The sequence below is a fragment of the Sinohyriopsis cumingii genome, chromosome 4 (assembly GCF_028554795.1).
Source record: "Sinohyriopsis cumingii isolate HCF-2022 chromosome 4, ASM2855479v2, whole genome shotgun sequence".
NCBI classification, from domain to species: Eukaryota; Metazoa; Mollusca; class Bivalvia; order Unionida; family Unionidae; genus Sinohyriopsis; species Sinohyriopsis cumingii.
Window position 1 is genome coordinate 71078803 of NC_142964.1, and position 72089 is coordinate 71150891.

The following is a 72089-nucleotide window of genomic DNA, read 5'->3' on the forward strand; positions in this document are numbered from 1 at the left end:
AATTGTGTGATGCCCTGCGGGAAAGTGACAATATTTGTACACATAATGATACAGCGAACACACGTCCAAATATTTTATTTCTTCTCCTTTTTCCTCGTTGGTTTGGTACAGCAAACAGGTGACATTCGTCCGTCCTCTATACAAACTGCCTCGCGGGTTCAAAGGGTTCATCAACTTGTAATTTTCTACGATGCTCTTAAATTCGGGATCGGTTTGCAAACGGTGATCGTACTCGTGTTCCCACATTTCCACCACTTGGTATCCTTGCTGTTCTAACTTTATGAGTCGCTGACAAATGGCCTCGTACAAGTCTTCCACGGTACGTTGTAAAAACTGAATTTTAGTGTACCATTGAGGGTAGTAGGTCAGACATCCGTGAATTAAGTATCCGTTAAACTCGTACACGATCTTTGGGTTTTCTAATTCCCAGCCATCCACCGAATACGTTCCAATCGTCTTTTCACTCTCCTAAATTCTCGATTGAGGGCGGATGATAGCCACGGTCTTCTCGGACATGAATCGTTTGCGGTACACTAAGGAACACGCTTTGACAATGGTGCAGGCTTTTTTCAAAGGATCGATCCCTCCGTGTTCCATTAACAATTCTCTAAATGTCCCACAGAAACTCCGTAAAATGTCCACGTCTGATCGACAATACTTTAGCATTTCGCCCTGATAGTCGAAGGGGTCCGAGGCGTGAGTGTGGTACCAAGCGTAGAAAGCTTCTCGTTTTTCGGTGCGCATGTTGTCGGGATTGTAGTAGTGAGCATCAGGCAAATGGGGTAGAACGGCGTGTTGATTGGCTTCGGTATTGAAAAAGTGCGGTAAATAGTCTTTGGCCATTTCTGTCATTCCAAATCTTTTAGGCATTCAACTCAGTGGCATGGTCAAGTAACTCATCGAATCTTTAAAGTGCACTTGTTCCACTTGCATGAAAATGAGCTTGGCTCCGATCTGCTCTTGCACTATAAATAACAGCGGTTCGCTTTATTCCATTCACCTGTTCTTGTCACAAGATGTGGACAAACGTAAAATCGTCTACCCTCCTATCGTCGATGCTGTTCAACTCAGACTATCCCATGTATGTAAGCATATTTTTGATTCAACTGGGGCACAGTGGATATGCTTAACAAAATTAGAATAAAGCATGTTTGACATAACACATTTCTGACTGTTACTAAGTTTTCCGTAGTTGTTAAGACAGTTGGGAGGCCATGGAGTGTATAGGTCTATAGGCTATGTGCTTGGATCAGTGCTTTCTGTCATAGTTCATTTCACATAGCATTGAGAATTTTATCCATCTGTAGCACAGTCAATTTTCAGGTCAGCGTCATGAAATGTAGCAAACAGTATATTGTTTCACACAATATATTTAAAACTAGTTAGGTAGCTTTAGCTACCTTTAGTAACGCTGACCTGAAAATGTACTTAGCTATGTTGCCAGTGTCCAGTACCGTGACGTCACCCCTGTTCAATTCCTATTGTCCGTATACAGGCCCAACCTTTTGTTCGTATAATTCTTGTCCGTATACTGCCAGGACCCTCTCTGTAATGATAATTCCCGTTGTCCGTATAGTGCCCCCCCCCCCTTCACTACTTGCATATAGTATTAATGTGTACAATCCAATACAAAATTTCCATCAATGAACTTTTGTATAGGTTAGAGACAATCGGTATTCAGCTTTAAAACCTAAAACACGTTAATAGATCAAGTGATGATTATTTGTGCAACTTTATGTTCCATGGATTATTTGCAATTGCAAACATTTATTAAAACTATATTTTATTTGCCTTCCTAAAAGCATTAGAAGAATTCAGTTTTGTTTGAAAGACAATTTGCAAAAGAGATAACATAATTGTTTCATTGTGGCACCCTATGAAATCTGTGGAAATAATTATCGTTCAGCTACTTAATAGACGTCAACATTTGAGGGACTTTGTTTTGAATATATGATCCTCTCTCTCTCTCTCACCAATCCCCTTTTTCATTTGTCCACCTCCCTTCTCTCCTTCACTCTGACACACTCTTCTATGTCCTCCTCTCTCCGTTTCAATCACCAACTCGCTTCCGCTCTTAGGCTCAACTTCCAAGTTCACTCGCTCAATTTCTTTCTCCCATTATCTCAAGATCTCTCTATCTCTCAAATTCTGTCTCAAATACCCTCTCTCATTCATTCACTCGCTCTCCTCTCACAATCGTCACACTCTCGCTTCCTTGTCACCTGATCACCTCTTTTTCGCTCCTTTTAGAAATCACATTGAAATCCGCCGTTGCATATCTACATGGTCTTATGTGATATTTCTAAGGCTTTCGACGTGGCTTGGCATCATGGACTCTTGTATCATTGAAAATGTGCGAGACTTGTTCCCCATATATGGCATTTTAAAGCTATCGATCAGTGAAGAAAACTGGAATTTAAACCAGTCTTCATTAGGGATCTATTGTATTGCACGTTCTTTCTTAAAGGTATTTATCAACGACTATATTACCAGGGATATATGAAGTCTTTCATATTATTTTCTGATGATAGAACACATTCATCTTAGTAAGAAATGTAAATGAAAATAGAACGTGATTAAATTAATAATCTTGAAGCTCTTCATGTGTCCAAACCGATGGTTAGTGAAATTTAATCTCATTAAAACGTATGCGGTTCGCTTCTTTGACCAACTGCTTCCTTTAAGAACTAGATGGTTTGCTTGACACCTTGCCATTGATGTATATAGTGGATTTACCCCTGGGTGGTTAGTGATAATGGTTATCATATAGAGAAGATTTATGTAGTTTGTTTCAAAAGTGAATGATAACTGAGCATGAAGTTTAGGCAAAAATATTTGTCATTCATACAAAATCGTTTGGAATATGCAGATGCTATTTATAATGGTTGTCGGTAAGGATATTCAGATTGACGAGAAAAATACAATATAATTATTACAAGACTCACTAGAAACTTAAATATAAATTTATATTGATTCTGCAAAGATGGATTCAAACTTGTTACCGTTCAATAGACATGCAGGTTTGTTTGATATCTATCTTTCAGAAACGTAGCAAATAGTCACTTCCCCACGCTAAGCTTAAGCCTGGAAAGCCTCCCAATAAAAAAAACCCCTGCTGGATGGGAAATTTGGGCCTCACTGGGACAAGCCACTCCACCCACGACACTGCTGCCTCTCAGCCTGTATCAGAATTGTTTTCTTATATCAAAATAAATAATCTGGTATATTTCAAGAGAGAGAGAGAGAGAGAGTTATGAAAAATGAGTGAAGTTTGAATATTTGTGTTTTGTGTGATGAATTAGGATACTCTGATAGTCATCATCTTCTTTTCTGTTTTTTTTTTGTAGCGAAATTTTTATTAAATCTTTTATGTTGTTATTATCAGCTATAAATCTAAGAACTTCTTCTATCTGGTCAAGATATAATAAAATCGACCTTTTATTTGTTTCATTATTCGAAAGGATCTGTTTCTGTGAAATATTATCTGAGCAGTTAGAAAGGTTTTCGCTATCTGTTCATAAAAATGTAATTTTTTAATTCCTAAATTTTAAGCTTGTGCAATTTTCGTTAAAGAAGATATTGCCACCAACGTTTCGTATTCTTTCCTACGCGAAAGTTTTTCAGATTTTTACCACTTTATTGATTAAAAAATTGCTGATCAGAACTAGCTGATAATGTTTGCTTCTTTCGTTTTTATATTTCTTATACTCTTCCTTTATAACAATTATCTCTCTTTCCAAAGCTTCGTTTTTGTTCACGACACAAAATGCATGGTTTTATTTGAATTATACTTGTTATTAATTCTTATTTCACATCATGGCCAGCAGCCAGATTAATATTTATCATAATATTAATTCTCTCTCTCTCTCTCTCTCATTAAGTTTGAAGTATCATGCATGTATCATGCACCCAGAGCTCCAAATAACATTGGACTGCATATTAATTTAAACAAAGAGGCAGGGGATAATTTCTCTGTTGAAAATAATATATATCAATCAGTCCGAGACTAAGAACATCTGTGTTGGGCTTTGCACCGAGACAAGGAAATACCAGTCAAAGTGTTACATTATTTGTCTCCCCACGAGGCTCTGCGGGTGGTGGTGGTTGGAGAGACAAAAATGTAACACCGCGACTCGGATTTCCTAGTCTTGTTACAAACAACAGCATATATATTTTTGTCTCACCGAATGTTTTCCATTTAGATTAAAATAAAATAACCCTGCACTTTTGCAATATTGTTAGCAGATTCAAAACACAGGTACTATTATTGCCTCTTGCTCTATAACAAGGTTATCAAGTTTTGTACTCTTTCATGAAAATCTGAATACTTATCTAAGTGGAGTCTAGCTATATATTCTGTTGTGTTTTGTTTTTAAAAAGAAAAAAGAAATGAAGAAAAAAACAAATGATTCTTGTTACGTGTTGCAAGTATTATATCATGAGCGTTTCGAGCCACGTGTAACAGTTGCCTCGCTAGGCGCTCAGCATTAAGAGGTTAGTGTTAGGACTGGTCGGCCTGATGACAGGATAATGTGACTGGGTGGGACATCATGATACATGTCTGCGGCATGATGCCCCAGTGCTAGACATCACTATAAACTGCCACACTGCAGACATCGTATCGATATGACTGAAAAATTGTTAAAGCTACGTTAAAAATCTTACACACACACACACGCGAGCCACGTGCTTTTCCTTTTTGTAAACGCGCATTAATAAGAATATGTTAATGAGGGCAATGTGGTGCCCGGTCGACTCTAAGTACACAAGTTCTACACATGAGAAAATAGAAACATAAAATCATTTGATATTATTACTGTATTATCAAATTTGATCGAAAGATGTTATATAAAATAATAAGTAATTCATATTTTTATACGGAAAACTTTTAACTTTAACCAGTACTAATTTGGAAAAAGTTATATAGTAGGCTATGGTACGATAAAGTACACAGCACTAACGAAGTGTGTAATTAATGACTGTTAGGAGATTTCTAATTCATGATATACTTGGAAACAAATTTCCTGTCTTGGAAATATGGTAATTGTTGCTATAACTGCTACAATGATACTCTGGATGGAAACCTTGTTTTGGAATATCATGTAGACTGATGAGTGAACTACAATGATTGGTCATTGCAGGAATTTTCGTTTGTTTACAAAGTTTGATTCAACTGGGGCTGTCAGCGAGTGTTTAACAAAGTTTGAAGAACACAGGTCTGAGATAACACTTCTGATTGTTGTCAGCTTTGCAGATGCTCTTGGGAGAGTTTGAATGTTTGTAGCCAGTGATTTATATTGCCTGTGTGTCTGGAACAGTGTCTGCTGTTATAGTTCGTTCCACACAGCATCGCTAATTTTATTCTATCTATAGCTCGGTAAATTTTCAGGTCAGCATCATTAAATGTATCTAAACGTGTCTATATCGTTTCACACGAAATATTTAAAATTAATGGGATACTTATAGCTACATTTGGTGACGCTAACTTGAAAATTTACGAAGTTATAGATAGGATAAAATTCGCTATGTTGTTTGTAGTTTCTAGCATAATACCAAATAGCTCAACTTCGTGTGCGCTTCTGTATGTGGCTCTCTCTCTCTCAAAATGTTTTGTACGGTGTGTTATCAAAGTTGGAGAGACCTAAAGTTTCTTTATGAGTGAATTTCTATTTCTTATATCTCTATTGTTGTTGTTGTTTGATTTTATAATTACTTCGTCTTGCATAGCAGAAGACAACAGGTTTTTTTTTTTTTTAAAGTAGTTCCTAGCGCTTGGATTTGGATACCACGACTGAGACGACCGGACTGCGACAACCAGACTGAGATAGGTTAAGTAAGGTTAGCAAAACAGTTAGATTTTCCTGTCGCATTGGTGAAAATAAAATATAGCCCAGCCTGCAAATATGTGCATAGAATGGTCATAAGGCCCGAGTGGATTTTAAATCTTTAGCCGAGACGAAGAGTCGAATAGAATTCATACTCCAGTACTGATGTACTGTTTCGACAGAAATATTCGAATTCTCATTTATTTTTTCATATGGTTGCGGCTTCATTCGTCAAACGAGTTTCTTGCAAAAACATATATCTATTTTTTTGACACGAATTCGTCCAAAGATTTGACATATCTTTTTTATTTAATGTGATCCTTTCATACTGAATGTACGTAGCATAATTTTGTTCAGATACATTTGTATACACTATATTTATACAGCTAGAGACTGTTAGAACTTCAGGAAAATATCATAAAAACTGAAAATAAGGAGAGAAAGGAAGTAAAGGAGAGTGAAAAGCCAAACTTACAATTTAAAATATAAAGGAGGAGATATACATAATTAAATAAAACCGATCCATCTTCCTTCATATCATCACAAATTTAAAGCGGAAATGGTAATGAAACGCAATCATTTACCTGACTGTGTCTATTTCATTAAAAAACATCACACAGCCCCAACAAGAAACAAAAAACAAAAATAACACCACGGTGTATTAACCCCGTATGCAAATACCGATCACGTGTATGTAAGCTCAATAACCACACAAAAGTAAATAAGCTAAATAACCACACAAAATATTTCTAGTGCTTGATGTTGCACACAAACATGTACATACAACCTAACACAGGACAGCACGAAAACATATCTATATCATAACGTACCAGTGAGAAACATTGCTGCATTGAGAAAGAAAAGCACATCCATTAAAAAGAGAATAAATCAAAATGTAAATCCAATACAGATTTTTGAGCACAACATGGACGATTACAATACATATCCACATTCTACAGATATATACCTACCACTATATTGTATACACAAACTACTTCCCAGTATAAATGAATTTATTTGAATTAAGAATTATAAACACGGACAGTCTGTGCATATTCATTTAATTCCGTAAATTCTAACTTAAAAATTTGCTTTCTGAAACACAAGTTCTAAACAAGATACCTAAAATCGTGAATAACTACATGATGGATAGAATTGTTACTCAACCAAAGTCTCGCGAAGAAAGAATTCATACTTTTGAGATACAAAGTTGCAGTTAAGTATGATTACATTAAATTCCTGTGGAAAGATAGTTCTTGCCATGCATATTAAGAGGTATATAAAATTCCAATTCCTATATCGTGCTGACAGTTGTTTCCAGGATTGTCATGGCAACACTTCCAGTCGCCGTTATGTAACATATTTTGTGTTTGATAGATATACCACTGTACTGATTTATTGATTGCTGATTGTCATGACTTGGTGTCAGTTACACAGTCTGCATGCATGAAAAAAGCCCTTTGTAACGTCTTAGTGGTTGTTTCTCGTCTTCATTGGTTAGTCTTTCTTCTCGGTACACCAGCCGCTTCTACTATTATTTTAATTATTTCTCTGCAAGGATGAGTACCAGGGACAGAGCTTTATGCCGAATGATGGATGTTGTATCTGGAGGTAGAACAGTTAGTCGGGGCAACACATTGCAGCGGTCTTTTTTGGGTGTAAAGCGAAATTAGGTTTACAGGACAGTGGTATGTATGTATGTATGTATGTATGTATGTATGTATGTATGCATGTATGTATGTATTGTAATAAATTTAGAGTATGCGCACTTGGTTATAGCGCCCCGTTTTAAGGAATTCTTAGATTTGTGTGATTACTTGTGTGATTATTGGAATTCGGCGCCATGGACATATTCCTAGCCCGAAATAATGAGCCATTTATTAGGAGCAAACTTCACCGAGTGAAGTGTTAGTGTGTTTCCATGATGCCATGGTTCACTAGTAGTGAATTCCGGCCAGAACCGAATGAATGTCCCTGTCGTAAGATAGTCCATATTAAAATCTAGTGGTGTACATTAGTGGTGTGACTGCAAGGGCAGTATCTACGGTATTAAACCGGTAAATTACACAAGAGAATAAATATGGGACTTGGCAGATACCGTTTATGTCGCCATATGAGCGAATGTGGTGCAGTTATATTGGCGAAATGTGCCTGGAGAGCATACATTGACTGGCCTAAGGTGGCGGAGTTAAAAATAGTTCCCATTGTTAGGGGAGACTCATATATTTTCTAAGGCGTGAACAGTTGGCGGTACGGAAACATGATGAAGATAAAACGTGCAGATGTGCGGTCGATAGATATTTGGCAGTTTGTTTTATCTGTGGTCTTGCATTAATTAAAGTAAAATTTAGGCATGGAATGGACACGTTGGACTTTCTAATTTACAACTGAAGTTGTATGGAAGTCTTTGGAAAGTCGGGGTAGACTTATGACTTCTAGCGAGAATCGCGCCAGGGTCGGTCAGTATGTATGTATGTATGTATGTATGTATGTATGTATGTATCTATGTATGTATCTATGTATGTATGTATGTATGTATGTATGTATGTATGTATGTAAATATGTATGTATGTATGTATGTATGTATGTATGTATGTATGTATGTATGTATGTATGTATGTATGTGTGTGTGTATGTATGTATGTATGTATGTATGTATGTGTGTGTGTATGTATGTATGTATGTATGTATGTGTGTGTGTGTGTATGTATGTATGTATGTATTGTATGTATGTATTGTATGTATGTATGTATGTATGTATGTATGTATGTATGTATGTATGTATGTATGTATGTATTGTATGTATTCGGCTGCTAGTCCTAGCTACAGTATGATAATACACTATGTACTGGTGCTATACTGACAAACTGAGTAAGTGATATTATTGGAATAAAATAAAACATCAGTTATAGTGTATAACATTTTTTTTAACGATGTGTATTTATTATACGATGTGATATGTATGCACCTAAGGTTGAAAGTCATTACTGAAAAATAAAATAATAATAAAAAAGCAAACAAACAGACAAACAAACTAACAAGCATACAAAGAAATGAGAAATCAAAATGCCGCGAATAGTTGTCCAACAAACCCGTAGGATGTTGGAGACTGTCTCATATAAAATATTTTGTAAATAAACAGAAAAGTGAGATACTAGCATGCGGTTCAAATCAAGAAAAACAAGAAATACTCAAGTACATAAGTCACGTGATATAAATCTACAGTAACAAACAGGACCGGTTGAGTCCATTTTCAATGTACATAGAGGACATCATAACACAAACAAGACGAGCGACTTTAATGTATTTATCGCAAACTTCATCGTTGTTGCAGAAACATTAGGATCTAATGATGGAGGTAACATGTTATTTTTTTGTATACCTCTCATAATTTATGATTTAGATTTTAAATTCGATGGCAACAATAACTTTAACAATAATATTTATATCCAGTGCAAATTTATTTTTGTTACTTTTTCTTTGTCTTAAGCACAAGAAAACATCGTGACAGAAAAACAATGTTCTTGAATTAGAGGTCTGACAAAAGTCGGTAATAATTATTACACAAAGTCGCGTCATTGTCAAATTAAAATGATATAATTTTGGAATACAAGGCTATATACAACTGGAGATAAAGCGTGTTTGACATTTTCTTTTAAAATATATCTGGATGTGAGAGAAAAAACATGCTGTAGCAAACGTCTTATCCAGGTCAACTAGAATAAATTACTTTGACAGGTTCATGTTATAACGAGGCCCTCTGTGACAAAACTACCTCTGTGCCCACTCATCCGCCTTGTAAGATTTTTTTCTGTTTTTTTCTTCCCACATAAAGATAGGTACAAAAATCCACTCTTCAGCTTTCGTTTTAAGGTGAATGATTTCTGGATGTAAATGACTTAAATAGACGTCTGTCTTAATAAATGGTCGACATTTTTTTTTGAATACATTAGTAATTTAAATGTCACCATAGGATTTCAGATGTTTTTGAAAACTTACAATCTTTGCTCAGGAGAACTGATCTAGATTTACTAATTCTTACAGTTTTTTAAACGACTGCGTTCTGAATAATTGTGTAGTGAAGTAAAATTAATTAAATTTACTAATTTATTCTATCTACTCGATAGGATTAGATCTGAATTCTAATTCGATGAGACTAACACTAGATATTCTAGCAAGTTGCTGGAATGTTTACTCAATCATAAGTATTTTTACCCACGAAACATGTAGCTTCAAATACTTTCTGGCAAGTTCATGCATATTTGTTGCAGGAAAGATAACTGCTTAGTTAACTTTTGTGGCAGGCACTTAATAGAATACGTGTTTTTAAAATCTTAAAATAAAGTTTTAAAGATAATCTTTGACAAGTTTACAGATAGGTAACCCTCTTGAAACCTTTCTTTCTACAATATGCATATTTTAAAAGTTTGTTATTATACCCTGCTGACCGTTAAACAAGATGTGGGAAAAAGACCAGTAATTGGCTCTGTCGTCTTCGTAATGTCCAATCATTGATGAGTCAAAATGTCACTGATCACGGCATGTTCGTTTCGATAAAATTACACCATTTGACGCGGATTCGCCGCTATATCCCGTTTAATTGCTTAATGCGGTTTATTATTGCGGTGTCAACATATCTTGCTTTATGATCTTGTGAAGTTTATTGTAGCGTATATGTTTTGTTATTGTCGAGGATCATTTCCTGAATTAAAAACTGTTTGATGGCATTTGTCAATGATTTTATTCTTTTTGGAAGACTTCGGTTGAGAATATAGGATTTGTTTTTGTAAAAAGAACCCTCCCCCGCGAAGATAAACAGCGACATAGGAAGTATCATTTTAGTCTGACTCTGAGTCCTTGAAGTCCTCTTCGCGAAGAATCCTTCCCTCTTCTCGCGCGCGGATTAATTCATCTGCAAAGGACTGCCTGCCAATGGCCTTAAGCGCATTGATTAGAGTGGACTCGGTCACGTTACTTAATTTTTTCCGCCCATCCGTTACTATGTTTATCCATCTTTCCAGGATCTTAGAATTGGCATCTCCAGTGCTGGAACTTTCTCGCCGAATTCTGCTGATAGTTTCGGGGTCGAGTCCCAACTGAGTGCCGAGTTGCTTCCCTTGGGTCCTTGTCAGTGCCCGGCCGAGAACTTCCAAACTTACAGGTTTTAGGATCATGAAAGGGGGCACTGAAAATTGAAATTAATAAAGAACACTCATTACCCTGATCAGATAAGCTAAATTGCGATTGATCACTTGATTTAAAACTGTTACCGCAATTTCTGAATAATTAAAAGGTTCATAGAGGAAAGACTTGCTAATAAAGAAACCACACCAATATTTTCCTCAAGTTCGAAGTGTAATTGTTGCAATGGAGCTATTTGTTTTACAATATAATATATGGATTAGCTGGTGATTGTCAACTTCGGTTGAACGCTTGATACCAATTTTGTAATTATATTTTGTTGATGCATTAAATGATGTACGGAAGATAGTGCGCTTCTTTTTCAGAAACCATATTTTATAGTACATAGATATTCATTAAATCTTTGATGCAACATTGTTTAGTACTGCTGGTTATAAACTAGAAAGGCTTATGTGATGTCCTGTTGTCCATCGTCCGTCCGTTCGCCTATTAAGACTCTCGAAGGATTGCGATGAAACTTCACACATCCGAAGGGCTAGTTAGTACTAAATTGAATAAGACTGATCTGGCATCCAATATGACCGCTATGGTGGCTTGCTAAAAAATCTTGTTATTACTATTCTTCCGGAAAGAAAGTCATATTGAGATGAGGCTTTCACCAGAGGACTTCCTTTGATTTTTATTTGGTCGTAAAATAGAAACAGCGGTAATATTATATCCATCATGGATGCCATAACGGTCATTGTGAATATCGTGTTATCCCCATTCTTTCTGAATGGATGGTCATATCGACATGGGATTGTCAGCAAAAGATTTACACTACCATCTGATTGGTTATAAATAAAAACAGTACCAATCTGGCATCAATATAACCGTCACAGCGGCTAGAGTGAAACTCTTGTTTTTGAGCATGAAGGGTCTCAGCACTCAGCACTTAAAAATAAAGTACGGCCTTATCATGGATTCGTGAAAAATAAACCACAAGTCCATTGAACGGACTCGTTAAATTTATTGGATTTATTAACTTTTGATAGTTCATATGGAGCCATATAGTGGGCTATGTTTTCCGTAGAATTCACGTAATGATACATAAAATAAACAAAATAGCTGCTTTGAATAACAATGTGAAGGGAATCATTAATCTTATAGGTTGATATTCTATTGTATGCAACAAATGTTGCATTATCTAGTATTATGTATACTTTTATTTTTGCACTGTGGATCATACTTCTAGCTAAAGATACTGAGATTTAAAGACGTGCAACAGCTCCAACTATTTACTTTGGTCGTTTCAAGTAGCTATAAGTACTATACCTAGAGGAATCTGCTCAAATTTTGATTACTCCAAGAGAACGTATGCTACTATTTCAAAATACTATTGACTAACAGTATATGGGATTCGGTTATCAGCTTCACGTTTATGTGAACCACAAGACAATTTTGGATGGAGTTTTGGAGGTATGCTTACAAAGGACACATCTAGGGAAGCTGATATTTTAACTTCAGTTTTTGCTTTCTTTGGAAAAACATCCCTGAGAAAAGCTTTTCAATGCGGGTTCCTACCATTATAACTTAGGGATGCCGTAGATCCTCTTTTCGTTAGATTTTTGGTTGAAATTATTTGTAGTTTCACTGGTAGGCTTGTCACTTGTTCATCCGTCTTGGTGCCATCTTCTCCTCGTTGAATGCGAACCACATTTATCACCCCTACTGCGGGTTTTTCGTGCTCTTTCAGACCGGCGCGGTAGGGTTGGAAGCTTGTTCTTTTGGGCAGAAAAGTAAGTCTTCTCTCTCCACCATCACCCAACACTTTAATGTTTCCGCTGAAGTTTACCTAAAATGTATTGAGCTTTCATGATATTACGAGAGCTTTTGGTATGTTATGTATTACGGATATTCTCCAAAACAGAAGAGAATTATGGAAGTGTAGACTAAAATAATTGTTGCTAGGAAGCTTGACTCCATCATGGTCAACCTTGACATTCAGATGTGTAGGTAACAAACAAATCCTTTCTATTACCGTCTGTTTTAAACAGATATTTCATTATTCCTCACTCATAATCTTTTCCCTCACCTCCATGAATCGCTGCATCGTTTTGGATCACATTCAACATGCAAACAAGACGAGAATCATGGAAGTGAAACCTAAAAGAACAGCCATTTTTGCACGGAGGATTAGCTGTATCTTTGTAAAGTCATTCACGTTGTTGACATTGATATACATTAGTGCGAGACCAAGCTTTTTCTATTCATAATTTTAAACAGAATATATTATTATTTCGTACCTAGAATCTCCTCCTCCCTCCCACCCCCACTAATCAGTGCATTGATTTTGATGTCATTTATTACGCATGATCGCAGGCTACAAATTATTGTTTAATGACCAGGACAAGTTTTACACAGATTCCGGAGTACTTATGTTGACTTTTGACGCAGAAAATAGTTCGTCTAAGGTCTGCAGCATTTATCCCTAATGAATGCCTTTTAAATCCTTTTTGATTCCAGAAAATGGACTTTTTGACAGAAACTCAAAAAAATTATTTGCAAAACAAGTGAGACATTTGTTAAAATTTCGCTTTCATTTAAAGTTATGAAAAATATTCGTGTTCTGTATTAAAACTCGACATGACAGAGTTATCTCTCTCTCTCTCTGTTATTTAAACCAACCTGGAATTCTTGGAAAAATATTCGTGTTCTATATTAAAACTCGACATGACAGAGTTATCTCTCTCTCTCTCTCTCTCTCTCTCTCTCTCTCTCTCTCTCTCTCTCTCTCTCTCTCTCTCTCTCTCTCTGTTGTTTGAACCAACCTGGAATTCTTGACTAGGTTCCATCATGAAGGTTCCAGACTCAGGCATGTCTTGTTCCACATATCCCTTGTTTGCCCAGTATTCTCTTCTTATTGGCCCATTTTCTGTTGTGGTACACTCCACTACCGCCAGATGCTCATCGTTATCAATCCTCTGTACCATTGAGAAGAAAACACACGGCTTTTTCCTGTCTCTCGATCCAGCGATCCGGTCAAAAACCTCTTTGCGACCTTTCTTTGTTTTCATACTGGAGTACATGACTGCAACATGGCTACCAGAAGGAATATATATATATATATATATATATATATATATATATATATATATATATATATATATATATATATATATATATATATATATATATATATATATATATATATATATATGGTCTTTTTCGTTATGTATCCATTGTGACTCTAAGCTTGAATTACAAGACTAGGATAGAACATAAATATATGATATACCCGGAGGACAATATTTTCATCTGGACCTAACAGACAGAGCATCTCTTTCTACTTTTGTATGGTGTTGGCAGAGTTTGTCTTTCGAACATTATGTTAAATAAATGACCGAGAACATAGACGTAGAATATATATATATATATATATATATATATATATATATATATATATATATATATATATATATATATATATATATATATATATATATATATATATATATATATATATATATATATATATATATAAAGTGTTCAGATCGTAAACTTGTTATTCGTGTTGGCCTTTATTGAGTACTGCTGTCAGTTTTCCGAGCACTTTTTCTGAATATCGCGGATAGTGTTGTTGTGGGATGAAAGATTCCTTCTCTGTTTGAGGCACAGATATTAACTATAGAATGAAGAGAACATAACAGTACTTACATGCTGAAATGTTCGACCTCAAAAACAATGTTTCCTTTGTGACGTTTAGGCTTTGTTGGGATGATTTCAAGGGATTTTTCGTCCACAAGGTTATTCTCATCTGCTGCCACTATCACAATATCGTCACCCTTGACCTTGTCCTTCAGAATTTAAGTAGATTATTGAAAAGGGGTTGAAACGAATATATTTACTAACCTGACTCAAAAAAGACTATAATACAATGTGGAAATTAAAATTTTGATAAATCCAACCTATGGTATTTGACTTGATGGCATAATAATAATAATAATAATAATAATAATAATAATAATAATAATGTTTTCTTTCTGTTGAAACAAAGCAGTTATGTTATTCGAGTTTCAGCGGTAGATTATGCACTCTTTGATGGAAAAGTACGTTTGCTTCCTTGAACATCCTCAGATATTTTGAATGAGTTCTAAATGTGTTGTGCATCTAACCCTTGCTTTTCACACTCTTATGTGGTTAACTCATATTAAACTTCCGAATCGATACACAGTGACTTGGAAATTTATAAAATAAAATGCTATTTATCAGCCAAAGTTTCACGAATAGAGAAAGGTAGTACAAGATATGCCCAAACAAGACGATCACTTAGTGTGACAAGGACTCTTTGGTTGGGAAACCTTCGGTGATCAAGACTATGATGAAATCAGACGTATTCCAAGTATACAGTTATCAAGTAAGTAACGCTAATGGCCTGTCAAAGCTCGTTTCTAATATCCATGATCTTGCTAGATGGCGAGGCAAAATTTAGATTGGTTATAATGTATTTCGGGACATTTCTTTATATCATACGTAAAATAAGCGGACGATCCAACAAGAAATAAATTAAACGCTCTCCAAGCAACGCAATACCGTACACGTTTGACTGTTGGTGCAGGTCAATATTTGATGAACTATAATGAAGTGTATCAGAACATCCCCCAATATGAGTGCGCATGCGATAAGGTTTGGAGGCACGCGATTGAACATTGAATCAACCATTCTGCACAACGTTATAGAAAGAAAAGATGTATCGGATATATGAACCGATAAAAATTGGGACTATTACCAATGTCCCTGACGCTTGAAAATACAGTGGGATAACCAAAATATCCTGCATTAGAGAAGGCTAACGAAGTGATGCTAAGCGATCGCAATGGCAAAGAAAATTTAAAGACCTTTGCGAATGTTAAAGATATTTGGTCTCTGCACGTGCTATTGTTTGTAAACATTAACAGCAATACCTTATTGAGGGCAATGGGGTGACCTTTCAATCGTACACAAGTTTGACGCATGAGAAAATATAATTTTTCAAACATTTGATATTATTACCGAATTTTCACATGTAATGGCAAAACATTAAGTTAATAATATTTTATTTATAATAATGATGACTTTTAACTTTCATCAGTTTTAATTGGGAAAGGTTATACGCTAGCCAATGATACCATATTGAGTAAAAAGCTCCAACGAAGTGCATACTGACTGTTTTACGATTTATATGTGTTGGACTCTTCATGCAGTATTAGAGATCTGTGCCACTATCATGTATAACTCGCCTTTTCTTTAGACGAGGTTAACTGGTATTTGACATGGTTGTTAAATTACCATCATGTATTAAAGACCCCTTAATCACAAATACCCAGCTGATAATAACATAAGGACATTTCTACTTCATGATTTTCTTGGAAATTTATATTTTCTGTCCTGGAAATATGGCAGGTGTTGTTATTACTAGTGCAAAGATGACAGGCTACCGGGAAATCTTGTAGAATAGCTCGTTATGTATGAATCACTCTGATTGTTAAGTGCTGGAGTGTTCATTTGCAATTGCATTATTATATTAGATTCTAAAGGGCCGCACGTTCGAAGAAAGCAGGGTTGACAATACATTTCTGGCTGTTGACAAATTTGTGATTGGCCTAGTTGTTGAGAGAAAACTTTTGTGGCCAGTGATGTACATAGCATTTGTGTCTGGAACGGTGTTCTGTTAGTTTCTGACATAAATATTTTCTCATTCTTTAGTTTTTGTAAGATATATGGAAGTCATCATGGGCAAGTTTGTTTTAACATATTTATTTTCATTAAGGTACTCAGCTTTCTTGTCCCAAATGATACCCGTAAACATCCATTGCTCATTTGGCCCTTGCAACCACGATCGTTACATGGACTATGTAGAATGGATGGTCAGGTTCACGAACATCACTTGAGCGTTTCTTTCTTATGACATTTATAGATACAGGACACCTATCTGCATATATGGGGTTATCGTACATTCTTGGTTTTTCTTTGCTTGTGTTTCGTAAGTTCTCTCCTGACCTTGTCTTCGTCTGCCTCTCTTTAAACTTTAAGAATTCAAAATTAAGTTTACATTCTTGCTTTAAAGAGATATCTCCCCACTTAATGTTTATGTGTTCTTGAACCCCCTCCCTGTATCCTAAAGTGCAACATATTGTTAAGCTGTAAAGTGTTTTATAACGTTGTTCGCGTGTTAGAGCCCAACATCGAGGATTCATACAGTTTATTCATGTGACCAGTACAGATAGCCGTAGCAGTTTTGAGCTGTAAGATACACTTTCCTTATGAACTCAACCAAATAACTAGACATCGTGTGTGTATGTGTGTGTGTGCATGCGTGTGCGTGTTTCCTTTATGACTGAAGTTCTTTTTGTTATATCACTATCGTTGCTGCTATTTGATTTTTAAAACAACCCCGTCACACACAACAGGAGACAACAATGGTTTCTTCCCTTGAAAAGTAGTTTCTAGCGCGATGGTACCATAACTGAGACAACCTGGCTGAGATAAGAAAAGTAAGGTTGGTAAATCAGCTAGATTTCTCAGTCTCATGGGTGAGACAAGGAAATCCAGGTAACATTTCTGTGTTGATGGAAAAGAATAGCTTAGTAGGAAATATATTTAAGGACTTTACAAGATTGTACCAGACTATTTACCGCAAAACCGCCATATTTCTCCTTTATTATATTTAAGGAATTCTTTATAGTTATTCCAGCAAAATTTACTTTTTCTGCAAACTATTAAAAAAAAGTTCTTTTCAATCAGATTATTGCCAATGTTTTAATTGTATTGCCAGAATAATAATATTCGTTGCAGTAAACTTTGCAAACAAGAGTTTCGTTTTTAACTTTGGAAACAATTATAGTTTGGTTTCCCGTACGTAGCTGAACAAATGACAAATATCCACAACTGTTACGTCGACCAATCAAAACGACTCGTGCATACATCCGATGAGAGCGACTTATATATAAATTAGAAATTAGTGTGCTATCAACATATAATAGAAGAATACATTTTGAAAAAATATCACAAATCACTACTGTCTTTATTATAGATAGCATGAATGTAACTTTTAAAATTCTAAAATAACTTCCTGAAAAACTTTGATGATATGAACAAAATTTATGAAAGCAACCAAATGTCAAGCAATCTTTAAAACTATTATGTGGATTCAATTAGTTGATAATGGTAAAAATCACAGAGCAGCAGTAGAAGAAAGAATGTGTAAGTAGATTGTGTAATCTGTTATGATATCATGACATTATTTCAACTGCTCTCACCTCACGGGACGGTATTTGCACTTTGACCTTTTCCTTGGGCTGCTTTCCCGCGATGGAGACTTGAAATATGTCCGTTAAGAGAACTGAATTTGTCCGCTTCTCAGCCTTGTTTACTGGCATCTTCGTGCCCTCCTCCGTCATCGGTTGACTTTCACATGTTTCATATACCTAGACAATAATGAATTAAGGCATATAACTTCCTCAACCGTATTCTCCTTAACATGGCTTCATCTGTAGGCTGGCTAGTAAGGTCTTTGCAATACTTATCATACCTCATTTTGTGGATCGGGCCACTAATTCATTTCCCCAAAAATTTAATCATATATATTAACAAAAATGTTATTTGTTCATTAGGCAGACATAAAGACCACACATGATTAAAGTTAGAAAATGTTTGTTCAGCCTTGAGATACATACGTTTTACAGTACTTTCTGAGCCTCGTACTCTTAAATAGGGGGACTCCGTTGTCTGCATCTAAAAACGTAGCCTCGTCACAAAGAGCCCATATGCTATTTTGCCAGTAGGAAATGAAATATAGGATATCAAATTACAAGTACATATTTTATTGGCAACTATTAGTACATATATCAAAGTTTATGAAACATTTAATAGAAGAAAATTAAGAACATTTACTCGCCAATGTGTCCACCTCTGAATATTTAGGATTCTGCTTTTTATTCCATCACCAGTAGACTGGTTCTCTGACTGTAAATAAACTAGTGATCTGGTGCCTAAAATGGCTGACTCCGTTGAACAGTATAAATTTAAAGTCCATTCAGTGTCTGGTATATTGTCGTTTTACTCTCTATTTCTCGGAACCAATCACCCTTTCTGTAAGCACAGACCTTTATACTATTTTGACCATTCCCACATCACCAAATAATGATGTATCAGAATGGGTGGTATAGGTATCCGCGGACCCGGGTTCGAATCTCAATAGAATACGAATTAAAATTCTCTAACCTGTATGATAATGCTATTTATTCGTATTCATAAATTCGGTTTGCACTATCAAGCATTCTCATGTACTTTGTGGTTGTTTGTGTGTAATGTATGTATGTATGTATGTATGTATGTATGTATGTATGTATGTATGTATGTATGTATGTATGTATGTATGTATGTATGTATGTGTGTGTGTGCGTGTGTGTGTGTGTCTTAATTTCATTTTATTGTCTGGCATGCATTTATTTACCTATTAAGGAACTTTCAAGTACTTATGTGAAGAGACATGTAAAGTGTAAGTTTCAAATACTGCACGTCAGCAAACGGAAGGACTACTCATTTTGAATTTAAGTTAGTGCTATACCGTCTTCCGTTCAAGTCGCACGATTATTACAGTTAAATACTAGGTAGCAAGACCTGCATTCACTATGTGTGAAACAGAAAATAATTTCTTCTATATACATTTGAAAGGACATAAGGTGAAAGACAAAGGCTATGACAATCGTCTATGTCACCACTGCCGTCATCGTCAGTACGAGTTTACCACAGTCAAAATCATTATTATCGTTGTCGTAGTCGTCATCAGCATCATCATCGATACTCAACAACCTTACCTTCATTGTGATTTTTGTGTCTTCTTCGAATGCACCAGGTGGTATGTCGATGACAAAATCATCATCGATTTTGGAATGGATACTGGACCCTTCAGCGCCAATAGTACATTCCTCCTTTTTCGGACGCGCCAGAACCACAAGTACTTTACTGGAACCTGGGTTCATGTCGAGTTGTAGAGGGCAGTATGAAACCTAGCATGGTGAATAATAACAATAATAATAATAATAATAATAATAATAGCAACAATAATATTGATAAAATACATACATACATACATACATACATACATACATACATACATACATACATACGTGCGTGCGTGCGTACGTACATACATACATACATACATACATACATACATACCAAGATGCAACAATTCCAACACGAAAAGGAAGAGGAGGGAATGGAACTGATATTAGTTCCCGTTCTTATATTGTCAGTTCGCTTTGAATTCGAAGTAATTACGTTAAGTCAAATAATCTTAAAAATGTGATACAATATGATGATGTTAGTACAGTTAATTGGTATAGCTACAAATTAGAAATCAAGCTTGTTTATCAGGCTCGCTTAATATTGTTTGAAGGTGGTTTTGCGCTTACATGCTATAAAACCAACACAACTGCTGTTGAGACCAACAGCGAGATATACTTCGTGTTTTAACGTAAAATAAGAATCGATCCTATTGAGTTCTTTATTGGTAGAGATCAAAAGATGATAATAAGAACACGATCTCAACCGGTTCTTACTAAATTGAACTTTTATGAGGGTGGTCAGCGAAAACAATGTAATGGACTACAGAGGACAAATCGTAGATCATTTGAAACAAGTCTGCACAACAGCAAGTCAGAATAAAGTTTATTGGATCAATAAATAAAGCTCAAGCTTGTTGTGGCTTTGTTCATGACAAATCCGTTTACTATATTCCTTTCATCTTTTACTCATAGAAGACAACTTTCGTGTCTGGTGTCCTACTTTGTTCATGACAAATCCGTTTACCATATTCCTTTCATCTTTTACTCATAGAACACAACATTCGTGTCTGGTGTTCTACTTTGGCTAGACGACAATGTAAAATTGGTACGTTTTAGGTGTCTAAAGTAAATCAATAAAAGTAGTTGAATTTTGGTGTTGAGGAACATAAAGGATCTCAGATGAATAATGATTTTGTATTGAATTATGATCAAGAGAACATCTAACACAGAAAACAAATTTTCAAAACTGGATATCCGATGGAAATTCCTTTGTGAAGTCACATTTTTCAATTGGATAGCATTTTTGGATGAGAATGTTTACAATCTTTCCATCTAAGTAGTATACTTTCCATTTGTATAACATAGTAACATTACAGTTGTTGGATATTTATGTGAAGGCATGATTACTGGATGCAGAAATTGTACTAAATCTAGAATAAAGATATTGCTGAGTATAGTAATTCCAGATATAATGTATTTATGGCCGAACATTTGCCTTATTCAGTTTTGAAGAATGCTGTGATTGGGTAGTTTCCTGTCAGTTGGGAGACCAGTATTTGTCGATATTCTTGTCGAACTGACATGAGCTCTTGTACACTTCTAGGCTGTTATTTAAACCGCACTTGGCATAGGGGTGAGCTGCCTGCTATAGTTTTGGACCACGCCCCCAAATCTAGCAATTGTAGACATAATATTTGTTTCCAATGACTCTTGAGTAGTCATTTCTGGATATAGCAGTCAAAATATTGATAGTAGTAGTAAAACAAGTTCTCGAAGGCAAGGTAAGGACAATTCTAACGGTCGAAACTAATCAGTAAGAGAATACTGCACAATAATTTCATAGACTTATTTGGACCATTCCGAGTCATTCAGTATTAAACAGCACACACTACACCTGAAGTATACCAACTTTGTAATATAATATATAATGAAGATGACTTTATTGTGTGTCTGAAGAATACACGCATTTAAATTAATTGGGGTTTTGGCTCTTGAGAGTATTGATTAAATGTGTCCTGAGAGCAAAATGAAGTAAGAAAAACTTATACTTTTGACTTGTACAAAACGAAAGTGACACATGTTGCCGGTGTTGACTTACAAGGATACAAAGACTGTCCCTGTATATGGCAGCACTCATTGACCTTTTAACCAGTTGCTGACAGATATTCTTCTTGTTTTATGAACGATAATTCGGGATAACAGCAGTAGGTGTAAGTGCATTTATAATTTTAAAGAAAAGGAGGTGGTCAATCGTAATTACCATAAGTACATATATTTTGTGTGGATCAGCTAATGTATCAAAGATGACGAAAATAAAACCATCAGGTGCATCAACTATGCTATTTTCTGATTACTTAAGCATCTCGGATGCGTTTTTCGTTAAACAAATATTTTTTCAAGTTTAAAAATTTGTTTCAGTTGACTTGTCATGTATCATTCAAATTATAGGGACTGTTAGGTCATTCCTACGTTTCTCTTCGCGAAGTTTTGTTAAAGAAAATATTATGATTAAATAATATTTTTCTTCACATATATTCTGATGTTTACTCTAGATCGTAAGAGGATACACTTGAACATTTCTACAGAAATAAGGTTGATTGAAATTAATAAACGAATATGGGGGTGTTTGAAGTGACATCCCTTTTACTGAGTCTTGGGTCACGGATTTTTAAACTCAGTAGGTCTCAGACGTCAATTGAAATCAGAAGATATAGATTAGTTTAAAATGCTGCAATGATAATAAAAGTAAAGACTTCTATGTTTTCAAAATTATATCAATTGTTATGTATGTAAGTGGCCTACACTCTCACGTGGTCGCTCTTTCTGAGTCACTATGCTTAATTTATTACTACGCAAAACGAACGGGTTTAACCCTTGATGAAACTTTCAGGATGTTATGCGCTAGGGTCGTGTGCAGACGCTAGGGTTGAGTTCAGACGCTAAAATGTATAAGTTATAGTAGGAATCGTAAAGTTTAGTCCTACTTTCTGATTCAGCTATTGTTCTAAATCAAAGGTAGTAATTCCCAAATGTAAAAATGAAAGCTTGATTGCAAGACATCACATAACTTTGTTCATATTCAGAAAACTAAATTGGACACTTACATTACCAATTTCTTCTGTTACTTCATATTCTTTCGTCGCTCCGTCCTGGAATTTCATAATTATTTCGTCTTTGTGTGAAATCTTGGAATACAATGGAATCTTTACGTCGAGTTTCACGTTGTACAAATTATCACTCACTCTAATCTGAAAGATGTCACTCACGATCTCGTCCGCCTTTTCCAAAGGAAATTTAATGGAACTGTTCTCCGTCTTTTCCCGTCTACAGTACAACAAGAAGGGTAGGTCCACCCTTGTGTCCAGTTTAGAAATAATAAGGCCAACTCGTGACAGGACAAGAGGGATCTTTGCTTTCTTGGGAAAAATCTGTATTCCTTCGACAAATATGTAGCTGCAAATATGAATATCATAGTCAAAATCAAAGAAATGTCGATGATCGATCTGTCATAAAGGATGATAAAGAGATTCACAACTAATATATGACATATTTGTGACGTATCTGTATGATGCTATATATTTATTTAGATACAGTCCTTTTTAAGATCAGATGAATGGGTACGAGCTAACCCAATAACTTACTTAAAATTAAGCCCACTTATAATTTGATTTTGAGAGTATTTTAACTGTTATATGCATATGAATGTGTCTAGATAAGCCAGCGATTCTTCCCTGATTTACAAAAAAGTCCTTTTTGTCGTCGAATTTCTGAATAAAGTATGAATACCTTTTAAACTTATTTTTGCGAAAGAGTGACTTGAAGACATTTTTTTCTGTTCAAGAAAAAGTATTCTCTCAAAGAAAACGAATGTTTGTCACAGAAATAACTGACAAACTATCTTATTTGGGCACTTTAATTTTCCCAGTCATGCGAATATTATAATTTCAAGAATGCATTGATTCTATTTTTCGTTAGAAAGTATTTAAGTCATAGAATTGGAATTTATGAAATTTATTAAAGTTAAAGTATCTTGGCTTCATTTGGGTAAAAATGGTGTCCTAATACATGAAACAAGGTGGCAGATAAATAATCATTCAGTGTGCAAATAATCTAGGTACATGCTTTTCTAAGACATAAATGAAGAGGTTGATTTGTTTATCTGCCATTATGAAACATGCTAGAGTTCAATTAACTCTGGGTCTGGGAAGGCCTTGTTCATGTAGAATGTACATATCATCTTATCATCCCGAATTTCAGTATCTACTAACATTTATATAATGTTAAATGCATTGAACCAGATGTTCATTTTCAGAGCCAGTTTTCTGATTCTTTCTTTATATTTATGTTTTCTGGTTATGTGACTTTATTGGAAGTTTCAGCTACAATTATAAAACATTATTGGATGGACGGTCTTTTTTGCGAAAGTATCAAGGTCTTTTCTGTCTGAGAAAGGATATAACGACAGAAAAAGCATATGTCTAGAGTATATATCTAATTATGCATCAATGAATAGGCATGATCTTCTAGGCGAATACTACAAGAAAGTCAAGACAAGTTTTGTAGTAAACGGCCATGCAAAGTAAAACCGATAAAGTTAGCTACATGGCGACTCCATCCAGGGGGCCCCGAGTGGCCGAGTGGTCTAAAGCGCTCTTCGTTACGGATCACTGCCATCTCACCTCTGTCTGCGGCGGTTCGAGTCTAAGATTCAGCCAATGTGGGTATGTGAGAAAGCTTGCCAGTAGCTTCTCGAGGGTCGGTGGTTCTTTCCGGGGTTTTCCCGGGTTCTTCCTCCACCATTAATACTGGCCGCCATGTATAGCCTATCGTGTGCTGAAAAATGGCGTTAAACCCCACAACAACAACAACAACAACAACGACTCCATCCAGAGTCAAGGATCTAAAGACTGGAAGAAAACATGCATTCCATCTTCCCGAATACTTCTTTCTGGTGTTGGGAAGCTTAAAATTCATTTTCATGGTGTCCTACGTGCAGCCATAATAATTAACAAAACAAACTTGGGCATTCGTGAACGGATGCAAACTATGTACAATATACGGTCTAATACAAGCTGATATAATTGAAAAGCGACATGAATTATATACACAATATCTTACCGTCCAATCCTAGGAAGAGAGAACATACGAAATTGTTTATTTCGTCAATTTGGGGCAAATAAAGAGCAACGTAGTATAAAAACACTAAAAAAGGGACTAAATAAATTTAATTAATGATAAATAAATTCCAGACAGCAAATTGCAATTTCAGCAACTCAATTACCCGTGTCTTATAGACCACTAAAATAACTAGAGATTTATGAAACTTGAGCTATTTATAAATGAAAAAAAAATCGTGATGAATATCCTGTAGAAATATTTATATAATCTTGTTCATTTTCGTGGGATGATTGTAATACGATTTCAGACAGACCGATTCTTAATGCTCTTTTAGCGGATAGAATAAAAGAAGATGGTGAAAATTGTTTTTTAATCTGATATCCAGGTTATATTTGAACTTTTGTGCAACCTAAAATACGCTAATTTAAAAGATAATAGTTGATCACCTTGATATCTTAACTTCCTATTGTGATTACAGAACGTAATTGAGATGGTACGGAAATAGACGAACAAGAGTTAGGTAGAGAAGATAAGAATTGAAGCATACATTTCATTGGTTGTTTTATTTACATACATACTAGCAATAAGAATGAACGATTTTGACCTTTCTTTGCGCTACACGTTGCATCTTACGTAATTCGTACAGAAAAATGAATCAATAATTTAAAAGGTTCACACTGAAAGAATTCGGGAGACCAAACCTGTACAAACCTATTTACATAAAATATGTCTTTCTGCTGGATTTAAGAATTGACCGTTATATAGTAAAGATCACATAACATGAAGGAAATGTTATGCCCTAAAATCTTTTTTTTTGGGGAAAGTTTATAAAACAAATCCTCATTGTTCAGGACCTTGTATTATTTTAAGTTGTAGTTGGTTGGTTTTCTTTAAAACCAGTCCAACAAAGAAATATTAATTTGAGGACACCTGTTTTTATCATAACGTCGATAATTGATCTTATAATCTTAAATATTTCCGAACACCAGCGACCTTTCTACGGTTATGCAAACCTGTACTTCTATCAATGTTATTGATTTAATTATTTTGTAAAAACGTCGGTGTTTGATCAAGCATAGACAGCATTTAAGAACGACAGAGGAGCAAGCCACAAGCAAGATTTTTTTGGCGAAATATATGTTTTATGGCGCTCACACTGCTGTAATACCATTATAGTTGACATTATGTATACATGGTTTTATTACGATATATGGACAACAACAGCGATAAAATAGTAATAGTATCAGCAGCAGCTAAAGTAGTAATAGTTTCCAACCGTTTGTGGACGAGCACTCACTTCCTTTTTTTCATATTTGTTTTATAAATACTATCAGCAATAATATCACTTTCTGTTAATTTAAAAGCATATTTCATTAAGGTAATATTTCCTTAATTCGTAACATTTCGTACAACATCTCAAGTTGCCCTCATTTACGAAACATTACTGGACGGGAAGGATAGAGTCCCAGACAGTTAAAAAAAATCACCCGCGACAACTTGTTAACTTTGACGAGTTGCGTTTCTAAAATGACGTAGCAAATGGGTACGTAGGTTTGTGATGGGAATCCAGAAGCATGCATTTTCTTTCAGACACCAGTATTATTGAAACAATGGCACGATTCTGGACATTAATATTCTTGTACGAGAAAACGTCGCTGGTCGCCAACTATATCGTTTTCTCATGTTTAACTGTGTTGAAACTGTCGTCTAATGTATAAGCACATTCTTCACTCGGGTATTTCGTTGTAGAATGTCTACCTTTATTTGACCACTCGAACCTCTAAAGTTTGTGTCGTACGTTTGTAGTTCTCCGAAGATCTGAATCAAACACAGCTACAAGCGTCTGATAGTCGCATATCAACTTATCCACCTCTCTTGCTTGTTCCTCGGAGAGCGGTTCCTTTGACACACGTGTCAGTTCTTCTACACGAGTTGATGCTCTCGGCTGTGATTCCATATTTTCAAGGCAACGAACGGTCGCACTCCTCTGCAAATCGCCGACTTTTTCGTCTAATACTAGAGTAGAAATGATTGTTCTAACAAAAAGTGTCTGATTATGTCCAGTTACATTCACTATACATATTGGCAAATTCCCTTTGTTGGTTCGGAAAAGTTTCCTCGAGACAAGGAAGTCGTGACGTTCTCTGAACCACTGCTACGGCACAGCCATCCCAGTTTCGTGCACCAATGAAGACAGCAGCTTGTTTGATTTTCCTGGAATGCTCCTTTGGTAAATCGCTGGAACATCCATAGTTTCAGAGACAAATATTCGGGCTCATCTTACACGTCCTTCAAATGTGCCAAGTAGGTTATCTTTACCAACGAAAGGTAATCTTTCTCAACATCAAGTTAACTTGTGCTAATCTTGAGAAAATCCAGTCCCATAATTCTTTCTGCTGAGATGTCTGCGATGAGCATGTTATGTTGTCGACGAACCCCATAGGGATTTACTTCAAAATGTACTTTTCCATCACCCGACATAAGTCTAATGTCTGCGAGACTGACCTTTTCTCTAATGGGTATCAGGTTTGGCCTTTTCTTTGGCTTAATCCTCTGACAGACTTCTCTTGATAGGATAGTTCACAGTAGAGCCCGTATCAGTCAGAAGATTGGCATCAGTGCCGTGATTGGCGCCTGCTACATACAACCTGACATCCGCGGTCAACCATCGCTTTGAAGGTTGATATATGGTACTCTTTCTCTTGCGATTGCGTTTTTATCATGTCTCTTGCAACCGATCGACTGTTTGGGTAAGTTATAACAATGGTTACGAGGCTTTTTGTGTCCTTGAAATGTCCTAGCTGGCCACATCCTTAGCAAACAAGGTTGATATTCTTCCTTTCATTCCTAAGTTCTGCCACAAACTTTGTCAGTTGTTGTCAGTTACAGCATCTGCTCTCTCAACTCTTTGGTCGCTAAATCCTGTTATTCTTCCTGAGTTGTCACTCCACAGATATGCGGGTTACTTTTATTGTCATTGCAGCTCAGCTCTGACATAAGCCTCTAATTCGACAGTCAATTGAACTGGATCTTTCTTCGTGACAGGTCTCGCCTTTTGTAACTCAGGCGCATCTCAAAAGCATTTAGGGCTTCACTAAACAGTTCCTTCGCGAGTGTTTCAACCAAACTGTAACTCGTTTCTGGGTAGGCTAGAGTCGCTAGCCGCCGTGCAATCTATGTTTTAGCTTCTGTATTCTTGCGAACTGTACTCCTCAGTTGGACTCGGTCCTATGGCTCTGTTTTTGGAGCCTCAGTCAGTTTCTTTGATTGACATCTCATTGCAACACCTAAATACAGTTTATTTTCTTCTTCTGTGCAAAAACTGAGGGTTGAACACATCTCAATGAAGGGTATGGTCACCTCGTACGAAGGAGTAACAACCGGCCACTTCAAGGTTCTACGAGGAGGATGAGTGGCCATGTCGCTTCCTCCTGAAACTGCCACTTTATTCTCAGATTTAGATATGTCTGTCATTTTATCATCCTCAATGACGTGGTATCAGCGACTTACTTCATATTCATCAATTCTGAAGGTGTTGACATAGTCTGTTTACCGATGTGAATTTGTCGTCGGGAAGCTATTCCTTCTCTCGACGTCGCCTTTGCATTTCGTAAAGTTTCCGCAATCTTGTCATTATTCCCCTTTCTTTTCGTTAGCCCTTTCTTCAAGTCCTTGCATTCCTTTGTTAGGCGTCGAATCTCATCGTCGAAAGGAGTTCCATCTTGATTTCTGTTTTGAGAGTCATCATGCAGTCGCCCAATATTGACCCGGCGCACGCTATCTCGATTCTTTACGCTAATCCAGGACCTAACCCATCGTTGACACAAATTTGTAGCGGAAATCACTGGCCTACACTACCCCAAATATGGCTTTCCCGCGTTCTTCAGTATAGGTATTTTTAATTGAGTGAAACCCGCTATATTTGTCTACGTTCTGGTGCTTTAGAACTTGAAAGATCTCGATATCAGTGGTATTTGTGATATCGATATTTGTGGTATTCCTGACCTCATCTCCTTGTCTGGTTACCAACTAGATCGTTCTCCTGATCTCTAAATGTATTGCTTCTGTCGTCGACCGTGTCGTACCGCGAATTGTCGACTGTATCATATTCTGGATCGCCGACTGGATTGTAGTCTGAGTAATTGAATGCTTAGTGTTCTGGGTCGTGATCAGAGTCGTCCACTGATTCGTTGGGGGGGGGGGTAGGGGGAGGAGTACGTCAATAATGAAATAAGAGTGAGATTCAGTTGCAATCTGTATTCTTGCAAGCTCTGGTTAACAGAATCGCCTGCTTCTTTAACGGGCTTCAAGCTATCTTATTCAGGTCGACGAAAGACATAATCCTTAATCTGTCCAGACCCCATGTTCATCCTTGTCCTGTAAGGTTACTTTTACGGCAAAATATGATTGCTCTGACTGGATGGCTTGAAGGAACTTCTTAGCTCTAGCTCTTATTTATGCCATCACTTCACACCACACCACACCACAACACAGTTGGCTACATATACCCAGCGGTGACCCAAAATTTAGACACTAGTTGGCGCGAAAAAGCCCGCTTACATTTTAAATCAAACCTTTAGGTTTATCGAAACGAAAATTATTGTCCTCGTGTTTTCTTATTACAATAATATGAATCTCCTATTTAAAATCATACCCAGTACTCATCCTCATTTCAGGAAATATTGCGAAATTTACGCATATTGGTGTCTGGTTAGATTTAAAGAAACCAACATTGTGTCTGCAACAACAACGCGTTGCTCGTACCTAACTAAATGTATACCCGACTGACATCGCCCATTGGATGGTTAATATCGATCCATTTGTTATTATATCCATGCTGCATGGTATTGCACTTCAGATATCGCTTGTTTTAAAATTCTCACAACTTTAGTCTTGTATTCCTGAGATCTTTTCCTCTAATATTCATCTGAAATATCACTACTGCTTTTTAGAAATAATGTCTACTTTACGACGAACCTAAATATTTTGCTGTTTAGAGGCTGTTCAACAGCATGTGCAACAATGTTCAAATTGTCAACATGGTCTCCACAGAATTACAAAAAAAGTAAAAAGAAATGATATTAAGTTTATATTGAATCAGTAATAAAAAAGTAGGAATTTAATTGTTGAACTGTATACTTTCCAATAAGAGCAATAACGAAGAATGTACATAAAAATGCAATATAAATGCACCCACTCTGATTTCAATGCGGCTGCCAACTCGCTGTACGTTTGAATCTGATGGGCTAGTTGAGGATCCTTGGCATATGACTCGGGCTTCATTCCGGACTGGGCTCAAAGAAAAAGACATAGTTGTAATTCTCACAAACAGGTTATAGCGGGGACGCTCTGAGCATTCTCTCTGCCACACACATACACCCATAAATATTTTTATACAATGAAAATTGAAGATGAAGATTTTCAAAATTTACAGGTTTATGAATAATTTACACGCTTTAATTTCATATGTTATGATCAAAGGAAACAAAACCAATTTTAAGTGTGTTTTTCTTCTTGTGTCATCCCAATATCTGTTACAATATTGTGACAATAGTACGATAATGAGATTTTCATTGGTGTAATTTCATGAGCATCACATCGGTCTACCTCCCTTCGGTAGGATAAAAGCACTGCCACAACATTGTAAAGTTGGTAGCATGATGCCACCTGGAGAAAACGGTGCTCTCTGATTACAGTATCATCCAGTCTGCTATTATCATTTCTCTGCAATGGATTTAGCTTGGAATGGGAAGATTATGTCAGATATGAAGAAGAGAAAGTTATGAATTCTTTATTTCTTGTGATGGAAGACAGTGTTGACTAAGTTATACTGTTACACTCGGAAGGCTTCACAATATAATAAGTACGTGGCAAGAAAACTCAAATGAGCTGCGAATATAGTCTGGTTCTTCTACTCTTGTTTTCGATTGGATATCAAATGGGTTATTACAAAAGTAAGAGAGGATCTAGACAACCTACTCGTGTACTGATGAGCGGCGATAATATTCTAGGGTTAAGATACATACAGGGAAAAAAACAACCTTATGTGGCAATAATATATTCTGAAAGAGTATGAGCTGTGATGAGCGTAGTGCAAAGTATTCAAAGGAGTTAATGATGTAATACAATTTGACTGAATGGCAACGAAACATGCAATTTTCTCATTCACCCATTGATATTTATATTCGTGCACAAAATGCAAACATTCCTTACGAGAAGAAAATTTCACATACTTCGTCCTTCAAGGCCGGATTGGCTCCGTTCATTAGGAGTGCCTCCATTGCTTCCTGTCTGTTGTGCATAACAGCTATGTGTAATGGCGTCTCCCCTTTCTGGAAAAAAAGAAATAAGTCCAAGTTGATTGTTTTAGGTGTTTTCTAGTAATATCATATGAAATATATAACCTTCTAAAGTACAGATAGCATGTATGAGAAATCCACGAACTCTGCTAACTCAGGAAGTCTCAGTCCAGTTCAACATTTGCCCTCCAGCTAGTGCAGTTTCTGGATGGTTGATTAGTTGGTTTATCGGCTCCTTGAATACATTATTGTCTTGATCATATCGAGGTAATGGGAGCTACGTAACTTTCCCAACGATACACAAGGGGCAGACAACACGGGGTTGCCTGGGTGTGTATCAATCCCACTACCTTTGTAGCACGAATTTGATTATCTGGAAAATGAGATGCGGGTGTTCCCTGATGCAATTAAAGAAGACGGTGCCGTAGTTACTAAACTGTTTGAGCTGGAAATATTTACTTGTGTTCAAAACTAAAAACTGTCAATAACAAACAAAAAAAAAAAAAAAAAAAAAAAAGATTTGATACATAAGATCCGTTTTTATCCGTATTTACGGCATACGTTTTTGTTTGAATGAAGATAACCATCACTTGGTAGAAAAAGGACAAATATATAGGTATCTTCGCACCATCTTCATATTAATGTACCGCAAATCATGGCAATATACCCCAAATAATCCATCAGCTGCAATAATTTCCAGGTTGCTAATCGCCATTGCTGAGCAGAAGGATTTGCGTTTGTCATTTCACCCTACCACATCAGTTTTTGAAAATGTCTGATAAATCGGTGTTCTAAGAGGTTGATTTTGTTTTATCGACATTGAAACGACTGCAGTTTACGGTACGAAACTAATTTAGTTTTAAACAAAAGAGATGATATGCAGCGAGTTGGATTTACTTCTCGATGGGATAGCTTTTAAACCGGGGTGTGACATTCGTTATCAATTATACTTACGCCATTTAACTGATTAACCTTCATTCCAAGAACGGTAAGCCTCTCAATGACATTCATGGGCTGAAACTTCACGGCAGTGTGCAATGCAGTGTTTCCTTCCTTCAAAACATGAAAATGGTGGTGTATAATTTGTAGAAATATAAATAGGAACGATGAAAAATGTATGCGTAAATTTAGAATTTCAGACAATATTCATTAACATGTCCTAATGAGTTTTTTGGTTTATAACTGTATGGTCATACAAGACATTTTCCTATTTCATTTTGTTTGTAACAAAAAGAGGTATGCAAGGAAAGAAAATTTAAAACTCTGATAACGTATACTATTATATAGCAGAAAAGACGTCAAATGCTTTATGACCCTATAAGTGACGAATCAGATTAGCTGTGGGTGGAGCTTAGCCTCTGACTTGCTGAAATTTAGTTGTGGCTTATCAACTCGTTGTGAACATGGACGAATTATATTTAATATACAAAATTTATGTTACAGAGTATCAGCGATATTTAGATACGTATACGAGGCGATCGAGGTAAGTCATGCCTTGAATAGATTTCTAATCTTTAGGGCATGGACGCCTAAACACGACAGCTGTACGGAACGAAATCCTAGCAAGTATACTCCCTTCTCATTTTCGTAATATATACACCACCACCCTCCTTCACTAAAAATCATCCAGTTAAGACACAATTTCATGTGCAATAAATCCTAGATACATCCCAATGTGGGATTGAAATAAAGTTCAACTCTTTACCTACTAGCCCTATACATTTGTTTTATTATTCCCTGTAAAACTGCTAGTATGTATCTATGAAAAATAGTTACTCTTCAGTTTTGGAACACAGGTTTTGCCTGTTTGGGTTCGGGAAAGGTAGAATGGAGAAGTCTTGTCATATTACACATAAATCTAACATTTAGTATGGCATTCATCGATGATGTTGGAAAGCAACCTAATTGTTCCAGTTGATGCATTTATGAATTGCAGATTAATTAAAAGAATTTTCTTCCTATCGACATCTTTGAGCTAATTTTTCTTTCTTAAGAAAGAATATTGACGAAACAAATCAGTATTTTGACCTAATTTTCTCTTTTAAGAAAGAAAATCGTCGAAACAAATATGTCTAAATACTTTACGAACACTATCCCAGCAGGTATTAAATACGGAACTGAATTAAAGTCACACATGTCATGCAAAGGTGTATCTCCTTTATTCAAAACTTTCATCTTGGTCCTAAAATCCGTAAATGCTAACACATGTCAATATGCATTATTGAGTCACTGGTCCTGTCTTCCACCTTCCACGCTGTCCTGATCTACATACTAGGTCAGTGTCATATCTTACACGAGTGCCATCTGGCGACAAGGATACGGAATATTATTTTTCACTGCTTATTACGGCACCTAAAAAAAGGATTTCTGTGAAGATTTAACGCCGCTATTTCGGACTGAAATATGAGTTGAGGTTTTGCATATATATGTTTGACACCTCTATCTGTCTGTCTATGTGGGTGCGTATACCTTGTTGGAGATATTGGCGTTAGCTCCATTATTGATGAGAAGCTCAACTACCTCAATGTGCCCTTCACGTGCCGCGTAGTGCAAGGCACTGTTTCCATTCTGAAACGAAAAGAACCATCAGGAATGAAAATCTCACTCAGTTATTAAAATTAATCAGGTATTTATTTTCATACGTTTTTATTTTAGATTTCGTCAAAATCGTCTGATCGCCAGAGGAAGAATCTAACAAAATAATGCTTGAGGCTGGTTGATGATGAAGGATTCTTGCATTATCATTCAGTTTTATATTTTCGATTTTCGTGAAAAATTTTGAAATCAAATTAATATGACGCATATCAGAGAAAATATTGTTTTCAGACTAAGCGAACATGCCAAAATTATAATATAACATAGTAACAAGGACAATAACTGTGGGACATTTTACAGCCTCCTACCTCGTTTACTGAGTTGACCGACATCCCTTTTCTGACAAGCTTTTCAACGATGTCTTTCATTCCTTTCCTAGCGGCAAGGTGAATTAAATTATATCCATGCTGTGTTAAAATATATAAAATAGCCCATTATTTCTTATGTAGAATATGATGTATGAAGTTCAAATCCATTAATTGAACTTTTACAAAAGTAGTATGGGTAAGGTTATGTAACTGAATTAAGTAGTTGTCTGGTTTCTTCTTTTCTAAGGATCGCCTCTAGTCACCGTCTGGATGAAACGGACCTTATATAGCAGAAACCAGAAAACTGTGACAACGTCCGAAATTGAAGTTGCACAGCCAGTGTATGACTACGCCGCTGCTTAGATCTCAAATACAGTGTGAATTAACTTCTAAAGATGTATGATAATCACCGTTAAGGACCAGGTGCTGACAAGGATTGTCTTCAAATAAACGCAAAGTAGCTGTATTTGTTTTTCTAAAACACTTATGAACACATTATCTTATTAATTACAATATACTTATTGATTTCTTCATGTTTGTTGAAATAACGTCTGTGTACAAAACTAACTTGTGTGTCATTTCAGCGCTTAGCTGGGATATGTTTTTGCAAACAGTTTCCAAGCTATTTAAAATTTCACTTCAATAGCCAACAATCTTAGGTCCACTTCGTTCCACGTCAGGCCTTGATAGAATAACCAGCCGCTGTCTTACTTGATGCAGATGAAAAAAAACTAATACGATACGGTTTTAAGTTACATTTACCTAGGAACAGTGGCGTCACTCGGGTTGGTGTCACCCAGTGCGGTAGCTCATGATGTCATACCTATGGTCCTCCTTCTGTAACAGACCATACATAATCCTTAGTAATGTCATTTTGGTGTCACCCTCTCTGATGTTGTCACCCGGTGCAGTCCGCACCCCCGCATCCCCCTAGCGACGCCACTGCTGTGCCTGCTAGTCATGTATTTAACTATGATCGGTTATCCGCTTATGAAATCCGACTAGACCGAGCAGTGTGTGCTCTGTAAAATTTGCAATTTTTCATTTTGGTGTCACCCCTCTGAGATGGTGTCACCCGGTGCGGTCCGCACCCCCCGCACTCTCTTAGCGACGCCACTGCCTAGGAAAATAGTGTGAAATACTAGTAGCGGCCACTGCAAATAATGATACATTTATCGCATGCTTTTCTTACGCGTTAGGATAGTTCACAGTAATGGAGGCGGTGTACTGAAGTCATATAAGGAGCCCTCTGATTGGTCGGCAGAGTTTATTTCCTATGGCGGTAACTTTTTCATCCTCAAGAGGGCACTTATTTAAAATACAAATTAAGCTAGCTACATATATTAAGGGGCGATGTGCGACGAAGTGGATCGATGACACTTCGCTGGAGAAAATGATTGTGTAGATGATTCTATTAACATTGAAAATGTTTATGACCTTCAGGGAAGTGTTTTTGAGGAAGTGGACCGTGCTGCAAAAGACTTAAAGTTAGCATTCTTTGGTTGGCTACTTTCTTCGCCAACAATAATTTGCTCTGCCTCACAGATAGCGTTACACTATCATGAACACCACCGAAAGTAGTCGTGGTGAAAGTTCTGTGTAATAAATAAAATAGGTTGCATCTACTTGACTCGTTCATGAAGCATCTTGAAATCAATGTATTATTAGCAGTAAATTCAAAACAGCTCCCAGGAAAACGTCGCAAGTTTATCACACTCAAATATCAGAATCTAAAGATTCAAAACAACGTTTTCCTCATTAACTAGAACTTATTATTCGGACTTATTATAAAAACGTTTGCTGCAACCAATGATATTTTGAAATCCCATTCAGTAGAAAACATAGATCGTGTATAAAGCATAAATAATTGAAACTAACATTGAGAAACTAACGATATGTAGCTATATAAAACAAATTATGTTATAAATAAAAAATAGCCTTAACAACCATCTTCAGCAAGCAAATACATTTGATTTTTTCAACACACAGTCATCATGTACTGCTCTTGTGGGAAAATTTATAAATTTCATATTGACATGTTGGTAATAACTACCCGCTAAATTGATTGATGCTTAGTTTTCTAACTGGAAAAGCGTATACGAAATCCTAAACATTTGTTCACTTTGTGCTGACTTTGTTTTCTCGTTGTTTTGCACAATGATCATAGACTCTATTTTATGGTCGGTCATGCAATTTCTCACATTCCAAAATGTGTATGATCGTGTTTTTCAAAGTTGAACTGATGGGAAATATCTATGTGTTTCAATACGTCATTGCGTTTTTGACACACGACCTTCTACCGCAATAAAAAAAATGGCAATATCTTCCTGATTTCAACCGTGACATGAGCAATATTTGAAACTAAACGTCAATAACAATACATTTGCATCTTCAACGTATATTGTATCTTGTCAACGTTGTGCAAACAGGACGTTTTCCAATCACCTATCTAACGACGGGTACTGATTATGTAGTTCGGTTTCGAGTCAGATATGCCGTTGTTGTATTTATTTTATTTTAAATTCACCTTTTCATTATTAGTTATAGAAGTAAAATAATTCTAGATCATAAATTACTTTTATGTCTGTCTGGTTTTAAGCTTAGAGATAAGAGTGGCCTTTATTTTTGACATGTTCACACTTCTACCATTATACAATTTAGCTTTAATACACACTTTCAGACGCTGTGTATTGCCATTTCATTGCTGTCTCTACCACTTTTTTGCACGCCGATACATGTTTAAGAGTTTTAAATGTTTCACACTAAAAGTTCAGTGTTTATTTAGCATAGACCTAAACTTTTAAGCTTGTTCTAAATATGTAAACATGTGCTATGGATTTTACTATTTTAAATTTGCTATAGTATATACGATACACCGTTTAGACTTTGACCCGCATTTTTCGTTCAGGAATATGACCCAAAAAATAACCTTTCTCTCTGTATCAGTCTTGAGTGTGATAATTCTACCTCGAAATCAGAAATTTGCGTCGGCCACTCGGCAAAGCCTCAGGTCTGTCGCATAAGTTTTCAGTGTTTTTCTTACTGTTACAGCATCTTCTAGTTTTATTCTGCCGTCTTTGCCCTTTTCTATTTTACACGTACCCTTTGCGAGCAGTGAATATCTCAGTCTGCACTGGTATACTTCACTTATAATTATATATAAAGGAACGACATAGAACCAGATTTATTGCCGTATGCTAAGACACACCAACATCTACGGTCTTTGCAGATGAAGGCGCGGAATAAAGATACATGCCTTAGCCTTATTCACGGAAATAGACTGTACCCTTATTCTCGGATATAGACCCTTATTCACGGATATTGAATTTTATTCACAGATATAGACCTTATTCGTGGATATACACCATTATTCACGGATATAGACCGTACCCGTATTCACGGATATAGACCATACCCGTATTCACGGATAAGGACCATACCCGTATGCACATCATACTCAGTGCAGTTTATTACATGAAAATGACTTGCTCGTAGACAAAGGCATGGGCAAATTTAGTGAATACCAGAGCTTGCATAATAGGTCGTCGTAAAATTAAACCATTGTTAACCTTTCCTATGAATTTTATAGGGTCGCAAATTATTGGAAATTAAACATGTAGTGGCACAAATTTCCATTAAGTGATTGTTATGGTTTTATATTTCAGTAGCAAGTATTGACTTCAGTGTGCGTGTTTATCTAAGTGTCTACCTGGGCTTGTGATATTATTCTTTACTTTGTAAATTATGTAAGCTCGCGGATTTTTTTCTTACCTATCTTTGATGACATAGCTATTTTACGACAAATGGGGACTTTAACGGCTAGATAAGAAAGAGTTATAAATACTGAATATAAGATAAGTGTGGTGTGTGGTGTCAACTATGTAAAAATCAGGAGAGAGAGAGAGAGAGAGAGAGATTACCATGTAACCTCAAGACATTTTGAAGTTTTCGAACATCTAACAACTATATCAGATATCCTAAATGCGGAACACGCTAAAGAAAAATAAGTATGCAAAAGTTTGAGAAAAATGAAGACAGAATGAAAAAGTATGAAATGTTTACCCTGGTAACGGAATAGTCCACCTCCTCTTCTAGAATAGCAATAGCTTTTTCTGTGGCGTCAGTCTCAATAAAGGTGAAGAGCTGATTGGCTCTCTCCTATAAATATCACATTTTTGTGAGAAGACTTGAAACAAATACAATTGGTCTACTCTTAGAGTCACATAACATTCAGCCCTCACGGTATAGCAGAATATAAGAGAAGCCAATCGTTTTTCTTGGATTACTCATACTTAATGAACCACATGTTGACTATCTGCTTACAAGTTTTAGGGATCTCGAGTGCAATCAACGTTTTAAAAAAACGAAAGCTCTAATAATTGAACAGATGTAGGAGAAGACGTAAGTGATCTGTGGAACCCCGTGTCTCACGTTGATTGATGAATCCTTGGTATCCCGTATCTGATTTGTAGAAAGTTTGCAACAAACGTCGATACAAAATCTTGCAGATTGACGTCATCGTGAAAGCTGGAAATATTAGGCAAAGTTTCACAAAACTCATGTCAACAAATTCTGACCTTGGATGAGGATTTCCCTACCCCACAACTGCAATATATATATATATATATATATATATATATATATATATATATATATATATATATATATATATATATATATATATATATATATATATATATATATATATATATATATATATATATATATATATCATAGATTCAACATTTCATTATCCATTGAAGGGCATGGTCTCAAAAAAAAAAAGCATGCAACTCGTCCACGGTATCATGCTATTTACTCTGAAGTTTTGAACTCGCGGAGTTTTCCTGAATCTGGTATGGCCACCCTGTTTGTGTTGATTGATAATCTACCCTTATCTATCTTATTGCTAATAACAGTTAATCTTTACGTTCTGACGCAATTATCCGCCATCTTGTGTAGGATCAGCAGTCCGTTGGCTTTCCACGCAGATAAAGTTACGAGCAAAGAGGCTACGAATGTTTTAACACCGTAACCTTCTTGGAAAGGATATATCAAGATATGAAATCATCAACGCATAAATTATCCGTGTGATTTGATGCATATGCAAGTACATTCGAAGTTCAAGACTAATAAGTCTTTATCTATATTTGTTTATTCCGAATATGACAGCTTTCAAATGGAAATCATTATTCGCAACTTATTATGAAGCCTTACCAATTCAATGTGATGTCAGAGATTACAAAATAGATTTATAAGTGAATACGTCAGACGTGGAATACATTAAAAAGGTATTCATAAGATTGTGATCAATATCATAGATTCTGAGACAGGGATATATTTCATCAGTTGGAGTATTTTCAAGAAATGATGATTTACAATGCATTCTTTGCATTCTGTATACCCCCTCCCAAAAAAACACACCAAACAACAAACAAATGAAAAAAGAAACGTCAATTCTTGTAACAAAAAGTCTTGAGCACCAATTTAGGTCAAATAATTGTTATCGTGTCTTGTCGTCAACTGTTTGTCATTTACCCTATGTACTCTCTTATAAGACAAGTAAAACTAAAAGACAAAAATCCTGATCTGTCTTTGCATAACGCCTCTGTAGATCAAGGACTATGTTTTTTCTTCTACTGTCTACTCCTAACAAAACTGCCCAGACCCAGATTCGTCGGCGCATTATTCGACGGCCGATCTGGGTCTGTGCTGCTTGCAGTTGGACTCGTCTTATAAGCGAGTAAAGATGGCGATTTGAAATGCGCGAGGCCCCTAATTGCCCTAATTGCAATCTCGTTGGCTGCATCGAATTGACCGACAATTCGGATACCACGACTTACCTTTGCCATGGCCATTCTTCGGTGTTGAATACAGATATTTCCTGAGTGTTATGTGCCTTTCAGATCAAATCAAATCCTGAAATAAAACTAAATCCAAATTGGTAAATATAGAAATCTAAATAGAAAGGGAAATTAGGTTTTGGCTGTCAACATAAAACAGCGTAGTTGCATAAAATCTATTGCCTGAATGAGACCTTTTGTAATATTGTCCTTGCAATCTTTTGTCAACGCTGTTCCGAAAACTGACAATAAATCTTTGTATGTGACACGCAGTACAATCTGATTTTTGAATGCTGGGGTTGAATTTCACTTGATTGCGATAGTCGGATGACTTCACATCATGCAAGCAAATATGAGAATATCCGTATCTTGTTAAAACTTGAAGACAAGATGACTGATGAACACAAAGAGCAGATTTTAGAGTTAAAATGAAAACAATAGACACTGTCATGACTTTTTTTCCTGGAAAATATATTTGCTGTTTTTTTTTTAAAATTTAACATTTTTATATTAAATAAGTAGATTACAAGTTTTAATTCGTATTCATTATAAAAATGTACTAAGATGGTTTCAAGGCACCATTATATTAGGCACCATTACGTTACAAAGCGGTTCGTTCAATACAAAATTCCTTACAATTAACAGTGAATGATCTGTTTACGTTGTTACAACAACTTAAATTAGTTATCTAGTATGATATATATATATATATATATATATATATATATATATATATATATATATATATATATATATATATATATATATATATATATATATATATATATATATATATATATATATATATATATATATATATATTCAGTCAACCGTCGACTTAAAGCAAATGTGGTGAGGTCGACTTATCGTTTTCCATTGGTTGAAGTATTTCAAGTGCCCATTATCTGACTTGTTAAAACTTTACAAGAAAACATTACAATTTCAAAACTGACGTCACCGTCTTATATGAGAAAAAGCGAGAGTAATCCTCCTTTATTCATGCTTACAACTTCTGACACTGGGGTGTGATTTCTCTATCCTACAACATCAGTGTGCATACGATAGATTCTACTAGTCCAACTATTCCATAAGTTGGCGAGATTATCATTCGTCCACAGTGCTCTGCTAACTGTCTTTTAATTTGAAATGTATGTTAGCTAGTAGCAGTAAAGTCACGTGTTCTACATCAAGACGACCTATTCCTCTGATAGCTTTCGTAGTTTTGTAAAAAGAACAAAGAGCCTTTTCCTTACAGATAACATAATTTACCTTTGAAATTTTCACACATGAGAGCTGACTATATGTTTCCTGAGTGTATAGCGCCGTTCAGATCAAATCAATTCCTGATAGTATAGCGCCGTTCAGATCAAATCAATTCCTGAGTGTATAGCGCCGTTGAGATCCAATCAATTCCTGAATTTAAACCAGATCCATATTCGTAAGAATAACAATCCAAAACGAAATGGACAATTTTAAAAGATTCTCCTTTGTTAAGACATGCTTGCAGTGCCGGATTAAGGCCTTTCAGGGTACTAAGCACTAACTATATTATGGTGCCCCCTCCCTCTAAAACAAATAAACAAACAAAACAAAAAACAAAACAAAACAACACCTAACAACAAAAACACCCCCACCCACAAACCATATTAAAAGCTTAAAAGGTGGGGAAAATACCAGGTGTTGCCATCATTCCAAATCAAAATACTCGTACATGCATATCGAAATGGTCATATATAATTAATTCACTTTTATCATCACTAAATAATTTTGATTTTTTCTGGCCCCCTGTTGGGCTGGTGCCCAAAGTGCATGCTTAGTGTGCTTAATGGGTAATCTGGCACTACGTGCTTGTTAAAATAAAAAATTGTATGTATTATGCTACTCTACCGTTTATCTCGTCAATAAATCAATGTAGAACGCTTGTTTGTTTTTTTTTAAACTATATTGAACGGTTTGCTTTTGTCGGTGTAAAGTGATGTCATATTGCAAGCCTCAGATGTATAATTGTAGAATTGATTTTTTTGATGGATACTTTAGATTTATGCTTTCTTGGTACTGATTTAAAGGACATTGTTTATTGTTTAGAATATGATCATTATCGTGTGGTTGTCTGTGTTCATTTTGGCGACAATGCACAATGAGTAATGAGGCAATGTTACTGGTATGGAAGTGAAATCTGTGACCCGTTGCACGTTGTTTTGTTTACAGTCCAGCCTCTGCAAAAATGTGTGTTAACCTATGAAAAGAACCTCATCTTTGAAATACGATTGATTAAAACATGATCTTTTTAGGATTTGTATACAATGGAAAATTCAGTACTGACAAGCAAATGTAGGGACTATGTAGGAAAAATAATTGCAATCTGAGACCATCTGATTGAATGAGCACCACACAGAAGGAAAAAAGTTCCATATCAAATTGACTCTTATGCTTTGTACGAAGAGACACAAGCTGATTGTAACTTTAAGTGCAATTATGTTGCTCATTAATGACTATAAGATCACTTCGTAGTATCAAATTTTTGACGCTACGGCATCGTAGCTATGTGCACTAAAGTCATCAGATAAGAAATTTGGTAGCCATCAAGAGCCCTTGTATTGACATTGTGCACATTTATTTTCAGGCATTGAGGGTTAATCAATAATTTTGTCAGGGTGCAGTCAACATGAAGACATTTTGCCAGTATCAAAGACACAAGATCGGTGGGATATGGAGAAATATTTTTTTACATGTAATTGTTAGAAAATTCTTGGAGTACTATAAGTACGCTTATCAGGTTTATAATCACTATTTAACTGGTCCTCATTGCATGTATGTATGTATGTATGTCTGTCTGTCTGTCTGTCTGTATGTATGTAGGTAGGTAGGTAGGTGGGTAGATAGGTAGGTAGGTATGTGTGTATACCTGGCAAGTGTGTGTATATAATTAGAAACTGGGTAATATGAATGTTGTGTAAATACGGAGTCACTGATGGATATAAAGAAATAGTGTTAATTATATAACAAAGGTTGTGTTTTCACTTTCACTGAATTAATATTTCTGACTTTTCGTGTTTATATACTGGTAATACATTCTTCTATTTGAAAATGATATTATTCTTATTCAAATGCACATAACATGTATACATGAAATAACCCCATATCTTGATGGAAATACAAACGAGAATATTTGCATTCAGGAATGCCGACTATCAAATCTCATGGAAAGTCTTTGCTTTCGTACAGGAGAAACTGGTGAACTAACGTTCATCACGTGCTTAGCCCTCATCCTCCCCACCCCCCGCTCCTCCTATAGAGCCTGTAAGACGTAAGGCAAATATTTGATTAAGGTATTCATGAGCAAATTAATTTGAAACATGAATACTAAACCTTCAGTCTTGAATAATTTATTAGAGATTTATGTGTAAAAATTACTTCGGTGGGGTGGGGTAGATGAAAGCTGGGCGGAGGATGGGAATGGGGAATCCCATTAGGCTAAAATTAGCCACCACTTTTAATACACGAGACAATGTTTCGATTTTGATGTTTCCAAGGGTTTCATTTCTTAAAATGTAATCATCTTTTAGAAAACCAGAACGTGTGTGTGTGTGTGTGTGTGTTTGTGTGGGAGACAGATCTAGAGTTTATTGGATGTTATGAATAACGTAGCGCTATCAAAACAAAGATGCTGTTGCAAGTTTAAATTTTATAATCGATCTTTAACAAGATAGTCATTCTTCGACCTCCAAGTAGAAAGAATTACATATTTCGCACATATATCGCGTACATTAAAAATTAAAGCCATAACATCTATAAAAGGTACTTTGATAATTTTTTAAACGAATGAAAAGTTATATATATATATATATATATATATATATATATATATATATATATATATATATATATATATATATATATATATATATATATATATGGGCGCCCGCAGGAGTTTTGCAGGGGGAGGGGTCAGTCAGTCACGGCCGGGAGAGTTAGTTGCGTAGTTCTGTGAGTAAACAGTCTGAAACTAAAGCTAATATTTACTAAGTGTTTTGAAAGAATCTTGTGACATATTTTCAGCTTCATTTGCATGATTAAACTTGTCGGAATATATATATATATATATATATATATATATATATATATATATATATATATATATATATATATATATATATATATATATAATAGTGTATGAGTGGGAAATCTGTTAAGACCTGTTGAAAATAGCAGGAGACTTCCTGACATTGTCCATTTCTTCGTACACATAATAAATGTAATAGTCATACTTCGCACTTATATTGCATACAGCAAAACCCATTAAATCAAGCCTATAAAAGGTAATTTGATACGTTCTGAAATAAGGAATAAGTCAAGAGAGGTAATAATATTGTTGTTGTTGTAGGGTTTAATACCACTTTTCAGCACAAGATAGGCCATACATGGCGGCCAGTATTAATGGTGGAGGAAGAACCCGGAAAAACCCCGGAAAGAACCACCGACCCACGAGAAGCTACTGGCAAGCTTTCTCACATAACCACATTAGCCGAATCCGAGACTCGAACCGACGCGGAGAGAGGTGAGATGTCAGTGATCCGTAACGGTGAGCGCTTTAGACCACTCGGCCACTCGGGGCCCCTGGTAATAATATTAATAGTATTACTGTAATGATAATAATAATAATAATAATAATAATAATAAAGTTACTTGATCTAGACCTTCACTAAAGTGTTTTCTTGAAGAAAAAGCTTGTGTTGCCAGAAAGATTGTCCCAAAATATAAGATCTTTCTCGTTTATTTTCTAATCTAATAGACAGATAAAATACAAAATAGACTTTCCATTTGACAACAGTATCAGCCATTGAAATGCTGAAATGAGAGGGAACGCGCTGCGAATTTACTCACGTTGTTGATAGTAATTTATTACTGATCGCAACGAGAGACCTTAAGGACTGAGATATACAATTAAAGTACTTGAAAATAAAATATAATCTTTATTCAGATTGCAGTTTCTACTTTCATCGAATTAATAACTCAGGACTAGTCATGGCAATCTGTTTTTTTCCCTCCCAAAGATCCAAGGATTTAAAAATGACATGCTTTCCTTTTAAGTTTATTCAACTGCACATTACATATGCATACGAATTAAACCAGCATCATGATGTAAATGCAGTATTTTCTCAGATCAACCAACGATATAACAATGATAGCCTTTGTTTTCGTACTGGAGAAAGTAGGTGACAATTCGTCATTGTAGATCACGTGTTTCTATCTCTCTTCCCCATTCCCCTGCGCTAAAGGCAAACATTACCATCACTTCACACTCATCATACGCTCTTCTATCTGTGACTAACGTATAATGACCGCACCAGTGGTCTAAGTGGTTAGTGCGTCCGCCTCAGATGCGGGAGATCGCAGGGTCGAACCCCAGCCGTGTCATATAAAAGACTTATAAAAATGGTATCGCAGCTACCTTGCTTGGAGTTCAGCATTAAGAGATTACTGTTAGGACTTGTCGGCCCGGTGTCTGGATAATGTAACTTGATGCTACCTGTTTGCGGCATGATGCCCTATGTGCTAGACATTACTATAAACTGCCACACGGCAGACATAGTAGCAATATGACTGAAAAAGTGTTAAAGCTACGTTAACAATCCAAATCACACACACACACACACACACACACACACACACTATATATATATATATATATATATATATATATATATATATATATATATATATATATATATATATATATATATATATATATATATATATATATATATATATATATATATATATATATATATATATATATATATATACATACATACATACATACATGCATGCATACATCCATACATACATACATACATACATACATATAGATACATACATATATACATATATACATACACATATACATATACATAAATATCCAGAAGAAAGAAATGCAAATTAAGTGTAAAACATCATTCTGCTGTATAATACTTTAACAAAAAATTCCAACGGTTGAATTATTTTGAACTTAGATAACTGTTAGAATACTGATAACTATGGAGTAGCAAGCTTTAGAATAAGGATACCTGTAGAATACTAAGTTTTAGAATACTGACACCTGTGGAGCACTTAAAATAATAACGCTTGATATTCGTCGATCAGTTCCGTGTCATCGGATGAACGTCGAAAACCCACGAGTGGCTGATTTTGCCACACATCATTCATCAAACTGTGAGACGAGACGTCATTTGATACATACCGTTATGCATGTTACGAGCCAAGTCCTATTATAACATTTTGAAGCTTTACCTCGTACTGATATGCCGTCCCCTTGAGCAGTGTTAAAACCTGGTGAACCGTATCACTTCTGCAACACTCGCACAGTTAATAAAATAAAAGGTGTTTTGAGGGACCAAGTAATAGGTATGTTGTCAGAGAGAGAGAGAGAGAGAGAGAGAGAGAGAGAGAGAGAGAGAGAGAGAGAGAGAGAGTTTTTTTGTTGTTGCAAAGACTCTGAAAACTGGTAAGGTTTTGAAGGCAAGAAACCATTCAGTTGTGAAAATCTGTCTCTCCACAGCATAATATCATGAGTGGTGGCAAAATAATTGGTCAACGTGGACATAGCAGCAGATGTAGGACAGAAGATAGTATAATCTATGAAAGACATATCTCTTTAGGACAAGTCCACAGGCAATCAACCTAGCTACCAAGATTACAGTTCAAGTTGATCATGAAGGCATCCAAATTGACTCTGAACTTCTCTTGCAGAGATTGGCATTATTTAGCAGAAACAAAAACAAAGATATAGAAGAACTTTTTAGGTATTATTTGTGCAGGTATTCTTTCACATCAGATGTGTTGCGGCAGGTGAACAAGACAATACTTTCTGATGCATAGTTAAAGGAAATACAAGACAGTCAAAATACAACATTTTCCATTTGTCTTCCATTGAAAGTCTTCAATGACGAGCTTTACTATATTGGTTGCTTAGGAGCAAAGATTCGACATTTCAAGACATATGCAATTTGTATGTACACTACGTGCCAATATAGTATGGGGGTTGTTCAATTATATTTGACGGTTACAAAGACGTTGCACCAGTGAAAGATCCACACAAATGAGAAGGTCAGCAACAACAGAAACGACTGTAACGATTCACTGTGATGCAAAAACAGTGCTTAATGTAAACAAGAATGTGTTCTTGATAAACAAAAAGAAGAACAACGTTTCATATAATGCTGGGAGAATGTCTTGAAAAAACTGGATGTGATACTACGCGTGCACCTGGAAATGGAGATGTTCGTAATGTGCAGGCTCTAGTTGCTGCGGCCACTGAAAGAGATGTAGTAGTTGTAGCCAATGATACTGACATATTCTTGCTCATTTGTTATCATACCAGCATTGAAGGCAGATAAATATTATTTCAACCAGAAACTATGCGTACCTCAGGGAAAATCAGAAGCTGTATCATCAAAAGCATCAAGACTTCCTTAGGCATGGTAACCTGCAAAATCTTCCCTTATTCATGCCCTGCTCGGTTGTGATACAACCTCCCAACGGAATGGAAGTCGAAAAGGTGTTGGACTTTTGTGGACATAGAACACAATTAATTTTACTATATGTTCTCTACATTTGTTTCTCAGTACTGACCTTTCCACTGTGTGACAATCAATACAAATCATATGTTAATCTAAAATACCTTCAAAGATGACTTCACTGTGAAGTTCTCGTCAAAGGTTGACCTGCTCTTTTTTGAGATGCTGGACTGTCATCAGAGCAACATGTAAACAGAACACAGATTTCACTTCCGGATCATCACCAAGGCCTTATTACTCACTGTGAACTGTCACCGAAATACACACAGACAACAATTACCTTTAAATCCCTACCAAAAATGCATAAATAAAACTCTTCTATCACCACCAAAATGAGAGAGGAAATTTTTTTTGTTTTAAAATAGACAAGAACTACATTCGTGGGTACTGAACTGGAAGTACTAATTGTGACCCGATTCCATGTAGATCAGGCAGCTTGACAAGTATACAGGTCATCAACATCTCCAGCTCTGCCGCCGCTACTGTAGTTCTGACTGTTTCAAAACCTTGGTTGTTGTTTACAGTGGTAAATCAACTGATACCTTATATGGGTCTAGTTATGAACGTTTATGTGATAAGGTCAAGGAGACCACAATATTTGTCCAGTAGAAGTCACTGCCTCTATCATCTACTTCAGCCAAGTACCACTCGCTCTGCGGCAGATGCTCAGGTCTGGCAAGGTAATGATAAATTAGACCTCATTAACTGAGGATGGACAGAAGTCCAAGGAGTTCTTCCTGTTGCCTAGATGCCCTTCCAACACCAAGCAGCCTGTTGGGAGACGATCAGATGCAATTGTAAGACTTATTGTAGTGCTGCAAGATGCAAATGCGCGAACATAATGTTGAATGTTCATCTGCCTGTGGGAATGTCGAATATCTACTTGTATCAGTTCTCCTCCCATGGACTGTGATATGGAGGAGGAGGCAGAAGATGATGAGGACTGACACGTTGAACTGTATTATTTTCATAATCGACTGTTCCAAGTAATCATTTACAGTGAATATTACATTAGGCCATTTGACAATAATTACACCTGACACAGCTGTCGTCAATATTAGCATTTGTTTGAGTTTTACTTTATTGTTTTTTTTAAAAAATGTTTCCAGTGTGAGATATTTTCTAGTCTCTTGACTTAACAGCGCATTACATTGATGCTAATGTTTATGTGCTATTACAACCTATCTGCAAACATTAGATGATAATTTTTGAGACCATTTGTAGGGATTTCTGCTGCTGACTGATAAGTATATATGTACAAAGGTATATGACAACACAGTTAAATTGTCAATATTTCGACCAAATATATTTTCCTATACTTTTAGTATGAAGTTTGTAGAAATGCATTGCACAAAATATTGTTTATTGCAATTTTGTTTTACCTTGACCCCAAATTTGAGACAATATTCCTGGATTAAGATGTTTTGTTTAGCTTAAATTACGACTGTGATGCTTTTGGGTTCTTGGCTTAGCTGACACATAAATATGAGGACCTTTGCTCAGCTGACACATAAATATGAGGACATTTGCTCAGCTGAAACATAAATGTGAGGACCTTGATTGAAAATATTACTTGCTGCAGTTGGCTTAGTTCATTCGCAAGCTTTCGCAATCAGTAATATAATTGTATGAAAATGGTGAGTGCACATTGTTATACCGCTACCTTGAAATAGGCATGATTCAACGTGAATACTTTGCGTTTAAAGTCCCGTCACATGATGCTCGTTTCGGCTGGAGACTTCTCATCACAGGAGACGATGTATTTTGACAGAAGGAACTGTTATTACCCTTGTGCTTCTTTGAAAGTGAGAGGAGATTCATATACAGTTCTTTTGCACTTACATGTGTACATATTTATGTAGGCAAATAGGTATATAGACAGTGTATGTGTGTGGAATACCCTTAAATGTCTGCAGTACCTGTTTAAAATGCAATTGCAAGGCATGAATTGACGAATTTATGTATCTAAGTACAGTCTGTCCCAGGAAACTGCATTGGTAGTCAGCATTAGACCATGGGGTGTTTCCGTGCCCGGCTGGATTGGACCCTTGGGTCATACAATTTTTCAAAGTATTTAGATCCTCACCATCTAATCCTATATACCTTTCCAGGTAATACGATGGCAAATTCAAAGGAATGGACAATATATACCTTCGTGGTTTTTCCCAACCCCGAGAACAAGCCCATGGATATCATATCAGACGTTACTTAGATATCTACCATAAAAGACAGGCTTGTGAAGCCCTTGGCCCGCGGATCGTATGTGGCCCAGTCCTACATATTGTGCAGCCCGCGGCTACGTAGGCCGTCCTTTTGAGAAGAAAAAAACGCTTTGTCATTATTATGGACTGATAAGGAACTGTTCTTGTTCATCCGCCCCACCACCTTAAGCATTTTATCTGTTTTGGCCCCCAGCCATAAAAGACTTGATGCCACTGTTATAAGAGATCAAATCGGTCAGAAGTTTGGCTACATTTGTTAGCTTTACTACCAGTCAGAAGTCAGAGTGTTGAGCCGAAGATATATTCTATCCCTTGACATACAACATTTGAGCCATCGAATATATTGTCAAAACCGTTAACTTCAGAAGAACCACATTCGCAATAAAATCAATGCCAAACTGGTCAACAATTGCAGCTCAGCTTGACATTCCTTAGAGTCCCTCACCGATTGAAACTAAACTCTTGGTCGATCTGTACAGAACGCAAACTAAAGGGACAACATTGAATTCTTTAACTGAAAACTCAAGGGAAATTCTCTGTAAATAAACAAGTAACCTTTTCAATGTAGTCTTGTGAGTATTTCGATCATTATCAGTTTATAACTAGTACTCAGATATTTGCGACAATTTTTGCCATGCAGGTACTACTTGGTTCTTTACATGAAATTTATCATCATCATCATCATTATCATCATCATCATCATTTAGTATATTGCTACAACAGCCTCATTACACATTTTATTTACAACATTCTCCTTGCATTCGCTTACCAGGGATGTAATTTTAATGCATATTAATTCCCTACTACACAAAGTTTCTGTCCCTTATCTGAAGTTTAAAATTATGTCAAAGCGATTTCGATTTCATTGCTGACAAAATGCTTATACATGGATCACTCTGCCTTTAGTTATTTTTAATAACCTATGCTATTCTGACACCAGCATTAAATAACATATAGTTTGCTCGTTTTAAAAGTTTTTATTTATCTGATTATCCATGTGTTATTTAACTTTTTCCGTGAATATTTTTCCCAGTTATTCATGCAAATAGTTGCGGTTTTTGCCCGGGTTACTTCTCTCCAGGGTACTCTCGATTAGTCTGAAGCATTCGGAAACTGCCTTGGAGCTGCTCGGTTACCAACGTGTCTGTCTGTGTTTGTGCCTCCCGTTATATATCAAATTACGTTTTAAATCAGGACTTTCACCATCTAGTTTCTTTTTTACGTTTTAGTGTGCAAGTGAGTCTTTGTGTCGTAGTTATATTTAATATTGTTTCTTCAATCTCATATCTCTTAACATAAAGTAACATTGTTTTGCTAATTATGTAAGCAATTAATAGAAACAAACAATTAAAATGGTTCCATTCAGTTTGAAAATTCATCTTAACTTTCATTATCAACCAATCCTGGCCACCCAAATCCATATCTACTCTATTTTATGTTCACCCATTTCCAGGCTGGTTCCCATTTTTCCATACAGTTAGTACCAAGTGTCCTTCATGCTAAGGGAGAGAGTGATCGGTTTTGAAAAAACACCAGAACTTGTGAAATTTGCCCGAAAGATACAATGTATTGGAAACGAAAGACGATTTTGTGTTTTGTGAAGAGAATGAGAATCATGGGAATGTTTAGTGGCTGTGCTGGAGAATTCAATTCCAGTCAAGATGAGTATCATAGATTTGATCCCAAACGCGATTATTAGTATGTTGACACCTTAGTAATGTTACAATTCAAGAGGCAATTTTGTCTGTAGTGGAATATGTCACTAATTCGCATACATGAAGCCATATCTACACTAGAGACAATTCAATTTACACGAGAAGAAAGACAGTTAGAGAAGAAAAAACTGTTCTAGAGAGAAGATATTGTCACGAAGGGATATAGACAACGGATCTTGCGTTGTTGTCATGAATGCTTCTGACTACATCGCCGGAGCGAACAGGTAACTAGTTGGTTTTATAAGAAATTTGGCAATGACTCAAAGCATAAAAACGTTGAAGTTATGGTCAGATTTAAATGACCTTAAATGGAGATTTTCTTACTCCTTAAAGTACCCGAAGACCGGCGGCTACTCGTTTCCAGAAAAACCCATCTCACTAACAAAATTCCAAATTCTTTGTCTTCGCCTTTTCGTGGGAAAAATTGTCTTCATACATCCAATACTAACGATGACATTGACAAAATTCACTGCACCTAACATACATAAGATCTATTTCAAAATATACTTTGAATTCGTCAATGATTTCCATCCTACAATTAAATTTACGTCGGAGTCTTGAAACAATGTTTGTTCTTGTATACCTAATCTATTCTTGGTGAGGGGAACATAGACACTGACCTGTGTTTCAACCTAGTTGACTCTCGCCAATTTCTTCTTTCAACCAGCTGCTACCCGAAGCACGTAATAAACAATCAATCCTACGGTTCGAAGCAAAAACAACAATTCATATCCGGCTACACTTGAAAAGAGAGTCGGAAAGGTCAATAGGTGTGTAAGAAGGAGAGGAAATACATTTACGACATGATTAACAAAACTAGAGACCTCGATGGAAATTTTCTCTTGAAATATAACTTTAAAAAAACGCTCCCCCTTCGTGGTTACTTACCTTCCCGATGATCCAAACTTACAACAGATTATTCGGAAGCATTGACACTGGATCGAACTTTGTTAACATCTGATGGGAATATTTTAGGAAGTTTCTGTCGTCTCATACAGTATACACAAAAATAACAAGAACCATATGGTTCATGCCAAGGAAACAAAGAAAATGACCAATTATGCCGGTAGCTTGTGTGTCTGTGCGTGTGCGTAGGGTAGAATGTATGACAAATATTTTCACCATAAGGGGCTTCCTAATCCCAACAATATACCCCCAAGGTCCTATTATGCAAACATTCGAGACCTTAACCCAATACCACTTACATATTTACCATATATGAAAAGACACACGCACATTTACGACTGACATCGGCCCCGTGGTCCATCCTTCCCTTCAATTAACAAAGAGGTTCAAGCTTGGGAGCTGGAGTCAAGACCGTGAAGCAATGGGATATATTTTACAACACAGACTTCTGTTTTACAATAAATTAAAAGTTTAATAAAAAAATATTAAATAAATATGACGGAATGAATCTCTGAGCTGAGCTGCATACCACGACAGAAGCAAAAAATAAGTCGAAATTGTTTCTAAAGGTTCGTGAGGGTAGAGAAAATGGGACAATTGTTGCCAAAACTGGATAACTCCACTTTTTCAAGTCTGTAAGGGAACAGTCCTCCTGTGTATATTCCTTAAAGAAAATTCCATCTTTGGGAATATGGCTAGGAATGGGGTCAGTATGAACAACGGTTAAGTAATTTTCAACCTTATTCTGCTAAAGGTTAACAGGGTGAAGTAATAATTTGCCTTGAAAAATGCGACAATTTGTTTTTGTTGCGGTAGAGTGTCAGAAATGAAAAAATACGGTCGATAGGGGAAAGAACGCCAGGGCAACAGCACATTTGGAGATAACTGCATATATGCGTAACTTCTCTCAAATAAGAAAACATAATTTTGAAAGGATGTAATATTAATCTTTTGAGAGAGAGAGAGAGTATGCTATTCTGGGATGGGGTAGGGCAAAACCCCCAATGACAAAAATCACATGGGGAGGACAAAATCCGCTGACCTCATTTTACATTTATTGAAATGAAAAAATGTATTAGGGTTTTCATTGTCATATTTATTTGCTGTGAATCACAGCTATTTAAACATGAAATCGCTGTGAGTGTTTGACTAAAATAAAACAATCCTTTATATTTTGTTTTAAATTTTCCACAAATATAATCGTTCATGACATGCTTGATGTTTTTAATGATATAATTCTATACATTAAAACGATTATACGAATGTGCTCTTGCTCGTTGGATTATTCTGTGTAGTGATCGTTTGTAGTCTAGTTTGAGATGCACAGACAGATTCAATAAATTTGACTATTTTGTTTGATATTTATGGAAATATGCCCGTATTGTATCAAAAAAGAAAGTATAAGAACAATTTAAATAATTTTTTTCGTAGTCTCCATTCAAGTCATTAAATAAGATATACATTGCGTTACACACTATACAAGTTATAAATGTTGCAAGAGAGACTATTGTACATGATAGTAAAAGATAAGTTACAATAAATAAATAAATAAATAAATAAATAAATACAAACAAGATATTAACTGTTATAAAACATGCACAATTAAAATGCATAATACTGTAAACATCAAAGATGAAGGGGCTTTTGTCACCCCACCCCCCGAGTGGATTTTGTCCTACCCTTCTCAGCGGGCTTCTGCCCTAGGGGCTTTTGTCCTCGAATCGGTGGATGAATTCGAATGCACAATCCATTTAACAACAAACACAAGCAAACGTATATACTAACATACACCGAACTTTGTCATATTAAATTCGAAATAGGAAAACATAGGAAAAAAAGTATAAAAATGCTTGTTATTCAGAGAGAGAGAGAGAGAGAGAGAGAGAGAGAGAGAGAGAGTTATATACTTAGAGTTAAATATAGTCATCTATTTTCTACTCCATTACCGATGTACGATGTCCTGCCATTTCATTAATATCCTGGCCCGACTTTATCTAACGTAACTTGATATAGCAAGATGGTGTGCGTTGAAACGCGACATTACGCGGCATTAACATAACATTACGTAAATTCGCACAACACAGCATAACATTGTATGCATAAATAAGTAAATAAACAAATCAATGAGTAAATAAATATTATTTCCCCACCTGATATGGCTATCCGTGTTTGCTGCCAGAAAACTGCGCAGTAGCCATCCTATATTTGCCAAAGCTTGATTTCAGAGGACTGCACCCGTGTAAACGCGGTTTTTCTATTCGATAGTTAGACAAGGAAGTTCAACAGCCCATCTGAAAATTTAGTATTAAAGTATTTAAAGTACAAACCATGTTCCAACTTGTCCAAGTTATCTTTGGTAAATGAATAATTCAATTGATTGCGGTGTGATCAATAATGTACAGGTATAGATAACCTGTGAAAACAGGTCGTCCTGATACGACATTTAGAGAGAAGTGATTTCATTTATCTTTCTGAACAAATGTGCAGGTTCGTTTGTTTGAGTGATCGTTTAGTTAGTTTCTTGATATGTATTTTTTCCTTCACACTAGAACATATTTCCGATTGATTAAAATCAGCGGATGACCGTAACAACATGTGTAAGTTTCTATACACATGTCATGGAATGAAAAACGCTTGCGGAATCTCAGCGGTGACAAATATATCATCCACTGCATTAAAAACGAACGGTTCATCGGCATGCATGTATTTTCGGAGCATTGCTATTTTTTATTTCACGTAGTGCATTTATGCAGCTAAGGTCACTCATTGTTTGTCTAAAGTAACAAATACATAAAAAGGTTTAATGTATTGATATTTAGATGTGATCCACATGCTGTCGGGTTGCATGACTACAATCACGAGATCTGCTCGAATATTAACCTTTTTATGATACATGGAACTACAGTTTAGGCTTCGCTAGACTTAGTAAATAAGAGACAAAATAAAGTTTAAGTTATCGTAATTGTATTTACAAAAGTTCAGTTTAACGACATTATTTTTAGATCAAATATCACTTGACCAGACTGGGTTCCAAGGCGCATTGCTACACAAATGAAGACATTAACTATAACGAGGTATCCTTGGTAACGGCACACGCTCCCACTTACTCAGAATTATACGATCAAAAAGAAAGTGAATGTGCCCTTAAAATCCAACCAACCAACTAACATCACATGTCAGGACTATTTATATTAGGTAATGCATCTATCAAACTGTTAACACGACGTGGCTGGTATTTAATTCTGCAATCATTTCAGTCCGACAAGTTCTTAATACGCGGGACGGGTGTATATATTTAATACTTATGAACATTAGTGCACTGCACAAAATAGTTCTTTATTAGTAAACAGTACGTCAGTGCACATCTACATATTTTATAAGTCTGATTATTCAATTATTAAATGCCATCTATATTAAGTTTTTTTTGTATTTTGTCCATACCCTTGAAGAATCCACTTCCCATAGCATGGTTTGCTTTCAGGTCATCTGCCCATAAATGAACCGTCGACCATTAGATTCAGCCAGAACTCACCTACTCTCAACAAATGCCGGACCCATTATACTAAAACATTTCTAAGCTCCAAAAGATATTAACAGCAACGGAAGAATTAATACCCATAATAACAGAAATATCTTCCATCATTTTATTGAGCATCTTCATTAATTGCTGCTTTCATAACATCCATTTAGCTCACCAATCCAGACAATGCGGGTCATCTATCATGTATTTGCGACCATCTTTAAAACGACAAAACCACCTCAAAATTGTAGACTATGATAGAGAATTAAATCCGTAAACCTTATCCCAGTCGGCCTAGAAATCAGTGGGAGAATGCACAGATTTTATTGTACAGTATCTTCTTTGCACAGAAGCAGAATTCTTCTACCTCTCCACATTTAGGTCACTGTTATTTGCCTGTGTTAGTGACACGCATATATCTGCAGGTGTATGGCATGTTGAAAGTACAGCTGCTGGTCATTTTGTAAAAAAGACATTGTCTATCAATCGGCGTTAAATCTGTGGACAGATCCATGGAAACAAACTGGAAATAAAAGAAATCCAGAAATTTTTATATGACCAACGCAAAAAGGTAATTTGGCTGATTTGTGGCTACCCTTAATGATAATGATGATACAGGATTTAAGTTATGTTCATCATTTATTCCTCCAAGCGATTTCACACCATCATCATGGATGCTTTTTAGGAAGATACATTATACTTTGAAAGTGTCTTTGTAAATAAACAATACGTTGCATTTATCTTAATCAATCCCTGACATATTCGCTCCCTTATGTCAGGGATCGATTAAGATAAATACAACAAATCTACACAAGCAGTGCAAAACTACATTTGAATTAGGTTAAGCGCTTTCGTTTGGATTCTCACTGAGTCTGTATCAATTTCAAACACAAAACAGAAACAAGACAAACAATAAGCACGAAGAAAGTAGAAGTTACAAAAGGACTATATAGAATTGAAGTCTTGTTTGAAAATGTTTAAAGTCACACCTAGTCGCAGTTTAGTTGGCATTGACTTACAAAAGGATGAACAATGGCGCCACCAGTTATCGTAATGTACAACCGTCGATTATATTCCTGACAATGCATTACTCCTGTAATAACAGTAATGACCATTGTACTAATAATACCAGTTAGAACTACAAAAAGAATTTTAACAACAACAATTAAGCAAGCAAACAAAGAAACAAAGACAAAAACAAAACAAACAACAGTAGTAATTATAGATGAGTGTCTGAGCGATGAGCAAAATTAATGAATTATTTAATTGGAATAATGGGATCTGTAAACAGCTGATGATTTCCTTTGAGTGTTGATGTCCTTTTTTAGTCTTCTTGGTGTTAGCCGTATGGTTTAAGTGTTCTAAGTTTATATATTCAGCAGGAATCCTTTTCTAGAATCCGAGCGGCAGTTGTGTGATCATTTGTGGTTAGCATTATATCACTAAAAGTATGGCCGTGGAAAGAGATGTGTTGTGCAACAGGACTTCGCTCAGTAATTCATCAATGCCCAATTTCTCCATCATTGCCAAACATGATTTCAATTGTGATGAGAGCTGAATTGGTTACTTATACAATTTTATTACTACATTTAATCAAGACATTTTCTTAAAAATGTGTACCTTTTGTTGTGAAATGTAACAGGCATACGATACTGTATAGGTGAAACAGTATATAACAGAAACAGGTCGTCTAAGTTCAGTCACTGGCAATTTGCATGACTCACACGGAAGACTAATTATGCAGTCTTGATGGTGCCTCCTCATTCACTACATAAATGAATGCTAGATGGTCTACAATCTTGACACATTTGACAATGTATTCATCCTGCTTAGGAGGGAGAAAAAGAAGAAGCAAAAATAAAATAGACTTATGTATGGAGATATAGGTTTGAATAACATATATAAAGAGAGATATATTTCTTGAATGGGAAAAGAAAATAGTTCCAAAAGTTTGAATAACATATATAAGGAGAGATATATTCCCTAAATGGAAAAAGAAAATAGTTCGAAAAGTTAAATCTCTACTGTCGCGATATCATTTTCTCCCGCTGATATATTCCAATATCTCATTATGAAATAAAACCTTAAATCTCACGTTTGTAATCTAACCATACATAACATTAGTTCTGATCTGATCGCATCTGAAATTTCGAGTAAATTCTTAATCTAGCTTTTAGAATTTTATGAATCCGAGGACAATCGGTATGTTATTTCTTGAAGAGCTAGTTCATTTTTAAACAGACTTACCATGGATTGAACAACTACATTTATGCCTGGTAAGTTGTGATCAATTATAGGACTGTAATTTGTGATCCAGTTACAGAACTGAATAAATGAGACGAAATTCTTCGCAGTTGCTTATTCAGTTAATTGTATTCATTGTTAAGCGGATGCGCAATGGATTGAATGATCCCGAGTATTTGATGATCAACGGTGCGTGTGAAACGCAAGTTATTTGTTTACCCCATTACCTGACTGAAATGATCAGAGGAGCTTCTTCACAGAGGTTTACATTGTCATAATATCCTTACCTATTTGACACCAGGCTGAGTTGTGTTTTGTTACATTGTATTCAGGTAAATGAAGGTAAGATCTTTAATACCGCTTTGACCTAAAGCTGAGGACTAAATACGTGTACCACAAAATAAAGCTTAGGAAATGAATGATATCAGTCTGGCAGGGAAAAAAATAATACGCACAAAATGTCTGAAGATGGAAAGAAAATTTGATTGAAAAATATGATTAGCTGTATATCCTAATGTGTATTTGTAGAGTTATTAATATTTATATAAAACAAACTTTCTTGCCATTTGTGGAGGTGAATAACTAAGGTACATTTGCATCCGAATGCAAGAGACACGAACTCATGAACAGACAGAATATAATATATCCGTATCTGCTGGGGCTTGGTGCTAAGGTGATCTAGGGCTTTTCCGTTCATTGTCTGGTGCGCCTCATAGATAAAACATATGGTACATTATTGCATAATTATAAGATAGTCACTTTATATTTCAATTTATTTTGTGACCTTGGTTGAGGCAATAATGTGTTAAAAGTGTCGCTAAAGCCATAAAAAGTACGCCCTCCTTATTATATTGAGTGATATTTACAATTTAATATTTCTTTCATTTTTTACGTATATTTGATTTAATTTATATTTGACTTAATTTAATTGTTTGCAAGTTTCAAAATCTTTTTACTTTTAATTTCAGTACTTGTCAATGTAATGTAATTTTGTTTACTAGAGTTTCAATTTTTTCAGAAAATAGTTTGACCATGACTCTTCAGTTGTAAACACCTAAAGCTGACCTAGTTCCCGACCTTCATTTATGAAATGACTGAGACAAGTAAACAACTTTTAATTGTTATCTTATTGTTAGAGTAAAATGATTGGTTCTTGTCAAGATCATACGCTTTTATACGTAAATACTTCTCGAAGGCTCTGGAAAGTTGACCCTCCTCCGGGAATTTGTTTTGCGCTTCGAGTTACTGTATCATTATTGTTTTAAGACATATTTTTCAGTCGTGGCTTTTACTTTACACAGGAATTATATGTTGTATCAATTTAGAGTTATTTAATGCTTATTCGAATTATTTGGATTCTAAAGGATAATTCTTTTACCTGGAAATATATGAGTGCTCATACAGAATTCTTGGACAAAGACATTTCAATAAATTTTATTGGGAAATTCAAACACCGGATTATTGTTTGTGAATGACACATAACTGTAGACTTTACAACACCATAAAGGATACAGTCTACGTCATCGCCTTCCATTTTTGAATTTCTCGTCGGGACTCGAACTTGAATTCATTAGAACATTTCATTATTAGGATTTCTAAAATTTGATTCGTGGATTATTCTTGGATTATTTTTGGATTTGACTCTTAAAACTATAAGTTCTTATTTTTTGTATATTTTTTACAGTATTTTTCTAAGGAAATAAATTATTTGTTAAAGTTTTCAAAGCTTGTTGTTTTCGCTCTTTCTTGTGTTACTGTTTATTCGAGCCTAAACACGTAACATAAGACATTGAAATTCATATCCACCTGTGAATCTATTCGACAGGTCATATCACTTTAACTGAATCATATTGGAAATGGAGAGAGAGAGAGAGAGAGAGAGAGAGATGAAAAACTGTTTTCTTAGTCTTCGTAATGTTGTATGTCTCGATCCATTATGTAGGTACGCATGCACAAAACTCACATAGAGTTTCAATGAACATATGTAGTATCAATAAAACATTTATAAGCAAGTGAATTAGTTTTAACATTTTGATTTTTTGAATTTTATATCGTGCAGGTAGTTTAAATATTTTCTGTGTACCTGTTACACCGAGGGTGGCAAATACATGGGAAGCAAAGCTAACAGGGCAAATGAGACCAGTGATTATTCCCCTTGCACTATCCGTTTGCAATTGTTTTCCTCTATGCTTTGGACATTGTAGATTTTGCTTAATAAATTATGAAGTCAGTATTAATAATAATAATAATAATAATAATAATAATAATAATAATACATGGTTGTGTTAGTTATTCATCTGATCTTTTTTATATACTCAAATTAATTTGTAGACTTTAGGACACCATTAATACCTTGAGTGAACAACGTTGTAATTACCTGTCACTTACCTGTAATTACCTGTCACTTACTTTATTCATACTAAAAAGGGAGCTTTTACGAATTGCGACGTTTCACATGTGATCTTTATAACTACCCCATACAGCGGATATATGGCATGTATCTTTTAAGATCTGATCCACCAAAATTATGCCATTTTGTGTTATATACAACATTTGGTTTGGTATCCACTACAACGCGATAATGCCAATATACAGTACTGACTGGGGCTGTGGGATCCATTTACTGTACGATTTTAATGATAAAACACAAATTCTGTCGAAGCTGGAAAGAAAAATATTGACACCGGACAAAAGGAAACAGATATGCGTACTAGTGAGTATTTATACTGCTTATAGCAATACGTGTATTTGGAATGAGGCACAAGTTCCACTGTCAACATTTGACGGACTTTGAGGTTTGTCGAACTCTGTATAGGGAGACTGACTCAGACAACAAACACAGAACTTCACGGCAATCCTCGTATTCGTTTAAGTAATTCAACTGCAAATTTCAAAGCATGTTTCTATATTAGGTAATAAGTATTTGGAATTATGTTGACCAAAGATCCTTTTGCTATTATGTGACGTAATTCTAGAACCTACCGTTCAGCCAAAAATGTTATGGAGTATTGAATTCATGGTCATTTCAACTAAAGATGATTCTGCATTATAGTGACAAACTGTAATCAAAACCAAAAAAATGGCCGAAAGGCTATCTTTTCCCTCCTTTCAAAATTCACAAAGGAAGAAAGACGTAAAAAAAGGATTACTAATTGCAAAAAGTACTTGTTACTAAAGATAGCTCGTGTCCTTACCTGAGGAATGCAATGATAGCCACCTAATCTCAAAGACCATCGGAACAGCATGGACAAAAGGACCATTCAAATCAACATGGAGAAATACATAACATTTTCACTAGGATAGTTACAGTTTGTTCACAGCCTCCAGTTTATAAGCAGGAGTCTCAAAATGCTGCCAACATGCTCTCCAAGGGAGATCGAAGCAGCACAACATTGAGTTTCTAGTTAGCAAAGGCGTCAACCTATAAGAATAAATGAGTATCTTCCACCGATAGAGGTAAATTTAACCGTTTCGTTTTTTTTTTCTGAAAAGGACCATTAGCAAGTCCAAAGTGCGTGGAACACCTCTAGCTATAAAAGCACTGGTTACTATCACGACCTTCTCCTAAACACTGACGTGCTTCTGCTAGTGGTCATATCTGAAGCGTTCCTCGACATCTCACTCTAACATTACGTCCTGGACCCGGCGGCATGTTTTTCATTAGGGCAGCCAGTTTTAACAAAGGCCACCAGAGCAGGATTTTTACCTGAGTAACTTGCGTTGATTTCTTTATCGGTTCCTGTGTAGGTTCCATTGTAGGTTGCGCTTGCACATATTATGCATTTCCTGCTCTTTTATTTTAAAATTCCTGCATTTGTTCAGAGATGGAGGGAACAGTTTGGACGACGGGTTACACATACTTGTAGATAATCATTCCAGCAGCAATGGGATGGGCAGTGTCGCTCTGTACTTGAAATAACATGTGGGAGCAGATGCGTGTTAAATACGTTTGAATGAGCGGGTCATTTCTCAAATGGTTTGCGAGTTGACCGGTGTAGTCGATCGGCAGAAAGTGATTGACCGCAACCGTATATAGGCATGCACAGATGTCCACAACGACGCTGTCATTCTTGGCCCTAATTTAGCCTCAACTAAGAAATTGGTTTTGTCGACCTCCTCATCTCTCATAGCTACGAGTTCTTCAAACGCGAGATGGCGGCCACGGTATTGTTTTGATGTGACGGTGGTAATCAGTTATAATAAGTAGTCACGCTAACATTTGCTGCTCATTTTTGCCTTTCATGGTCCCAGCGGTGTTTGTGGCCTCAAGCTAGACAATTGTGCCCGCACCAACTCTTCAGTGGCAAATCTTCCTGCTGAAAATGGTCTGCAGATCCACTCAACAACTCCACGACATTCATTTTGGCGTCTCGCCCTGCACTTGTGCAAATAGATCTTCTTACTAGCATAACATTTTTTCGTTTAGATTTTAGATCTGAAAATTACACAAACAATGTATCAGAATGGAGAGGAAAAGTTTATATTTTGAAAAAAATGATTAGGAAGGGAAAACAATATAACTTCTTCTGTGCATTCATTTAGATATCAAACAGCAATGGATGATGTTGGTGAGGTAGATATGGAGCGTCCCATCTCTTTGTATGCTTATCCCACGATATCATACTAAAGGAGCCCTTCAATGGTAGTGTACATTTACCGTGTGCGTACGGTGTTAGTGCAGTTTCACCAAGTTAGAGGACAATGAATTAATTTAAATAAGATAATTTGTATATAATAAAGACAAGCTGATGCGGGTTGAGTTTTGCCGGTTGTAACTATAGATTCCTTAAAAAAGCGTACATGGACACAAAAACTGATAACACATTTAAAACGCTTTCACAACATTTCGGGCTAAACAAGCTCTTCGTCAGGAAAAAAACCCCAACAAAACAACTTACATACATAAAACAAACACTTAACACAAGATGTATGAAAAAATTCTGGACTCCTAAATGTTAGAATCCCTAGGGTCGATTTACAAAAACAGTTATAACAATAGAAAGTTGTGCAGAAATAATAGACGAGCGGGTTCTCGTGTGTATCACATAGTGGACCAGTGTGAGTTGACCTACTTATAACAAAACAAAGGACGGAAACAAAGCGTGGCGAGAGATCGGCGCCGTAGAGTTATACAACGAGGTTCTGAAGGAAGGATGTTAAGATAATGGCGTGACGGGATAATGGAGAAGAACTATAATAATAATAATAATAATAGTAATAATAATAATAGTAATTACTTGGGTAGATATTAGCAATAATTTGCGTCGTGTACAAAACTGACAACTGTCTGTAGTTTTGACAAGGCTGCAACGTGAAGGTAAGATTTTTTTTCATGTAGGCCCCATTCCCCATGAGTTTTTAAATATAGTATCCTGTACAGTTTTTTACTTGTGCGTTCTATTTCTATTACCTTGGTCATTTAAATCGGTAAAATCTCAAGAGGCTCGACTGAGTGTCCATTCAAAATTATTGTCGTTGGCGATTTTCGCGTTGATCTTGTTGCGAATGTGGCTTTTGTTATTATTAATTCACCTGCTGAAATATATGGTCTCGCCACCCGTTGAATTGCACAGATCTTGCTTGCACACACACACACACATGCATATATATATATATATATATATATATATATATATATATATATATATATATATATATATATATATATATATATATATATATATATATATATATATATATATATATATATATATATATATCGTACATACTTTACATATATTTTATTTAGATCTCATACAAATACAAACACGGTTATTTCCAACGGAGTTAATCAATTACAATTAACTGTGTATTGACAGAGTGAACGAACTCTTTACATCCCTGCTCAGTGTGTCCGCTTCAAACTGTAGTTCCTTTTCTTCTTCAGCTATTCACAATCCTTTTTGCAAACTGAGAAGTTAATTCTTTTCTTTCTTATTTCGAGCTTCTATTTCATTAATACTAATTAAAAAAAACATAATACATTTTAATAAACTGTATCTTGAACCTTATAATATAGCTTTTTAGAGCGTGATTGTTTAGTCTAGGATAGCTATTGATACTTTTTCACTGGCATTTTTAAGAAGTGGAATGTAGATAGATCCCATGGAAAGAGTACACATATTGTTACAAGAACCCTAGTTCTTGCAGGTTATTTGGTGTACATTAAGTTTCAAAGTTTTCATTAACACAAAATTTCTCTTTTCTCTCACTTCACATATTTGCACTTTTTTGTCCCTTACGCATCATCATAAGAGAGAGAGAGAGAGAGAGAGAGAGAGAGAGAGAGAGAGAGAGAGAGAGATTGCGGAAGTGTTAAGCCGTCCTTGACAAGATGAGATATTTTTCTATTGTATACATCATAAAGATGATGTCATTTACGTCAGCAAGACGGGTTACCGATTTCAATTTAATGATATAATTATGTAGACATGAAAGATTCAGCGGGGATGGAATGCAGATGATAACACGAAATTCAAAGAGAGATCTTACGCTGTCCCGTATTAAGAGGTATCACGATGAATTCGTGTGCTTTTGTACAAGAGAATTCAAATCTTATTTTCGAGAACTTTGGATAAACGTTTCGTAGTGCAGATACAATTTGCTTGAATGAATCATTTACATGTGGTTGATATGGATGAAATATTGTAGGGAAGAGCAGACGTTAAAACCCAGAATCATCTTATATTCATAACATTATGCACAAAAAGAAAAAAGGAAAACGAGAAACGTTTTAAAAAGTAGAAAAGAAAGGCGTTAATACACCAGGACAGCTTTACATTAGGTGATCCTACGAAAAGAGAGTAATTTCATTGTATATCAGCATTTCAACGCCGTTTCTCATCAATGAAAATTATATCTCGCAGAAAGTCAAGGAAGGAAAAGGGTGTCGTACGATGTCATCACCTTTCTTGCCTGTGTGATCTTCTTCCGTGCTTAAGCTCGTCAGATTTTAGTTCGTGAATGTTGCAATTTTGAGGCGACTAGTCGTTTGGGATAGATTTTTTTTCACTGCAAGCGAAGAGCTATGAGAAAATCACACTAAAAACAGATGTGACAGACGTGCCTATTGTTTTACAATGGAATACAGCGAAGGAGAATCGAAAACTTGATATAAACGTAAGGTGCATAAATACTGTAAATTACTATATTTACGTGGCTATAAATCTTAGTGGTTTCTCTCATCAACCAAACATTTCTGCTGGTGCTTGAGTTTTTGGTTATCTCTCTGAAGATAAAGGTCAGTCCAATTACCTTCGCAGTTCTTGTCGTGTTTAAAGTGTTGTTTTTTGCAACAACGAAATCCACCAAAATTGGTATTTAGGGAATCAGAAGGAATTCATTAGTAACGCCAATCAGTCAAAGCTGTTCTGTATGTTGTAGAGCTGGGTACCACGAAAAACGTATCGCGATACGTACCACAAAAACGTATCGAGATACGGACCACGAAAAACGTTTACGTACCACGATATACCGCAATTACGTACCACGATATACCACAACTACGTACCACGATATACCGCAATTACGTACCAAGATATACCGGAACTATATCAGCGACCAACAATTCATTATTCGTGGGCAAGGGTCTAACCCTTTTTTGTTTTAATTTCCGTTTGTCAGTAGCTTGAAAAGTATCGTGCTCTGATTTACAGCAAAATAACAACCTTTTCATCCATAATATAATTTGAAATTTTTTTACTAATTATCTTGAGAGAAAAGGAAAGAAAATACTTCAACTCAAAAGAAATTTACAGCTCTCCTACCCCCAAGATATATGGTCAGTATCTTATAGCAGATGAATTAGTTATGTGTATGTTAATTATTGTATAAGTTGTAATCTAGAAGGTGTATCTAAAGCTGGAGGATTAGACTTACACTATAGCTGATCCTGTGAAAGACACGTGCTGAAATATGTGTGCTATCAAGACACTATAGCTGATCCTGTGAAAGACACGTGCTGAAATATGTGTGCTATCAAGACACTATAGCTGATCCTGTGAAAGACACGTGCTGAAATATGTGTGCTATCAAGACACTATAGCTGATCCTGTGAAAGACACGTGCTGAAATATGTGTGCCTATTGATAGCATAGGTAGCGTTGATACTGAAACCTATGTTATGTCTATTTAATTTGCATTGTTTGTTAGTTATTTTGTAAAATATTTTTCATCATATGCTATTGTAATGTAACGTTGTATGTTGGATTCATCCTTGTCAGAAATCAAGTTTATTTTCTACTTGACCTGAATTATTGATTTTTTAAATTCTGTAAACAACTAATACATAACTGAAATAATCTCCGTGTGTATGCGTTTAATATCAGGATCATTATTAATAGAAGTAAACATGTTGATTTGTTTCTGAGTCTAAGTTATTGGAATTCCCCTACAATTTACATGGCGTGCAAGACATAGTCCAGGTTATATATTATAATTTTAGCTGCAGACTTTCTAACAATAACTAACATTTAATTTTGCAAATATTAAAGTTTCTAGAAGGTTATTTTTTTATTAGGTAATATTTTTTTATTCTATTTTTTATAGAAAACGCTTATTCTGATCAAAGGTACAGTAGAGGACTATATAATTTTGTCTCTGGAAATATTATTTATTCAGCTTTAGCATCCGATCAGATTTAAGTTATTGTTGGGTACACTATCTGATTTGGACTTATTCAAATTAATTCTTCTCTGGAAATACAAAGTGCTCTGATAACATTCTTGGAAATAGAGACTTGAATTTATACTGAAATTTCAAAATAAGGATTTCTTCTTGGATTGTATTACTGTGTTCTAACAAGAGACTGTTGGCATATCACCACATTACGAACCATCACAGGCACATCAACACTCTTAATTTTGATTTTCACTAAAGTTTATTGAGAACTTTTATTAATAGTACTTGTGTCTGTAATTCTATGATTATTTTGGGATTTAAAATCGCAATATTGTAAGTTCTGTTTTTCATTTTCAGTTTGTATTCTAGGGAAATAAATTATTTGTTGAATTTTATAAAGCTTCTTGCTTTTCACTCATTTCTGTTACTTATTTTAAGAGCATAGATAGACTCGTAACACCTACAATTTACTATCTACACTACTGATATAATAGGCAGGGAAACTTTGAGTCGGATGTCTACAGTCAGGCAAGATGTTTATCAGAGAGGGTCAGAAAACCTAAAACAAACGAGAAAATATTTTGTGGACTTGAGAAATTACAAAATGTTCAGACAGAAAATGAGTGCACTCCTGAAAAATCACAGATTGGTTTGCAGTCATACCAAGAAATACATATACTTGTTCACATACGCAAGTCAAAAACTAAAACACAAAATGCACCGCGGTAAACCGGTATATCGGTAATAACGCGCACATGGAGTATGTTGTAATAAATATGTTAGGAATTCCTTTCAAATGTAGGTCAGGATGGGTATATCAGATACGTCCTTACCACATTGCAGATTAAACCATAATCCGCTTTCTGTATTTACATCAGAGTTGCAGTTTTAGAATTATTGACCCTATGCTCCTCAATTTCTCTAGTAGTTCAAAGTCGTTGGAAGGCTATACTTAATTTGCTTGCTTGTTTGTTAGTATATTTTATTGGGCATGTGCGCATTATATGGCACAGCAGTGTCCTAAATTTTATATCGCGCACAGGTAATTGGTGTAAAGTGCATTGCGCAAGTACACACCATTGGAGCTGATCTTGGTTGATCGGACGGTGGGATTTGAATCTTAGCTCGTACCCTTGTTATTACGAGTCCAGCGTCTTAACCACAGAGATATTGCTCTTCGAGACTAGGACTTGTACGTCTCTAGCGAGCAATACAAAACCTGCTATTGTGTTATAAGGTGGAACGTTTTATGTGCGTACATCATTGCGCAGAGAGACGTATTATTTTAATCACATACACGTACAGATAGATGTACGTAAGGAGACAGTTAAAATGACTCAATGCAAAGAAAAATAGTTTTCTTCAATGACTGCGGTATGCAAAGGCATTTTTTTCCATCTAATTAAGAAACAATAAAACATCTTATGTTGTAACAGGAAGTATTGTCTCCATGTACGTAGCAATGGAATGACTGAGACTCTCTCTCTTTTAAAGTACTCAAATGCACAGGACTGACGGAACAGAGAAATAACAAATCTGCCTACTTACTTTTATGCTTGAAATACGAAAGTTTGGAACATGATGTAACTATGGACAGAAAGACCAATACCTTTTATAGCATGACAACATTCGGTGAATACGTCATGAAGTATTTCATTATTTAGGTAACATATACTACACAAACTGATGACGAAGTCACGACCCAGTGCATCCCATTTTAACTTTAATTGTGATATAGAAATAGACAGGAAGAGCGTCTAACAGGTTCTCCCTTTCGCACAATGTATGACATAGATTCAGTATTCTTACGTCGAGCTGAATTGAAGCACAAACAGTGGAAAAACGTCTGGCAAACGATGACTCAACGTTCTATGCATGTTGAAACAAAATGTTTGAAACACAAACGTGAATTCGAATACTTGTGCTTACAGCGAATATCAGAGAAAAAAAATATAAGAATGCAAATTTACTATATGACTTGCATTCTCAATTGCTACTTGACCTACTCATGACCAGAAAACTGGAACAGCGGTAAACCTGATTCAAGTGCAAGGTTTAAAAAAATCTGAATTTATCCTTGAAAACTCAAGAAATCTTTGTTAAGTTATTCTGATCCGTTTTGTTTCAAGAAAAATGATACTGATGCTAGATGGAAGTGAAAAAAGCTTACAGTGCGATCTCATGCCTACCAGATATATTTTGGAGTCAGATATTTAATGAACACCATCAAATGGCAAACATTGTACGGATCCAAGTGGAAGAGTCACATGCCAACCTTTAGATTCTAAACATTACTTTTATTATTTTTTTGAACAGTTGGTAGTCCTTGTCGACATGCTATTATCCATAAAACACATACGATGATAATCTATAAGCAAAACATAAAGGCACACGTTAACAGTTGTAATACAATACGAACATACCAGTTGAAATTAATATATTTTGTTTTGTTTTGTTGTTTGTTGCATTCAACATAGCAAACCAACGTGACAGAAAAATATATTCCTTATATAGTCGTCACACAAAGTCGAATCAATACCAAGCTAAATTTACATAGTTTTGGACCACAAAGCAAAATGCATTTACGGATAATTTTTGTTTCAGATTTTCATTCAAAATATCTCTGGCTGTGGGAAATGATAAAATGCAAAAACTTCTTATCCTGGCTAAGCTCCAATGAATCACAATCTTTGAGGTCATAATACAATAATACCAATTATGACAAAGCTCTTTCGGTGCCCATATACACGTTGTCACGGCTAAGACTTTCACCATTATGCCAAAGTTGACTAATTCGTAGAGTTTGTGTACACTACTACGATCGGAACGAGTGTATTGAAGTATGTGATGAGAGTGGAAGTAGAAAAGCTGTTCTAAAGTTAATTATGTCATACTATATCATATTTATTATATATTTTACAATGAGATAAAACTTTGGAATTGCTTATTTTCCCATTCAGGAAAGATATATGCCTTTATATATGTTTTTTAAATCTGTATTTCCATATTTAGGCTTATTTCATTTTTTCCCTCCGCTCCTTTTCTCTCTTCATCATGATGAATAGATATTAAAATGTTCTAAGACTGTAGACCCTCCAGTATGCATGTATTTAATCTATAATGAGGTACCATTAAAAATGAGAAAAGCGAACTCCAGAGAATAAAAGCAGGCTATAAGTATTAACATTTTTAACATTAGTTTTCCACAAGAATCCTACAAATTACTAGTGACTAAATATGCATAAACTATTGCTGTCCGAAATTCTGTTACCCGTACGTATTGTATGCCTTTTGCACTCGACGATAAATGGAAACATTTTTTGTAAAAGTGCTTGGTTAAATATAGTATTAATATTGTTTAAACAACGACACTCAAGTCTCAACACAATAATAATGATGTTTTGAGAAAGACGAGGAGTCGGGCATCGACGAGTGTTGATTGTAAACCGAAATTCAGTGACCATTGAAATCTGAGTGCAATGTCGGCTTTCGAGCTAGACTGCAAACGTTCATGTTGGAAAGCAAAAATGAATAAAAGCGAAAGAACCAAAGTCAATACAAGTAAACTCACAATTATTAAAATCAACTGTTTAAAGATGTTACGCAGTGAAATCTGTCGTATGCGAATGCTTTGCTATTTCTACATGTCCCATCCCAACAATATTCATTGTATTGATTAAAAACAATGTTTCCCACTTCAGTCGTGAAATATTTCCTAACATATGATAAAATAAACGTATACATCCTTTATGTTGCGTTACACATGTAACATGTAATTGCACATGTTTTCAAATTTGTTTCTTAATAATCATTGTCGGCAAAAGATTTATTTTTGATAACCGTTGCAACAGGCACACAATGTAAATACATTTGTTTTCTTTTAACGTAATACCTAAAATAAAGTGATGTTTGACAAGATTACGGTCAAGTAACCTTCTTTAATCTCATTTTTGTTTTTCAAAAGATGCAGCGAAGAAGGACATATCTTAATTCGGTTGTCTTTGTAAGGTCCTATTTAATTGCGCTTTAGATTATCGTCTGCTCAAAGCACGTTCTTCTTCGACAAAATCACGCGCTTTTTATTTTTAGCTTATTTTCAATATGAATGATTCTGTATGTTAATGGTTTAAGTGTTCGTCTATCTTAATACATGACCATCATCTGGGATGAATAAATGTAACATCTTAGGTTGTCGACATTAGATTTCACATGTGTCTAAAAACGTACAATCGTTCCCAATTAAACCTGGTCTCAATTTATTCATTCTTAATGCTTATTTACAACGACTGTGTTCAGAATAAAAGCTCGCTGAAGTCAATTTAATTTAACTTGGTTTGCCTACTTTATATGATGTGATTTTATTTCTCCTCCGAGGATTCTTGAACTAGACACATAAGTATGTTGCTCTTAACTTCACGCTGTCACTTACAGCTTTAGCCATGTAACATATCTGCATATGGTTTCTTGTGGGTTCATGAATAATCACTGCGGAAAAATCAGTTTGCTTAGATGACCTTTGTGTCAGGTAACGGTGTCTTACATGTAACTCTATAGACACAATGTAAATTCGTTTGAATTACTGTTATAAGTAATACTTTAAAGGTGATTTGTTACAAATGTACAGTCAAGTAGCCATTTTTAAACCTCTTTTTGTTCTTTAGAAGATGTCAGCAGGAAGGTCATTTCTGGGCTCCGTAGTTTTCATAATATTACCATCAACGATACCTCAAAAGATTACACGATCAAAGCATTTTCATTTCGACACAAACACTTGAATGTGGAGTATCATCTAAATCTCCTTTATTTATTTAATGCAGGGATTTTGTGGGCAAAATATCGTGGTTACAGTCCTGCGACGTCTTCTGTGGTGTATATATTTGACTGCTGTCGCCAGGCATTATTCCCTTCAATTCGATTAAAATGTTCACTGAGTATATATTTCGCATAAGACTGTCTGATTGTAAATCACCTGCCTACAAGATAGCCAGCGATATATTAAATGACGTAATGACATTCTAGTCTGAATCTTAGTCGTCCTTAAAAACCTCTTGACGAATAATTCGTCCTTGTTCTTTAATGCGGATTAATACATCGGCAAGGGACTGCCTACCATTGGCCTTGGTGCACTAATTAGAGTGGACTCGGTTATTGTTATTTAAATTTTTACGCTCATCAGTTACTATGTTTATCCACTTTCCAGGATTGCATAATTTGCTTCATCAGTGTCGGTATTGTCATGTCGGATTCTTTTGATATTTCCGGGATCAAGAACCAGTTTAATGCCGAGTTGCTTCCCTTGGGTTCTTGTTAGTGCCCGGCTGAGAACTTCCAAACTTAAAGAACTTA

The 72089-nt window shown here is 35.6% G+C and overlaps 1 protein-coding gene across 7 annotated transcripts; it reads right to left on the bottom strand.

Moving 5' to 3' along the window:
• Nucleotides 1–6824: 6824 nt before the first annotated feature.
• Nucleotides 6825–54655, bottom strand: LOC149801428 (uncharacterized). 7 transcript variants are annotated; one of them, XM_089955554.1, is made up of 16 exons: nucleotides 54511–54631; nucleotides 41210–41353; nucleotides 39941–40016; nucleotides 38160–38255; nucleotides 34098–34196; nucleotides 33664–33762; nucleotides 32149–32247; nucleotides 31129–31227; nucleotides 30093–30184; nucleotides 22882–23230; nucleotides 19805–19996; nucleotides 18245–18412; nucleotides 14664–14803; nucleotides 13778–14048; nucleotides 12531–12801; nucleotides 6825–11010 (listed from the first exon to the last, which is right to left on the bottom strand). In XM_089955554.1, the coding sequence occupies exons 3-16, from the start codon at nucleotides 39953–39955 to the stop codon at nucleotides 10664–10666; spliced, it is 2337 nt and encodes a 778-aa protein (XP_089811680.1). In that variant the 5' UTR covers nucleotides 39956–40016; nucleotides 41210–41353; nucleotides 54511–54631; the 3' UTR covers nucleotides 6825–10663. The 7 variants fall into 7 exon arrangements, with proteins under 7 accessions (XP_089811680.1, XP_089811676.1, XP_089811675.1 ...); XM_089955550.1 differs by having other exon boundaries at nucleotides 39941–40027; XM_089955549.1 differs by lacking the exon at nucleotides 41210–41353 and having other exon boundaries at nucleotides 39941–40027; nucleotides 54511–54655.
• Nucleotides 54656–72089: the final 17434 nt, after the last annotated feature.

Excerpts from the sequence above, each read along its gene's own strand:
- LOC149801428 (XM_089955549.1), bottom strand. Across the intron at positions 34,197-38,159 it reads TGGACTATTCCGTTACCAGG|CATGGATATAATTTAATTCA; the intron begins GTAAACATTTCA and ends ATTTTAACACAG. Across the intron at positions 18,413-19,804 it reads ACACAAAAATCACAATGAAG|GTATATGAAACATGTGAAAG; the intron begins GTAAGGTTGTTG and ends ATTATTGTCTAG.